The following is a 72,089-nucleotide window of genomic DNA, read 5'->3' on the forward strand; positions in this document are numbered from 1 at the left end:
TCCATGGTCTCCATTACTCATGTTTGACCAAACCCTAAAGTCAACAGAAGTCAACTCGAGTCAATAGTCCATGTTTGAAACGACTTTCCGAGTGCACCTATGTGACTCGTTGAGTCCACTCGTTTCCTCAGAAGTCTCGTGAAGGTCCAGCTTAGCTCGTCGAGTTGACCCCAACTCGCCGAGTTATCGCATGATCAAGCTCATCGAGACAAACCCTAACTGACTTGTCATGTTGGCTCATAGACTCGACGAGTCCATTCACACTCGTTTCTCATTCAGACGATTTCATGGCAGAAAACCTTCCTAAACTTCATATCTATGTTCTCAGCGCTCGATTATCAAATAAAGTCATGAGCTTTACGTCCATGCATGACATATGTTGCTCTAAATGCCAATATAACTCTAACAAGGATGATTAACCACAATAACTCTTATATGGTTGAATAATGTTATAAACTTTGGACTCTCTGGACCTCACAAGGCCCAGATCTGAAGTCTAGTCCTCTTAATAGACTCCATGCACTTATTGTCCCAACAAAAGGTAGAAAAAGACCTAACTTCCATAGCCATGAGATCCAACTAATAAGATGAGAAAGGTGTAGGCTTTATACCTTCTATAGAAGCTCCACATGAAGAAATGCTAGATCCCACAACCTCTTCTCGATCTTTGCTTGTTGTTCACTCCTTTCCTTCCAAAAGATTCACTAAAAACACTTGATATTAGCTTAAGAACTCTCTCTTAGCTTCAATGGTTGCTATGGGTTTCACAAAGGAGAGTTGGGAAGATGGTGAGGCACATTTGAGGTTATAAGTCCCCTTAAATAGGCCCCAACCCCGGGAATTTAGGGTTTCCTCGTACAGCACCAACTCGGCAAGTCGGCGCACTAACTCGTCGAGTAAGTTCATTAAACCTACGTGGATAACTCGACTCTACTCGACGAGTTGGACTCACAACTCGTCGAGTCGCTCCATAAATTTCATAATTACTCGTACAATGATATACCTGAAAATCTGGATGTTACAATTAATGAGTTGTCACAATTTTCTAGGCTACTTTTACAGGGTAAAGGAATGTCAAACGACGCTTTTATCTCCCCACTCATAACAAACCATATAAAACGGTTTTAGATGGTTCATTTTTTTCTCACCATTCACAAAGTATTCAAAATCCACAATGCAAGAATCCTAAAACACTCTCTACTATTCATCTTTTTCTTCTTCTTCATAACAACAATGGCATGATCATCTGAAACTGCTTCATTCGCCGATCAATTAGCCTTCGTCATCATGCTGAACGTGAGCCCAACCAAAATCTGATAATCGATCTTGACGTTACAGTGAAGTTCTAAGTTCGATGATTGAATGTCTGTGATTCTTGCCACTAGCTCAAGATTTAACCATGGTTGAATCTGTTCCACTTGTACACCTCTCAAAAGCTTACTCCTCTGCAATCTACAACAAGATAGACGAAGTCATCCACTTTAAGGTTGCATCGCACACGACTTCGATCACCAAGCGCCACTTCACCAGACTATTAGGGATTGCTTCCTCTACAAATCTCTTGGATCCAGAATCGATTTCCTCCACTGCACTCATTGAGATGTTCTATCAGATGGGATATACCAGAGACATAGCTTTATTGTCAAAGTTCAGGAATCCCTTTCTTCCTCCTATGTGGAATGGGTTGTTCACTCTCCTATTCAAAAGCTTTTTTGAAAGAGTTACAGGATCATACAATGCAAGTAAGTTGTTCTATACTCTGATTTATGGCCTCTACCATGGAATATGGATTATGGTGTTGTTCAATGGGCTCAACTCATCCAAAGCACAATCTCCACCACTCGCCACTCAGAGATATCTTGTGCTCATTTTTGGTCCATAGTGGTCAATCATGCTTTCGGCCACTTCAAAGTCAAGTTGATGAAGGATTCTATTATGGCTGCTATTCCGATACTCCAAACGTCTATGTTTGTGATGTCTAACCCAAGGAATTTCACATTTATCGGGTCCATTCCAGAGGAGATGTTGATGAAAGTTCCTCATGATAATGCAATTGTGAACGCATATCGGAAGTCACCTTCATCTAGTATTCGCCTAATGACGGATGAGTTACGAAAAGAGAAGTTGTACCTTCGGAAACAGTTAAGGACCTAAAGAAAATCAAGAATCTCGATAAGAAACCAAGATCTCCATCTCTGGTTTCTCATGAGAACTCGGATTCAAGGATTGTCTCATAAATTCGTGAGGATGCTACTTTTCAACATGCGGAAGAAGACACTGTTGCTACTTCGGAACCAACCCTTATTGAATCAATTCCAAAGGTATCAACTCCACTACCTACTTCTGTTACTCTTATAGATGACTTTATGGTAAATACTCCACCATCTCCACCTGTTACTACCACAATTTGGATCTCCTCCATTACCACCAAAAATCTCTGTTGGAATTTCACTTCCTCAATTCTCTATCCCTCTATCCATTACCATCTTTACTGATTCCACTACTGCTCCTACTTCATCAGTCACTAATACACCAGAAGTCTCTGGTACCAAGTCCGTTTCGGAGGAGGTACATACTTCAGGCATTCATGTCAATGTATCTGATACGGGGGAAAATGTCCATACTGGCGTGACTTCAGAACCGAATACATCCATTGTTCCTCCTACAGAAGAATATGATGATATTATGTATGAAGATCATCTAGGATCCTTTATGTATTTCCTTTTAGTTCCTTCGCTATCAATGTTAATAGTGATGATGATGATGATGCCCCGATGACGAAAGGGCAGTTCAAGCAGCTTAATGAAAATTTGGATTCTCTTTTAGAGCCTTCCAAATCTTCACTCTTCACCCAACTGGGAGTATTTATTGTCAACTCACAACGCCACAGTGGAATGTTAACGAAATAAAATGCCAAAGTCCTTGAAGATTCTTCCAATGAAATTAAAGCATCGAAGAAGACTATTTCAGATATGACCGTAAAAGTCAAAAAAAACTATCTCAAGAAGTGAAAGACTTTATGGATAAGCTAAGAGCATCATCTGATTCCAACACCAAATCCATGAATAAAGTTATTGTAGGGTTTCATAATTCCTTACAAGCTGAGAAGGAGGCCCTCTCAGTTGTTCGTTCAGCAACCAAAGTTGACAATGCTGAACTCAACGCCTTTGTTCTTACGAAGATTGAAGAGCTGCAGGAGGACTTGGCAGCTGAAAACAACATTATGGATCAATTGGTTGAAAAGACTTAGAAGGCCTTTAGGTAAAACTGCAATATACTAACAAGCGTGTTGATGATCTAGAATTCGAGAAAACTATTGTTAAAAGTTGTGTTTCTGAAATAAATCAATACTTGCAATGGATTGTAGAGACTCGTGACTCCTTGTTCAAAGTCTCAGTTCGGCAACAAATTTTAAACAAATTTCAACCACACCTTGCAATGCTGAATCAGATTGAAGGTGTTTCGGGAAGCGATGCTCGTCCGAAACAAGGGAGAAACAAAGAAGAACCCCGAAGCAAAGCAAACGACGGAAGAACATGAACAAAAACCGAAGAATAATGATCAGAAGGGTAATGAAGCTTCTACATCAAACAATGGAAAAGAGAAAATTTTTGATGATGATGAGGAAGAAGAAGAGCTTTATGAATCTGAGAAGCTTGTGCGAAAGATGAGAGACAAAGAACTTGATGATCTTCTAAATCTTCGTAAGGAGTTGGAAGCACAAGAGCGGAGGCTAAGATTGCAAAGATTACGCTTGAAACTCAGAAGTCACACTTTCCTCCATGTTCGATTGATAGGATTCAAAAAGAAGCCATTGATGATCCGAGCATCTATTAGATTGAACCCACACTATCTTTCGATCTGAATAACGAAACAAATTCTCAACTTGATTTTCCCATTACTCACAGGGCTTTTCTGTTTTGGTGTTTTGAGGTGATAGAAAAGGATTTGATTTCTGAAAAAGCAGTGAATCTGAAACTCTTCAATTTCTACTTGAAGTATGCCAAGCCTCAGTATCTGACTTGCAGCTTAAAGAGGATTATGGGATTGAAGGTTTGCTCGGATGTGCCTATTGAAGATTTTGTGAATATAAGGTTCATCGGATTTCGGGGAACCAATAAAGTGTTGGATGAATTCACTTTGGCAGACTTGCCATATATGAATCCGTAGGACTAGATCTCTTTGCTCAACATTATCCTGAAAGATGAAAAGAAATATGATCCCATCGTTGCCCATCTGAAAAGGATGCTTATCTGCTATATCCTAGAAATTACGAAGATAGATGTAGAGGTAGCGTTGGTTTTGTAGAAAAGGCCCACTCTGAATCCCAAAGAGGAGCCTAAGGACTTTTAGAAGCTAAAGTTGGGAGTTATTCGGAAAGAGCATTGATGCATTGTGTATAATCAAAAGGTTGGTGATACAGTTCAGAAGAGTATGTTCTTTCTGAGAGACAAACATCTCTACTCAACCACCGCTCTAAAGACTATTCTCTCAATGGTTGAAACATGCAAGGCGAACACAACAGCGGATCTGAAATTCTTCTCGGATATGATCAAATGGTATCTCGGTGTTCGAAATTTGCTTCTGAATTTAATGCCCAAAATATTCAACGCGCGGAGAAGACAACAATAAAGACTCTCCTTCTGAATTTGACACAAAGGGGGATATTGTTGGGTTTAATTGTATTGTTCCAAATGTATGCTTAATATAGTTTATTTTATTCCGGTTTTGGCCTGTCCATTCTCAGATTCTCTTTGTAGTTTAGACTATATATAGTGCATGCATATAACATTAGGGTAAACGTCTTGAAACCCTAAATGTCATTTATACGCTCTTATAGAGAAGTTCTTGAGAACTCTTCTAGAGTTGATTCATCAAAGCATTAGGCACACTTTTGATCTTTTCTTTCTTGTCATTTAATTCATATTCTTTATTATAGAATCTATCAATCATATTTATTGTTCTCACATTATGCCTTTTGGGTTCACCAATGCACCAGCAGTGTGTGTGGATTTGATGAAACGAGTGTGCAGGACGATGCTTGATTGGTCAGTGATAGTATTCACTGATGATATCTTGGTCTATTCGAATACCAAGGAGAAATATGAGGATCACCTTCTATAGCTTCTTGGGGGTTTTGACGATGAACAGGTTGTACGCCAAGATCTGCAAGTGTGAGTTTGGTTGCATGGTGTTCATTTCTCGGGACACCTCTGTTGGAATAGTGTCTAAGGCTGCAACTATATTAGGCAAGTATTTGATCCGGTTGTGCATGGTCCTTTTGGGTTGCCTTCACCATAGCAACTTGATAGGATGATTTATTAAGAGAGAGTAAATATTATTAATATATTATGTGAATAATATAATGAATAATATATTTGTTATTTGATTAATATAAGTCATAGAATTAATTAGAATTAATTTGGTGACTTAAAGAGATTAATTAAATAAAGGGGTATAAACTGTCAATTGTTTGATAGTTAAGCTTTAGACTGTAAATCCATTTGGATATGGTATGGACGAATTCCAAGAGGTTTAGGATAGCTAAAATCGTCCATATGATTATCTTAGGAATGGATTTGGATAGCCTTAAGAGAAGATTATCCAATTAGGGTTTAGGTTGTAACCCTTAAGGAGTCTACAAGTATAAATAGACCCTATGGCTGATGGAATTCGACACATCTCCAAAAGTAAGGAACCTCTGGTCGAATTCCTCCCCTCTCCTCTCTCCTATATCATTCTTGTTGCTATTGGTGTTTGTAAGCCATTAGAGGAGTGACACTTGTAACTCTAGAAGCTCCAAGACCTCAAGATCAACAAGGAACTCAAAGGTATGATTCTAGATCTGTTTCAATGTTGTTATTTAACCTAATTAGTCATTAGAAGACTTGGATTCCAAGCATGTTTATTAGAAAGCCTAGATCCAAGCATTAGGGTTTTGCATGCGCACATAGGAAAGTTCTTATGGCTAAAACCCATCAGTGGTATCAGAGCCTAGCTTGGTTTTCTTTAAATTGTTGCTTGATTAACTGAAACAAACCTGCAAAATTCAATTTTTTGGTTTCTGTGTCACTGACTAGGCGAGTAGGCCTGACTCGGCGAGTCCCCTTGTGCACTCGGCGAGTCCAGGCGTCAGGAATGACCAGATTCGGGATTTCTTTGTGTTTATCTTATGGTAACTTACCTTAATCATAATAGATCAACCTAAATCCGATTTTATGATATATATGACTATTATCTTGATCTAGAAAAAGATATTTATCAACTAATTAAATATTTAATTTCCTTGTATGATAATTAATTAATTATTTAACTATTATGATAATTATCTTTCAAAGAAATCTTGAATAAATCAAATATAGATAATTAGGATATTAATTGTTAATTGGAATTATTTGTTATTTGATCCTCCATGTTTTAAATGTTTAAAACCTACCCTCATGTTTTGAAATTTACTTTTGTGATTAAAAGCTTTAATTTAGACAACTTAAATTTCAAACCCTAGATTTTAAAAGTTTTAAAATACAACACTATACAAATATGATATTACTAGAATAATATATATATATGTATAACTAAATGCTAGTCTTACCGTTAGTAGGCCTCATTCACGAAGCCGATCTATAAGGTGGGTATAAGGTTGCGGCCTATAAAATGGCGCTTAATGGGTGTACACTCACACCCACCGCTTGCTTGATTGGTGGAGGGTCGTTAGCCGAACGGGTAGGATAGGGCAACCTCATTCTCTCATTAAAAGTATAATAAGAAATATAAAGTAACTACATCTATTTTTTAAAATTCCCCAATCATAGTTACTTTAGGAAAAGTGAATTGATGCAATCCCATGAAATTACACTTTGCACCTTGCTAAGATGTTAGTGGAGCGTGTGTGGTTTACCGGCACACTAATTGGTTCTAAGCGAAGGTGGCAAAGGGTGATTCATTGTTTATCATAGTTCGATGGAGCGTGTGTGGTTTACCGGCACATCGAATAGGTGATTGTTACAATGAAAGGCACCATGTGAATTTGCATGGTAATTCACACCCGCTTTGTGATCCTCGGCATCCCAGTCACAAACGAGAGGGGCATATCGAGATTTAAACATGCCATTGAATAGTTTCAATGAATCTCATCCGAACCTAGGAATTCTCAAAAACACTTAGGACTAATAGTGTAAGTTTATGATGGAGAATTAGTGAATCGTCATTCACTTACCTTCAATTTATTTGCATGTTAGATTACGGCATCCCTTTTCTAGTATGTAAATGTTATTGTTGGATCCTAGCCCTAATTTTCTTATTGGGTGATAATTAGGGATTCTTATTCTAATCTATCTTTGTCCTTTTCTAATTGTAGATGTCGAACGCAAACAACGCTGCTGCTAGTTCTTTCACGTTGATGAGCCTTTGCCAGAAGGTCACCTTCGATGGAACGAACTTTAGCGAATGGATAAGATACATTCGCACCATTGCTCGCTATGAGGATAAGGAGTATGTCCTCGATGAGAAGCTCGAGAAAATCAACCCCGAAATTGCTATTCCCGCCGAAATCACCGCCTTTGAAACTCATGAGCGAGATGCAACGAAGGTACATTGCATCATGATTGCCACCATGAACTCCGAATTCCAAAAGTCCTACGAGGACATGTACCCGTACGAGATGCATCAAGACTTATTGGAGAGGTACCACCAAAACGCGAGACAAGAGAGGTATGAGATTTTCACTAACATGATTTCCGCAAAGATGGGTCATGGAGAATCTCTTACCGTGCACTTGCAAAAGATGCAAAGGTTTGTCGACCGCCTCCGCAAGTTAAATGTTGACTTCGGTGAAGACTTGGCGATCGACATGGTGCTTCACTCTTTGCCTCCGATGTACAATCAATTTAGGATGACCTACCACATGAACAAAGAAGAGGTCACCCTAAGCAAGCTCCAAGGTCTCTTGAGGGTTGCTGAGAGCAACTTCAAAGACAAGTCTGTTGCACCTACTCCCAATCCGCCCGCTGCTCCTGTCTTGGCTATTGGACAAGGGAAGGGAAAGAAGAGGAAAGCTTCATCAAAGAACTATCGCAAGGTGAAAGCCCGAGATGGTGCCTCTTCTAGTGGGACCAAAGTTGATCCCGCCAAGCCCTGCTCTAACCCGAAGGAGGCAGAGTGCCACCACTGCCACAAGATAGGACATTGGAAGAGAAGCTGCCCGGATTACCTGCAAGCAATCAAAGAAGGAAAGATCAAGCCATCTTTCGCAGGTATATATACAATCAAATCTAACGATTCTAATCATGCTATTTCTTGGGTTCTTGATACCGGTTGTGGTTATCACATTTGTTCTAATGTGCAGGGACTAAGAAGAAGTAGGGATGTGGAGCAAGGAAGGATCAATCTAATCATGGGGAACAGAAGATCGTCGCCTGTGACCAAGATTGGAGTGTATTCCTTAGTGCTTAGGAATAGTTTAGTTTTAGATTTGAACAATTGTTGCTATTCGCCAGAAATGGCAAGAAACATCATTTCATTTCATGGTTTATATAGACAAGGATTTAGATTTTCTTTTAATAATGATAATGGTTCTATTTTGGCTTATCTGAATGGTGTCTTTTACTTTGAAGCTATACCATGTAATGGAATATATGAAACCGTTATGATTGTTGATAACTTAGGAAATGATGTTTTGAATATTGATTCTTCCACTAGTATGGATAAAGCATCCTTGTGGCATTGTCGTCTTGGACATGTCAACAAGAAACGCATAGCCCAACTCCAAAAGGATGGAGTGTTGGAGTCATTCGACCTTAGGGAAGATGACACATGCGAGTCTTGTTTGCTTGGAAAGATGACTAAGTCACCCTTCACGAGTACATGTGAAAGGGGCGAGGGTCTATTGGACCTAATACATACCGATGTGTGTGGACCGTTTAGATCAACCACGAAGGATGGGAACCGCTTCTATGTGACTTTTACCGATGACTATAGTAGATATGGGTATATCTACTTAATCAAGCAAAAGTCAGACACCTTTGAAAAGTTCAAAGAGTTCAAGAATGAAGTGGAGAATCAATTGGGCGGGAAAATCAAGATGCTTCGATCCGATCGAGGAGGAGAGTACCTAAGTCTTGAATTCCACGATTATCTCAAGGAGTGTGGAATAGTTTCACAATTGACGCCTCCTAGGACACCGCAGTTGAATGGTGTGGCAGAAAGGCGTAATCGAACCTTATTGGATATGGTTCGCTCTATGATGAGTCGTGCTTCGCTACCAATCTCTTTTTGGGGGTATGCCTTAGAGACTGCCGCCCATATCCTTAACCGAGTCCCTACTAAGAAGGTTGCCAAAACACCTCACGAGATGTGGACAGGGAAAGCTCCCTCATTGGCACATATCAAGGTTTGGGGTTGCGAGGCTTTCGTAAGACGAGATACTCACGACAAGCTTGAACCTCGAAGTGAGCGATGTATTTTCATCGGCTACCCGCAGACATCCTTTGGATATCTCTTCTATAGACCAAAGGACAATGTTGTCTTCGTTGCGAGGAGAGGAGTTTTCCGAGAGCGAGAACTCATAAGCCAAGGAGACAGTGGGAGGCAAATCGAGCTTGAAGAGATTCAAGAGTCGATAGATGAAGGAACCTCTACCGCTGGCAATCAACCCGAGGAGGAAACTCCGGTTGAACCGATTGACGAATCCTTACCTCTTAGATGTTCCGATAGAGTTAGAGTTCTACCCCAGTTTTATGGTTTTCATATTACTACCGAAGGGGACACGTATATTAGTGATGGTACACTAGTAAACCTTGATGAACCTAATAGCTATAAGGAAGCCATGGCAGGCCCGGAGTCTGCAAAATGGAAAGAGGCAATGGATAGCGAGATCCAATCCATGTATGATAACCAAGTTTGGAATTTGGTTGATTATGTACCCAGACGTAAGACCGTTGGGTGCAAATGGATCTTCAAGAAGAAGACCGATGTGGATGGAAACGTGCACACATATAAAGCGCGATTGGTTGCGAAGGGCTTTACTCAAACTCCTGGAGTTGACTATGATGAGACCTTCTCACCAGTTGCGAAGATTAAATCTATTAGAGTGATGCTAGCTATTGCCGCATTTCATGATTATGAAATTTGGCAAATGGATGTCAAGACCGCTTTTCTTAATGGAAAGTTGGCTGAGGATGTTTACATGGCTCAGCCCGAGGGGTTTGTGGATCCGAAGCATCCGAATAGAGTGTGTAAGCTTGAGAAGTCCATTTATGGACTTAAGCAAGCGTCTCGCAGATGGAATCTTTGCTTCGATTAGAAAGTCAAAGAGTTTGGATTTGTACGAAGCGAAGACGAGTCTTGTGTATATGTCAAAGCCAGTGGGAGTATAGTAAGCTTTCTCGTCCTATATGTCGATGACATATTGCTCATAGGAAACGACATCCCGACTCTGCAGGAAGTTAAGTCCTGGCTCGGGAAGTGCTTCGCTATGAAGGACCTCGGAGAAGCTTCTTACATTTTGGGAATAAGGATAGTGAGAGAAAGAAGTAAGAGACTAATTGGACTTAGTCAGAACACTTACTTGGAGAAGGTACTGAAACGTTTTAGTATGGAAAACTCAAAGAAGGGAGAATTACCAATACAAAGTAATGCCAAATTGAGTAAGACTCAAAGTCCGAGTACCGAAGCTGAGATAGCAGAAATGAGCCGAGTACCATACGCTTCCGCAGTTGGCTCAATCATGTACGCTATGACTTGTACTCGCCCTGATGTAGCCTTCGCTTTGAGCATGGTTAGCAGATATCAAGGGAATCCTGGCAAAGCACATTGGATTGCGGTGAAGAATATCCTTAAGTACCTTCGGAGGACAAAGGAATGGTTCTTAGTCCTCGGAGGGAGTGATGACTTGAAGGTGCGAGGGTATAGTGACGCCAGTTTTCAGACCGACAGGGACAACTACCGTTCGCAGTCGGGCTGGGTCTTTACCCTAAATGGAGGAGCAGTGACCTGGAAGAGTTCCAAGCAAGAGACCGTAGCTGATTCAACGTGCGAATCAGAGTACATTGCAGCGAGCGAAGCGTCGAAGGAGGCAATATGGCTAAAGAACTTCATCGGTGATCTTGGAGTCGTACCTGCCATAAAGGAGCCCATGGAGATTTTATGTGATAACGAAGGTGCGGTTGCCTTAACCAAGGAACCGAGGGATCATGGTAGATCAAGACATATCGACAGAAAATATCACTTCATCAGACATCGTGTAGAAGAAGGACAACTCGTAGTGAAGAGGATATCATCAAAAGATAACCCAGCAGATCCGCTTATGAAGGGACTGAGTAGGGTTAAGCACTTACAGCATGCTAGGAGTATTGGGCTGAAGGATGATATTAGCATAGATTAGATAGTATTAGAAACGTGTAATAGATAAATGTAATTGACATTTGATGATTAAATAAAGGAGTTTTATTTATGAGTAATGATACTATCTTATGTTAATTGTTTAGCTATTGTTTCACTTTGCATGTTTTGACTTCCAGAATAATTGAGTTTATTAGGAATAATCGAATTATTCAAATGGTCCACAATCGTTCATATGTTGGGAGTAGATATGAAAGAAGATTGTCATGAATTGGTGTGTAGAGTGTCTAAATGGTGTTAGACATAGCAAAGGATTGCTGCAACATTCATGAGTGCTTATGAACTAGTTTTGAGCATTGGAATAAACCCGCGCTTGCTGGAATCACCTTATGGAATACGATATAAAAGGTGATCGCAAGACGATAATATCATATAGTCTTAAAACCTAGATATATGGTTTATTATTTGTTAATTGATTGTACATTGATAATACGAAAACGCATCAGTAACTTGGTGTTATAAAATGTATTGTTGTGTATAGTTGGTTAATGAATAAGTAAATGCATATAAGTCGAAGTTTATCTGTAACTTTTATCTAAGAAGGTAAAAGCGATATCTCGGCCGCTCGATGATTTGATTTGACTTATGTGCCGGGCCCGGTCAGAACTGAATTGATGTGTTCGATTAAGTTCTATGTCAAATAAATCAGAGATCGAGAAACCTAAATGCTTGACTAACCATTCCATAGGATTGTCAGCATGATATCTAACAGAGGACTGTACGTTCCCTTATCTAAAGGACAAGATTGATTAGATCAGAGTTGACAGCGTCTTTGAGAGCTACGATTGCAAACCGAATTGTACTTGTATAGTTACTAGACTTATCCAAGTGGGAGACTGTTGGAATAGTGTCTAAGGCTGCAACTATATTAGGCAAGTATTTGATCCGGTTGTGCATGGTCCTTTTGGGTTGCCTTCACCATAGCAACTTGATAGGATGATTTATTAAGAGAGAGTAAATATTATTAATATATTATGTGAATAATATAATGAATAATATATTTGTTATTTGATTAATATAAGTCATAGAATTAATTAGAATTAATTTGGTGACTTAAAGAGATTAATTAAATAAAGGGGTATAAACTGTCAATTGTTTGATAGTTAAGCTTTAGACTGTAAATCCATTTGGATATGGTATGGACGAATTCTAAGAGGTTTAGGATAGCTAAAATCGTCCATATGATTATCTTAGGAATGGATTTGGATAGCCTTAAGAGAAGATTATCTAATTAGGGTTTAGGTTGTAACCCTTAAGGAGTCTACAAGTATAAATAGACCCTATGGCTGATGGAATTCGACACATCTCCAAAAGTAAGGAACCTCTGGTCGAATTCCTCCCCTCTCCTCTCTCCTAAATCATTCTTGTTGCTATTGGTGTTTGTAAGCCATTAGAGGAGTGACACTTGTGACTCTAGAAGCTCCAAGACCTCAAGATCAACAAGGAACTCAAAGGTATGATTCTAGATCTGTTTCAATGTTGTTATTTAACCTAATTAGTCATTAGAAGACTTGGATTCCAAGCATGTTTATTAGAAAGCCTAGATCCAAGCATTAGGGTTTTGCATGCGCACATAGGAAAGTTCTTATGGCTAAAACCCATCAACCTCGTCAATCGAAATGGTATTGTGGTTGGTCTTTCCATGATTGAGGCAACGATGCAGTGGGAAGTTCTGAAATATCCATTTGAGATTTGTAGTTTTCTTGAGTTAGTAGAATACTACAGGAGGTTTATGCAAGACTTCTCTAAGATTACAGTTCCTCTTACCCGATTGACGAAGAAGAATGCTACTATTTGGTGGGGGACTAAGCAACATGCGAGTTTTGAGACTTTACAGTGGGAGTTATATGAGACAACAGCGTTGACTCCCCCAAAGGTTGTTGAGCATTTTATGGTCTATTGTGATGTTTCGATCGTTGGGTTGGGAGTTGTAATCCTTCAAAAGGGACACGTTGTTGCATATGCCTCGAGACGGTTGAAGCATCATGAGGTAAATTATCCTACTCGTGATTTAGAGTTGGGTCCAGTGGTTTTCTTCCTCAAGATTTAGCATCATTACTTATATGGAGTTCGGTGTACCATCTACATGGATCACAAGAGCTTAAGGTGTCTAATGGATAAGCCAAATCTAAACATGAGGCAGCATAAGTGGCTTAATGTAGTGAAGGATTACAATTATGAGTTTCTGTACCACCTAGGTAAGGCCAATGTGGTGGCTGATGTGTTCAGTTACAAGACGACTAGCATACACATTGTGAGATCTCTACTTTAGGCTGACTATTGTGATTCCGATTCTAGATGTGATTAGGAGAGCGCATGCTGAAGCACTCAAGGAGGAGAATCAGAATAGTTAGAGGGTTATGGGGAAGATTCATGTATTCGATTATGATAGTCGACGATTGTTGACGTTGTACAAATGGGTATAGGTTTCATATTCGTGTAGACTTTGATTGGATTTTTTGGATGAGGCTGATAAGTTGAAGCTCTCGTTTCACCCATGTGCTATCAAGATGTACCAGGATCTGAAGTGTGATTATAGGTGGACATGCATGAAGATGGATGTTGTTTGGTATGTGTTGAGGTGTTTGACTTGATGGAAAATCAAGGCCGAACACCAGAGGCCTCACAACAAGTTACAACCGTCGGATATTCGATGTGGAAATAGGAGTAGACTACCATGGATTTCATCACAAAACCATCAAAGACAATATGAAGGGTTGATCTGATTTGGTTTGTTGTGTACAGGTTGACGAAGAGCACTCACTTCATTCCTATTCACGAGAGTTCTTCAGCCGATAAATTGGTTGATATCTACATCAAGGAGATTGTAACACGACATGGGGTACCATTATATGTAGTTTCCGAAAAAGATGTTCGTTTCACTTCCAGGTTTTGCAAGAGGTTCTATGACGACTTGGGTACCAACTACATTTCAGTACTGATTATCATCTGCAAGCTGACGATCAAAGTGAGCAGACCGTTCAGAATCTTGAGGATATGCTTAGGGCATGTGTATTGGATTTTGGTGGGAGTTTGGATACCTACCTTCCTTTTAGCAGAGTTTTGTTGGAAATAGGTGTCAAATATCATAACTAATTGTTGTAACTTTAGGAATAATGGAAAAGTCATTTCTAGGTTTCCCTCAAGAGCAAGAATAGCTAGAAATGGTTTTAGGAGATTGAGAAAATAGTTTAATAATTTAATTAAATGTTAATAAATTAATTAGGAACCGATTGAAATTAATTATAATTAATTTGTGATTAATTGAAATTAATCTAAAGGTACATGGACTAGATGTTAATTGTTCAATAGTTGAACAATGGGAACAATCTAGAAGCCATATACGGTGGATGGTTTTAAGAGGCTCTTAGGAGGCTTCCAGAATCAATCCAATTAATAGATAAAGAAATGATTTGAATCTAGATTAAAAATCCAATCCCAACCTCTCTCCTATCTCTCTCCTAAAGTTTCTAGGGTTTTTGTCTTTCGGGTATGAGCCATTAGATGCACTCTACTTTGGGTGCTAGTATTTCCAAGAGTAACAAGAGATCAAAGCTACAAGGGACAAATTGGATTTGTTAAAGGTTAATATAGTAATCCATTCTTATTTAGCTTGTAATGTAAGTTTTAAAAATATGTTTCTATAATAGTAAAACTTCGATCTTGTGGTGCATTTACACTTAAGATGATTTTTCATATGTTATCGTTGCCTTAATATAGGGTATAGTTGCAAAGAAAACCCAATAATTGTATCAAATCCTTAAGTTTTTGTTATATGCACAAGATTTAAAACTGAAGAATTTCAAAAAAAAATAAAAAAATAAAAAATAATTAAAACATGTTAACCGCAGAAAGCAACACGCGCCGCCGAGTTTTTGGTGATTTCAGATTTTATGCAATATGTTCAAATTTAGGGTTTACCTTTATTTTTAGTGATTGTATTAATCTGGTTAAAATTGAATAATAAAACTAGGAAGATAAATATGTCTATTTTATATGAATTTATTGATAACGACTTAAAAATTTATTAATTAAAAGTTAATTAAAGATAATTTAGTTAAATTAAAATTCATCCCCCATATTATTATAAAGGTTTATACAAGAATATATATATATATATATATATATATATATATATATATATATATATATATATATATATATATATATATATATATATATATATAATACCTTTACTATATGTAAAAGAAAATATTACAACATGTGCTCTCACATGTTTAATTAATGATCGTTAGTCGAATTAAGATTAGGTCTCATTTATGAATCCATACTATAAAAGAGGTATAAGGAAACAACCTACAAAATGACCATTGAATGAGTGTTATTTTCATTCTACGCTTCTTTGTGTGGTCAATTTTCGTTAGCCGAAAGGGTTCGGCATGACGATGTCTCGTTAAAAGTATAACAAGTATAAGTACTAAAATACTTGTTCTTAGTTATTTTAGGAAAATATGAATAGTTGTTAATCCATGATTAACACACATTATTCGTTTACGAGCCTATTTGTGCAGCCTAGATGGTTAGCCAACTCATAAATTTGAGACGCAAAAAGGAAGTGATGTGGACTTGTGGTTGTGGCTTATTGATGGAGCGTGTGTGGTTTACTGACACATCAATTTAAGAGTCATGACATAATCACGGGTTAGGTGTTGTTGCATGGTTGGTTCTCCATCATATTTGTGAGACCTTGGTATCCCAGACACAAATATAAGATGTGCAAATCCGAGATTAACATGTCATTGAATAGGTTCATTGAATCTCAAAGACATAGAAGTTTCATAGTGATTAAAATTGGTAAAGTGAATTATCTACCTAAAATAATTTGTAATATGATTATAGTTTCCCTATTCATAAAAATAGTTGAAAATATGGATTCTAACCTTAATATAAATTGGGTAATTATTTAAAGGATTATATCAACCAACTAAACTCCCTCCCCTCCCCCCCCCCCTCTCTCTACCTTTTAATAGATGTCGAGTCACAATGAATTTCCTCTTTCCCCTCGTCCTTCTCCTTCATGTCGTTTAATTTCTTTCCCACCACCTCCCCTTAACTTAGAATCATCTTTCCTCTCCATTCTTATGAGCCTAGAAAGGTTCTACATCACGAAGGCTTTACTTGCATGAAAAATACAAAGAATGAACTTATGTGGGTGCATATGTCAACGAAGTGAAATCGTATATTGACAGGTTGGGTATCATGAGTGTCGAATTTTTGAAGGAGCAAGTTATCGATTTTGTCCTCTACTCGCTTCAAGATTCATATAGTCAGTTCATAATGAACTTTCATATAAGAATTCTCGATGTGACCCTAATGGAAGGTTTTGAACTGTTGGGAGCCATTGAAGCTCACGTCACTAAAGGGGCAACCCAATCTTGTTCCAAAAGTTATTGAGAATGGTAATGATTACGAGCAAGAAAAACTTTCTCCTCCAAAAGAAAATGAGAAAAATGTGATTAATCATTTTATCAAGGGCCAAAGAGAAGATCATATCATGACATTTCTCCAAACCATGACCTAAATGAAGCTATTGTTCTTACTGGCAAGAGAATAACTATTCGAAAAGAAGCTTCTCAAAATAATTGAAAGACACAAATGATGAGATGGTTCAAGCTTGACAGTATATCCTAAGAAAATTAATAAAAACAAACACTATTAAAAATTAGGTAAGATGCGAAAATGTAAATTATATTATAGCATAACTCCTTTACAATTCGTATTTAGAATACAATTTAAAAATATCAAAAATCAACATATATCATGGTACGTCGTATAAAATGAATCATAAAAATATTAAAATAAAGTTTCATGTATATATAAAAGACGTATCATATAATAAAACATGAAAGTGTATCTTAAAGAATTTAATGAAAACAAAAATTATCAGAAAAAAAAGAAATTATATAAATAACAAAAACATAACTTAAAATATAATAACGGATCTTAATCGTAATTTATAATATAAAAGTTATTTAAATTTAAAATTGTAAATTATAGAAAATTGTTTGATAGAAAAAAAATATAAATATAAAAACCTGTTATGATAAAACAAAATCTTCGTTTTGAATTAAACGCTTTTTTTTGTCACAACTAGAAATTTTGGTGCCTTCTAATCACAACACTTATAACAACTATGAATCAATAACATGAAAGCATGCATGATGCTTATTCTATAACAACAAAACTTCATCAAATACATCATTCTAGCCCTACAAATGGTCAACAAAGAATTGGAAAACCTTTGAAATTCCAATTTGAGTTTACTTTGGACTAGGATTTCCTTATAGGGCCTAATGGACTAATAAGCTTCCAATTTATCCATCTTAAATCTAGGACTCTCAAATGGGCCCTAATTAAACCCATATACATGAAACTTAACATGTTTGGGCCTTATGAACCCAAAATAATTTAGATTAACTTTAATGGGTCTTATTGGACCAAATCAAATTTATATTATCCCTAATAGATCATAAAAATCATTCCTTGATTTTTATTGGGCCAAAAATCACCTAACTTAACCATAAAATGGACTTAAGCATTCAAGGCCCAAATTTTCTTTTCTTCCCTCTCCTCTTCTCGGCCCAACTACACAAGGAAGGAGAAGTTGACATTTGCTTGCCACCTCACCATTGTTTCTTGGTTCTCCATGCAAATAACTCATGTATCCAAGCAACCATCCCTTCACTCATCTCTCTTCTCTCCTCTCTTTCTTCCTCTCGGCCGAACCCAAACACACACACACACAGACACTTCACTCAAAATTCTCTTAAGGAAACTCTCTCCACTCCTCTCTAAATTTTCAAGATCTAAGAGGCTTTCAAAGAGATTATTCCATAAAACTCATCATCTAAGGTAAGTTCATGCTTGGATCTATGACCTAGACTCTTTGTTTTATCAAAAACCTCTTCCTAATCCATACAAAATCATGATTACTCTCTTAGAAATCATCTAAGTTTGAGATCTTCCAAGGAAGGTTGCTAAAGCCGAGAAATAGCATCAAACTTCTTCTAGTCTTCTTCAAAACCAAAACTACAACTCAAGGTGAGCTTTATACCCCTCTATTTTCGGTTTTCATATGTTTTATGGGGGAGAATACAAGAAAGTGTGTAGATCTATGTGAATGTGTATGCTATGTGTGATTTTATACATATATGGGTGTGATGTTATGTGTTTTTGTGATGAATATGTAACAAAAAGAGGTGATATTTCGTGATCTATGACATGAGAAAGGAAACAAACAAAAACTAAGTTCTTTTACACTAAGCTAGTTAAGAAAAATTGCTTATAAGGTTATGAGGAACATACTTTAACATAAAACCCATTTTAGGACTTAAAATGTTAAAAATACAAAACTTAGGGTAAAAACTGCCAAGTCATGCTTTCTTGATGTTCAAAAGAGTCAAAACAGTTTTTACAATCATTTTTCTGAATATTAGAATTTCCAAGGACTTAAAATGCAAAATTTTGAGTTATTGGGCTAAATATGGGCTTTTCGGCCCAACAAGCCCAAAATTGCGAAAATTGAAGTTTTTAAGGGGCTTAATTGTAACATTCTATAAAACAGGGGACATGAAGTGAAATAAAACTATTTCTAAGGTCAAAAATGCTTTTAAACTCCAAGAAGGATCAAAAATGTAAACTTTTTGTATTTTGTGCCAAAACTATAAAAATTGCAAAATTTGGGGTTCTAACCGAGAAACACCATTCTGGAAGGGCTAAAACTGCTTACTAAATATAATTTGGGTTAAAAATGTTTTTCTACAAGTTTATGATACAAAGGTGTCAAGAAAATGTTTTTAAGGACTAAAAATGAAATTGTTTTATATAAAGGACTAAAAGTGTTACTTTTATAAAAGAAAGGTAGTGAAAAGGGTAAAATTCATACTTTTAAACAAGTTAATTCATTAAGACAAAAATACAAGATATTCGGCTAGCGACAAAACGAAAAACAAATACACCTTCAATACCAAATATCGTTATAAACGAATTGATTCGGTCTCGAATCAATACAAAACAACAAACGTTAAATCAAAACACTTCAATAGATATGTGATGACTACAATGAGTAAATCTACAAACTTTGGGCTTATGAGTTTCAAATTATGCTTGTTGGGCCTTGCAAGCCCACCAACATGATCTTTGGGCCCAAAAGGATAACGCTTATATGTTATTGGGCCTTCAATGACCCAATATTTTATAAAAGGACTTTCAATAGCTTTGTGTGCTAGTGGGCCAAAGTGTCCCACTAGAAAAGCTAGTAAGGTCACAGTAACCAAATGCGAGTTGGACCATCGTGTCTTTCGCATCCACGACAGCATAAGGAACTTATGATAGTAGCGGGACATAATACTCCCCTTCTCTTCATTTGTTAAGGCTCACAACAAATCAAAGTAGACAAAATTAGGACAATATACAATATGGATTAATTCAAGATTCATTCTTTAAGACAATACAAAAGTCAGTAATCACGAATACATTTCAGCATCGGGAAACATCGGGTTTTCCCGGGGAATTCAATACTACTTGTTCGAAATATTATAACTATAATACAAAATACCCTTTATATATATATATATATATATATATATATATATATATATATATATATATATATATATATATATATATGTGTGTGTGTGTGTGTGTGTGTGTGTGTGTTTAAAATCATTCATGCATCAACTTATGGATCTCACACTTTGATAAACAAAAGTCTTTTCAGAAAATATCGGATTTTCTGGGTTTTACAAAATAAAGAAATCATTTTATCACAACATTGCTTATGAACTCACCAAAATTTCATATGTTGACGTTTTCCAAAATAACTTCTATTCTCAGGTAACAGGTAAGCGGAAGAGTTATAAGAAGTAATGTTAGATGTTATGTTGTTAAATGACACGAGCCCTCGGACGTTTCCACCGTCTGGTTTGGGGGTATGACAGGTTGGTATCAGAGCATTGTTTATAGTGAACTAGCATATCTAACCACACATTGATATGAAACTATAAACCAAAAAGGGGACTAACCCAACTCTGAACAAAACAAAACAAATATAAACACAACTATAAAACATCTATGCTTCTGTGAATTAGGAAACATAACATAAAACCGAACCAAACAAGATAATGCTAGCATCTCGGTTAAGCCAGGACTGTTCATAGTCGTATCAGGGAGTGGATGTAGCCTGATCAACTACATTCATCCAAGGTACAACTATCACATGTCCCGAGGAAATCGTGATGTCTAGAGAACCTAAAAGCATACCCCTTTAGCACCAAAAAGAGAACAACGACTCAATCCATACGTCTTAGGAATGATATTAGCATTTTTATACACCCTCGCAGACAGCATGGCTGGTTTCCATCACCATGGAGATCCTTATTTCCCTAATCAGGGGAATAATAAATGGCTGGAAGAATCAGAGGAAGAACCTGTAGAGGACCCCGAGGAGGAGTCTGAAGAGGAACCCGAGGAAGACCCCGAGGAGGAATCCGAAGGGGAACCTGCGGAAGCCGAAGGCGGATCTGCCGAGCCAGTGGTGGACTAGGAGGAGGAGGAAGCCAAAGGAGATCTCGAGGAAGAACCCAACAAAGACGAAGATGGTGATTCGGATGCAGAGTCCAAAGTCATCAACCCCCCTTATCCGATTAGGGTGCCCGCTTATCGGGTAGGCCCCACTGGTCCTACACCCCCCTGGGGTATCGACCTTTGGAGATGGAGCAAGAGCTGTGGGATCTCATCGTCCGAAACTCTGATATAGATGCGTACATATCAAAGTTTAGCGAGCTGTCATTATTGTGCCCTGGCATGATTTCATCTGAAGGAAAGAAAATTGAACGATTCATCTGGGGACTGACCTCCCCAATTCAAGGAAATGTGATCGCTGCAAAACCTGAAACGTTCGACAGCGCCAAGAGATTGGCCAAGAAGTTGTACAACCACAACAACAAAAAGGGCGAGAAGCCAGCAGAAATCGAGGGCTAGAAAGAGAATGACAACAAGAAAGGGAAGAACAATAAGAGGAAAGGGCGGTCAATGCTGCAACCACTCAAGTACCCTTCACACCACATGCTCCAGCCTTAGCTAATCCAAGTGTTCCTAGGCAGTATTCTGGGATTCTCCCAAAGTGCAACAAGTGCAACTGCCACCATAACAGCGAATGCAGGGAAATGCATTGCACCAGCTGCAATCGGAAGGGTCGCACTACAAAGTATTGTAGGACCTATCCTCTCTAGAATAAACCGCAAGGAAACAACAACAACAACAACAACAACAACAACAACAACAACAACCGCAACAACACCAACAACATCAGCAATAACGCGGGGTCAAGCCCCACATGCTACGGATGTGGAAAGACAGGGCATATCCGTCGGAATTGCCCCAACGCCAACAACTCTGGGAACGCAGGAACAGGAAGGGTGCTAGCTATGGGTCAAGGAGAAGCAGTTCAGTATCCCACTGTTTTTACTGGTACGTTTTCCCTAAACCACACTTATGCATACATCCTATTTGATACCGGGGCAGAACGGAGTTATGTGAGCAATAAATTCAAACACCTGTTAAATCAACAACCCCAGAAGCTTAATGAAACATTTACGGTGGAAATGGCTAATGGGAAGACAGAGTCCACTGAGGAAATCTATATCGGATGTACCCTAACCTTAAATTACCACGTCTTTCAAATAAACTTAATGCATGTTTACATTAGGAGTTTTGATGTGATTATTGGCATGAATTGGTTAAGCCCCCACCATGCTGAAATTATGTGTCACAAGAAGGTCGTTCGCCTTCATCTCCCAAATCATGAAACCCTAGTTGTTTACGGAGACAAACCCAGTATGAACCTTCGTCTTATCTCGTGCATTAAGGCGCATAAGCACCTACGAAAGAAGGACTCGACGTTCCTAGCTCACATAGTAGACAAATCCAAGAAAGAGGTCAAAATTCAAGACATTCCAATAGCTCGTGAATTCCCAAACGTCTTTCCTGATGATCTTCCGGGGATACCCCCAGAAAGACAAGTCGAGGTTTGAATCGACCTTGTACCAGGAGCTACCCATATCGCCAAATCGCCCTACAGATTAGCTCCTGCAGAGATGCAAGAGTTGTCCAGCCAACTCAGTGAGCTTTTGGATAAAGGATTCATCCGACCCAGTTTCTCACCTTGGGGAGCTCCAGTTCTCTTTGTCAAGAAGAAACACGATACATTCATGATGTGTATCGACTACATAGAACTTAACAAGCTCACAGTTAAAAACCGATATCCACTTCCACGAATCGACGACCTATTCGACCATCTCCAAGGAGCTAGTTACTTCTCAAAGATAGATCTGTGATCCGGATATCACCAACTCAAGGTCCGGGAGGAGGATATTCCAAAAGCCGCCTTCCGAAATCGATACGGACATTATGAATTTGTCGTAATGCCCTTTGCTCTAACGAATGATGCTTCTGCATTCATGGACCTAATGAATTGAATCTGCCGACCTTTTCTAGATAATTTCGTAATCGTTTTCATCGATGATATCCTAGTATATTCCCGAAGCGAAGGAGAACACGGCCAACATCTTCGACAAATCCTGGAAACCCTGCGAACCGAAAAGTTGTACGCAAAACTCTCCAAGTGCGAGTTTTGGCTCCGAAGCGTGAACTTTTTGGGTCATGTTGTTAGTCAGGAAGGAATACATGTGGATCCTTCTAAGGTCAAAGCCATCGAAGGATGGGCAATCCCAACAACACCCACATAAATTTGCTAATTTATGGGTCTCGCAGGCTATTATAGAAGATTCATCCAGAACTTCTCTAAGACCACCAAGCCACTTACCTTGCTTACACAAAAAGGTGTACCCTTCGTATGGACGGACAAGCAGGTAGCCGCGTTTCGATCTCTAAAGCAAGCACTCTGTAGTGCGCCAGTGCTATCACTACCCGAAGGAACAGAATACTTTATAGTCTACTGCGATGCGTCAAATCAGGGTTTAGGCTGTGTACTCATGTAGCGTGGAAAGGTGATAGCTTATGCGTCCTGGCAGCTAAAGACACACGAAGTGAATTATACGACCCACGATCTGGAACTGGGAGCAGTGGTCTTCGCTCTGAAGATTTGGAGACACTACATGTATGGTACCAAGTGCACTATCTTCACTGACCACAAGAGTCTTCAGCACATCTCGAATCAAAAGGAGCTAAACATGAGGCAACGAAGATGGGTCGAATTGCTAAACGACTACAAGTACGAAATCAAGTATCATCCAGGAAAGGCTAACGTAGTAGCCGATGCCTTGAGTCGGAAGGAATACTCAAGTCACCGTGTGAAAACTCTCTCGATAACGATCCAATCCCACCTGACCTTGCAAATCAGAACGGCCCAATCAGATGCCATGAAGGCGGAAAACAAAACAATTGAAGCCCTGCGTGGAATGGAGAAGAACTTGGAGGTGAAGGAAGATGGAGCATACTACTTCATGAACCGCATATGGGTCCCTAAACTTGGGGGATTTAGAGAGGTAGTCATGAACGAGGCTCACAAGACGCGATACTCCATCCATCCGGGTTCAGACAAGATGTACTTGGATGTTAAACAACATTATTGGTGGCCAAATGATGAAGGCAGAGATTGCCACTTACGTGAGCAAGTGCCTCACTTGTGCTAAAGTAAAGGTTGAATATCAGAAGCCCTCTGGATTACTACAGCAGCTAGTAATTCCCGAGTGGAAATGGGAAAGGATTTCCATGGATTTCATGTCCAAACTACCCAAGTCGCCGGACGGTTTGGACACAATCTGGGTAATAGTTGATAGACTAACGAAATCCGCCCATTTCTTGCCTATAAAAGAATCATACAAGATAGAGCGCTTGACAAGAATCTACATCAAAGAAATTGTGAGACTCCACGGAGTACCAGTATCCATCATCTCAGATAGAGATAGTAGATTTACTTCACGCTTTTGGCAATCGCTTCAGAAAGCTATGGGAACACAACTCGATATGAGCACTGCCTACCACCCACAAACGGATGGTCAAAGCGAGCGAACCATTCAAACACTGGAATATGCTCCGACCGTGTGTAATAGACTTTGGAAGATCATGGGATACCCACTTGCCTTTGATCGAGTTCTCGTATAACAACAGTTATCACTCGAGTATCAAAGTTGCTCATTTCGAAGCATTATACGGGCGTAAATGTAGATCACCGTTGTGTTGGGCTGAGGTAGGTGACACCCAGCTACCAAGGGAACTGACATCAGGCAAGGCTTTAACGGGACCGGAAATCATGCGTGAGACGACCGAGAAGATAATTCAGATCAGAGCACGACTACAATCGTCACAAGACAGACAGAAGAGCTACGCCGATAAACGACGAAAGCCCTTGGAATTCAAAGTCGGAGATAGGGTGTTACTAAAAGTCTCTCCTTGGAAAGGAGTGATTCGTTTTGGGAAACGGGGAAAACTGAACCCTCGATACATTGGACCCTTCGAGATTCTTGCCCGAATCGGTCTAGTGGCTTATAGATTGCAACTACCCGTCGAGCTCAGCAGTGTACACCCTGTGTTCCACGTCTCCAACTTGAAGAAATGCTTATCCGACGAGACTCTCGTCATTCCATTAGAGGAAATCGAAATCAATGAGAACCTTCTGTTCATCGAAGAGCCGGTTGAAATCATAGACCGAGAGGTAAATCGTACCAAGCAGAGCCGCATTCCAATTGTGAAAGTTCGATGGAACATGAGACACGGACCAGAATTCACATGGGAACGCGAAGATCAAATGAAGCAGAAATACCCTCATCTATTCTCGCATTCTCAAATCTAGCTTTCAAAAGAATTTCGGGATGAAATTCCCTCTAACGGGGGGATGATGTCAAAACTAGAAATTTTGGTGCCTTGTAATCACAACATTTATAACAACTATGAATCAATAACATGAAAGCATGCATGATGCTTATTCTATAACAACAAAACTTCATCAAATACACCATTCTAGCCCTACAAATGGTCAACAAAGAATTAGAAAACCTTTGAAATTCCAATTTGAGTTCACTTTGGACTAGGATTTCCTTATTTGGCCTAATGGACTAATAAGCTTCCAATTTATCCATCTTAAATCTAGGACTTTCAAATGGGCCCTAATTAGACCCATATACATGAAACTTAACATGTTTGGGCCTTATGAACCCAAAATAATTTAGATTAACTATAATGGGTCTTATTGGACCAAAACAAATTTATATTATCCCTAATAGATCATAAAAATCATTCCTTGATTTTTATTGGGCCAAAAATCACCTAACTTAACCATAAAATGGACTTAAGCATTCAAGGCCCAAATTTTCTTTTCTTCCCTCTCCTCTTCTCAGTCCAACTACACAAGGAAGGAGAAGTTGACTTTTGCTTGCCACCTCACCATTGTTTCTTGGTTCTCCATGCAAATAACTCATGTATCCAAGCAACCATCCCTTCACTCATACACACACACATACACACATACACACACACTTCACTCAAAATTCTCTCAAGGAAACTCCCTCTACTCCTCTCCAAATTTTCAAGATCTAAGAGGCTTTCAAAGAGATTATTCCACAAAACTCATCATCTAAGGTAAGTTCATGCTTGGATCTATGACCTAGACTCTTTTTTTTTATCAAAAACCTCTTCCTAATCCATACAAAATCATGATCACTCTCTTAGAAATCATCTAAGTTCGAGATCTTCCAAGGAAGGTTGCTAAAGCCGAGAAATAGCATCAAACTTCTTCTAGTCTTCTTCAAAATCTAAACTACAGCTCAAGGTGAGCTTCATACCCCTCTATTTTTTGTTTTCATATGTTTTATTGGGGAGAATACAAGAAAATATGTAGATCTATGTGTATGTGTATGCTATGTGTGATTTTATGCATATATGGGTGTGATGTTATGTGTTTTTGTGATGAATATGTAACAAAAAGAGGTGATAATTCGAGATCTATGACATGAGAAAGGAAACAAACAAAAACTATGTTCTGTTACACTAAGCTAGTTAAGAAAAATAGCTTATAAGGTTATGAGGAACATACTTTAACATAAAACCCATTTTAGGACTTAAAATGTTAAAAATACAAAACTTGGGGTAAATGCTGCCAAGTCACGATTTCTTGATGGTCAAAAAAGTTTTTACAATCATTTTTCTGAATATTAGAATTTTCCAAGGACTTAAAATGCAAAAATTTGAGTTATTGGGCTAAATATGGGCTTTTCGGCCCAACAAGCCCAAAATTGCGAAAATTGAAGTTTTTAAGGGGCTGAATTGTAACATTCTGTAAAACAGGGGACATGAAGTGAAATAAAACTATTTCTAAGGTCAAAAATGCTTTTAAACTCCAAGAAGGATAAAAAATATAAACTTTTTGTATTTTGGGCCAAAATTGTAAAAATTGCAAAAGTTGGGGTTCTCACCGAGAAACACCATTCTGGAAGGGCTAAAACTGTTTACTGAATATAATTTGGGTTAAAAATGTCTTTTCAACAATTTTATGATACAAAGGTGTCAAGAAAATGTTTTTAAGGACTAAAAATGAAATTTTTTTATATAAAGGACTAAAAGTGTTATTTTTATAAAAGAAAGGTAGTGAAAAGGGTCAAGGTCATACTTCTAAACAAATTAATTCATTAAGACAAAAATACAAGATATTCGGCTAGCGACAAAACGAAAAACAAATACACCTTCAATACCAAATATCGTTATAAACGAATTGATTCGGTCTCGAATCAATAGAAAACAACAAACGTTAAATCAAAACACTCCAATAGATACGTGATGACTACAATGAGTAAATTTACAAACTTTGGGCTTATGAGTTTCAAATTATGCTTGTTGGGTCTTCCAAGCCCACCAACATGATCTTTGGGCCCAAAGGGATAACGCTTATATGTTATTGGGCCTTCAATGACCCAATATTTTTTAAAAGGACTTTCAATAGCTTTGTGTGCTAGTGGGCCAAAGTGTCTCGCTAGAAAAGCTAGTAAGGTCATAGAAATCAAATGCGAGTTGGACCATCGTGTCTTTCGCATCCACGACAGCCTAAGGAACTTACGATAGTAAGGGGACATAATACTCCCCTTCTCTTCATTTGTTAAGGCTCACGAGAAATCAAAGTAGAAAAAATTAGGACAATGTACAATATGGATTAATTCAATATTCATTCGTTAAGACAATACAAAAGTCAGTAATCACGAATACATTTCAGCATCGGGAAACATTGGGTTTTTCCGGGGAATTCAATACTACTCGTTCGAAATATTATAACTATAATACAAAATACCCTTTATATATATATATATATATATATATATATATATATATATATATATATATATATATATATATATATGTTTTTAAAATCATTCATGCATCAACTTATGGATCTCACACTTTGATAAACAAAAGTCTTTTTAGAAAATATCGGATTTTCTGGGTTTTACAAAATAAATAAATCATTTTATCGCAACATTGCTTATGAACTCACCAACATTTCATATGTTGACGTTTTTCCAAAATAACTTTTATTCTCAGGTAACAGGTAAGCGGAAGAGTTATAAGAAGTAATGTTAGATGTTATGTTGTTAAATGTATTCAAACTATGTAGGTTATAAATGTGTAGTGTTAAAACAATGTACTTGATGTGAACAATTTCAATTGTAATATATTGATGCATGATGACGTTTATGTTATGATTCATGTATATTCATTGTAACGATATTCAATTTAAGTCACGCGAGTCCTCAGACGTTTCCGCCTTCTGATTCGGGGGTGTGATATTTTTGTTATACCATATGATGTGAAATATTTTTCTTATACCATATGATGTGAAATTTATAAGTTTATGTGAATTTAGTCGATATGAATATCGAAATAATAAATCAAATGAAAAGTAAAAGCACTCATAAACCTCTTTTGCAAATTAATGTATATTATTTTCATAACGTGAAATCCATCTTATCCCAAACAATTATCTGAAAGAAATATTATTGTTTTATATCTAATATTTTTAGCTTAGAATTGGATAAAATTTAAAATTTATAGAAACGGTGGCACCGCTTGAAGAGACTTCTACGTGGCACTCTCTCTTGTGTCCATGCAACATTTTCATCACCTCCTTCCACTTTCTCAATTTCATCACCTCAAACATAATATCACCATTCGCCACCACCTCTTCTTCATTTTCAGTTTTTCACCCCACTCTCATACACACAGAAGCAGCCATGGATTTGATTAATGGAGTCTTGAATCTAGTAGCACCTCCTTTCACCTTCTTCACCATGTTACTCTTCCTCCCTCCATGGATCTTCTTCAAATTCTGCCTCGGCATCCTTCGTTCCGTCATCTCTGAAAATATCTCCGGCAAAGTCGTCCTTATCACCGGCGCCTCCTCCGGTATCGGCGAGGTACTTTAAACGAATATCTCCATTTAATTTAGACTATAGCCATCGACATAATAACTAATTAAGTGAATCAATAAATTAAAATTTCACGATGCAGCATCTCGCATACGAATATGCTAGCAGAGGAGCCTGCTTGGCTCTGTGTGCTCGGAGAGAGAGTCGTCTCCGTGAAGTAGCTGACCGGTGCCGGCATATAGGATCGCCTGATGTTATAGTTATCCGCGCTGATGTCTCCCACGCTCATGACTGCAAACGGATTGTTGATGAAACTGTTAACCACTTCAATCGATGTATACATATACTTCATATACAAATTCTATGAATAATTTCAAAACACCATTTCTATGATTATTTTGGTTGCCGTAGATCTAATCTTTTAGATGAATGCAGTGGACCATTTGGTGAATAACGCTGGAATCTCTCAAGTCTGCATGTTGGAAGAAGCAGATGATATCACGAATTTACGCCCTGTTATGGTAAACTTCGCATGATCTTGAACTAAACTAATCATGAACAATCTAAAAAATTTCGGATTTTTACAGGATATAAACTTCTGGGGTTCGGTTTACACCACAAAGTTTGCAGTTCCTCACCTGAGAAACAGTTGTGGAAGAATCATCGTACTTTCTTCTTCGGCTTCATGGATTCCTCTTCCAAGGATGAGCATTTACAATGTAATTTCCTCTCTTTCACAACAATATTGCATCAAAATGGTGATTTTATCTAATGCTTTTAATTAATATTTGGGATGATGAATTAATATAGGCAAGCAAAGCAGCACTAGCACAGTTTTATGATACGTTGAGGGTTGAATTCGGGTCGGATATCAAAATCACTGTTGTGACTCCCGGATTCATAGAGTCTGAACTTACTCAAGGCAAATTCCTTTCCCACGAAGGCAAATTAGTAGTCGACTATGATGCTCGAGATGTAAGTTAGCATCTAATTTTTTTTTTTCTATCTATTGATTAATGTCGCCGGAAGTTGATTGTTGACATACTGAACGATGATCAGATGCAAGTGAACTTGTCGCCGGTGATGAAAGTTGAAAGATGTGCAAGGTCGATAGTGAAAGGAGCTCTTAGAGGAGAACGCTATGTGACTGAACCTGGGTGGATGAAAATGAGTTACGTGTGGAAGGTATTGTGGCCGGAGGCTATGGAGTGGATTAATCGGTTGATGTGTATGACGACAGTTGGTGGGGATTCTCGCGATGACACTTTTGGGAAGAAGGTTCTGGACATCTCCGGAGCTCAGAACATTCTGTATCCGCAGAGCATTCAGTCGTCGGAGATGAAGGTGGACTAAATATTGCATGCGGGTTGTCTATGTTAATAAAATGTGTTGACTTTGTTACAGTCGTTTAGGGTTGTGTGTGGTTTTATTGTGTATAAATAAGAAACCGATAAGCTGAATGAGTTGAGACCTTTTGTGCATAATATTATCAAATGTAGTTTTCGCAAATGTAGTTTTCGAAGGTTGATTAGGACATCCACAATGCATTAAACTCCATAGCAATTCTATTCATTTTTATCCCACGATGAATTAAAGTTCAATAGAATATATTATAAAAATATTTATTTAAAAATTTAAAAATTTTCCTTTTTCCTATTAAAGAGTTCAATAATGGTTATTGAACTCTAAATTCATTGAATGTCAAAGTGGTATTTCATAATGGTATAGTTGTATCCATTGAATGATAAGTAGGCATGACATCTCATTCAACTCTTCCATTAAACTCCTCATTGTGGTTGCTTTTAGTCTGGAAGAGAGGACGGTGGACGTAGGATATGTCATCCCGTAATTTCGAAAAAAAAATATATACTGCTTGAAAATATGAAGGATATCATTGGCTATCCGTTTAGGGCCGCCCATGGGTTAGGTAGTGATGAACCATTTTTTTGAAACAGCAACCAGTCTAGCCATAAGGACATCCACAATGCATTAAACTTATAAGAGTTTAATGGATTAACACCTCATTATTATACTTACTATACAACTCTATATTAATTTTCCTATAATGCATTAAATTCTATTGAATTCAATGAAATATATATTTAATATTTAAAGGGTTTTCATTTTCCCATTGAAGAGTTCAATGATCATTGAATTTCATATCCATTGAATACCAACATTGCACCCCACTATGGTAGAGTTTAATCCATTAAATGCCAATTAGGCATGACACCTCATTCAACTCTTCCATTGAACTATGCATTATGGATGCTCTAAGTTAGAATCACAACAAGTTCAAACATTTTTCTAGTGAGACAATTACACTGGCAATTCAACAATTTCCCTTTTGAACATCAAATTTTCATTTAACTGAAAGCCAAAAGTTTCACCTCACTTGCCAGATCTTGACTGTTTCTCACGATATTGTTGAATATGTGTTCACTCCTGGATTTCCAAATAACCCATGTAGTTGCCATGAGCATGAAAGAAACAATCTTTTTTTGAGAGAGAGAGAAAGAGATGGTAGTGTTGTTGTCCATTTGAAATAATGTTTCAATAGAGCTTAAAGCAATTGGAATTTTGTCCCATCACATGTGAAGTATGGAACGAATTTGAATCGCAGTTGAGCACACCATGAACATGTGTATCTCCGACTAATCTGTACAGTTACAAAGCGGAAAAGTGTCAATTGAAGATATGTTGATTCTGTCTAGGTTGACCTGTGTAGGCAACCTCTGTAACCTTGTTTTCCATACTAAGATGTTGACTTTTTTCAAATCAAATACAGTTCCAAAGAGTCTTGACCATGTTTGGCTTAAGCCGGTTGTCATCTATAATTCTTCTAAAAGACGACACTGTGTATTTTTCATTAGAATCTCCAATCCATCTCCATTGATTATCCTAACAATAGAAAAGATTGTTGATATGAATCTGCAGCTTGTCTAAAGACAAGTGTAGGAGACTAATGGTACGCCAAACATTCCCCTCCTACCATACTGTCTTGGCCATGAATGGTAGCCATAATGTCATGCTATATAGTACCATTTTCGGTTCTAAATCTCATCCACCATTTAACTAGCAAGGCATAGTTAAATGCTCGGAAGCTTCCGATTTCCAAGCCACCATTTTGTTTCGTGTTAAGCACTTTTCCCATGCAACCCACACAATCTTTTTATTCTCATGACTACCTCCCCAGAAGAAGTTACATCTAATGCTTTCAAGACGCTTGATGGCAACACTAGTAGCCCGAAAATCTATTTGTTTATCATCGGATCGAGGTAAGTTTGCTCACTATACTGTAAGATACTAGGGTAGTGTGTTCTTGTTGTCTTTGTGACTCTTGTTGTATATTTGTATGCATGTTTGCTATATGTATGTGAGGTGTAATAGACCTGGGGGTGAAATAGACCCGGCATAGCCTTGAGTTGTCATTTGAGCTGAATAGACGCAGGAATGAAATAGATCTGGTACAGCCTTGAGCTATCATGTGAGTTGCAATAGACTCGCGGGTAAAATAGACCCAGGGGTGAAACATAACTGGTTCAACCTTGAGCTGATATTTATGTATGATAGGTGGTATTTTGGGGAACTCACTAAGCTTTGAGCTTATGATTTTAGTTTATGTTTCAGGTACTTCCAATTCGAAGGGGAAGAGTTTGGGATGATCGCATTGCACACACCATCATTTTCCACTTATGATGATTCTGATGTACTTTTGGATGATTATTGACAAACTTTGATTTCCCTTATGATTTTTATAAACATGTTTGGTTAATGGTATTATTGAAACAAAAATGAAATTTTTAGCCATGAATTTTTGTGATGTTACAAAATCGATTGTATCGAACTTCACATTTGCTAATGCCAAAAATCGTAACATAATCTCCTCTAAAATTCTAATTAAACAATGCATTGTATTTAATTATTTAATTATTCTATTATATTAATGAAGATTGAGTAATTTACCCAATATAAATATAAATGTCTATTTTGAAAAAATAATATTTTTTTTATAAAATGATAATATTTTCTAGAATTTTGGATATCATTCTAGAGTTTCATTTTTATGTTTTTGTTTTATACTAATTTATCATTTGTAGTATGATTATTTATGTATGTATTTTATGTGTTTATATGCTTAGTATGGTTTAGTGGTATTTTTTTTAACTTTATACTACTATTAGTGAAAATAACTCATATTTTCCAAATGAAACAAAGCAAAAAAAAATCATTCTGGAATCAAATGATGAAAGTCCAATGTAAAAACTATATATATATATATATATATATATATATATATATATATATATAAGGTTCTAAATGACGTAAGGCGTGACTTGGCGGCAATGTCAAGCCTCAAGCTTTTCCGAGCCTTGGCGAGTCGCGACGTTTGTAAGGCGTGACTTAAGGCGGCAATTTTCTATATAATTAATATTTTTATATGTATTTTCAACTATTATTCATTTTTATACACATATATGAGTTAAGACGGCGTTTTGGCAAAGCTTGGCGGCATGTGCAAGCCTTGGAGTCGTGGCGCGCCATGGCGGAGCCATGACGAGCTTTTTAGAACCTTGTATATATATATATATATATATATATATATATATATATATATATATATAATAATCATAGAATGTGCAAATGGAACCCTACTTTTTCCGTGTACACCATCCAACTTGTGTAAATCGTCTTCGATCTGACTTGGCATAAATCTTTGTGCAACAATCTATGCTCACTAATTGACCAACGGTCAACCGCTATAGAAATCAACATAAGAAAACTCTACAATCTCTTTTATCGTCAGACTGTTGTGGTACATATGTGTTATTCAGAAGGGTGAGTGTGAAACTCTCAATGGAGACTACATCAGTATGGTTGGTATGCCCCTAATACTTGATAGCCACTACAAGTATGTGGATACAAGCTTGCATAACTATAAATCAAGATGCAAGTTCTAAAAAATAGTCATCATCCCCTTAACTATCATACATGTTTGATAATCCGGAGAACAAGAAGTCTATTGAAGGTAAAATTAAAGGTTTATATATATATATATATATATATATATATATATATATATATATATATATATATATATATATATATTTGTGTGTGTGTGTGTCTTGGAATAACCAAAGCATATTGTAAGTGAATTTGGCTAGTACCTCGTAAATATAAACCGATGAACTCTAATAGACAGAGAAAAGTTTGAACCCAGTTTGTTCATAATCATAAAGCCTATCGGTCCTTGTTTTCCAGGATATTGTTTTTTAGCAGATCACATACTGTATCTTCGGGAATATGACAAGATCCCGAAATGCTCCTCTTTTTCAAGAATATTACAAGTGAATCGAGTAAAGAATAATTAACATCAGGGTTAAGATGTGATTTTATTTGCATCGTAAGTATGCACGAAGATGGGTTTAATAGGGGAAGAAGGAGATGTGGTAAATATGTAAAAGGGGAGAACGAAACATGTGAGAGATGATGACTACAATAAATTGAGATCTTGTTATTGTTTCTACAATGATTTAGCCTTTCCAAAAGTGGGGTGTAGGGATATCCAGGTTTCTAGTGAAGTGAGAGGATGGAAAAGGAAAAAGAGGTATGTAGTCATGGTTAACAGGTTTATCATTAGGTATAGGAAAGAAGAAGAAATAATAAAAGGGTCATAATAATGAGATTTTCTAATTAAGGCACATATAAGAAACATTAATTATGATAAATATTGCCATAATTAAATGTTAAATGTATTTATTATGGAGATTATTAATGTATTTCAGATTTAATTGTGGTAAACTAATCAGCAGGACAAATTTGTCTTTTCATACTGATTAGGGACAAAATATTAAATAATACAAATACATACTCTTAATAATAATAATAAAAAAAAACTTACATCAAACATGGATCATTTCCAAACATATGGACCATTTAGATAACTTAGGGTAAATTACACCAAATGTACCTCATGTAAATGTCAAAATGCATATTAGGTCATTATTTTAAAAAATTAACTCAGACCGTCCCTCGTTTGTTTTATACTTGCACGCTTCATCCTTGAAAGACGAATTTGTTGTGGTTTTAGTCCATTCTATATTTAAAATGACTTTAATGTCCTTCTGTATTTATTTTTCAATTAATCTAATAATATTTATTATTATTTTTAATTTAAAAAGAAAATGGTACCCACTTCCACCACCCATCATCCTCTACCTTCACTCCACCAACCCAATTCTTTATCCCCCTCTTCTCTCTAAATGTGAGAACATCACACACCACCTTCACCACCTAAACTCCAGAAATTACTACCTCCCTTATCATGTTGGCCACCAGTGGTTATCTAAAGTCGGAAACAAGAAGCTCATTAGATATTTCAACTTTTTTCTCATCCATGAGGTTGAAACCTTATTTTTTGACAACGAAAACCTAGTTCACACTTGTGTGCTCCTCACAATCGACGATGTTGTTGCAGTCATGGATCTAGTGAAGTCGCCACCACCGGAGGTACATTCGACCTCTAACCCACCCTAGTCTCCTCAATCTGAATCGAAGCTCCACAATCGGATCTACACCTTCGCCGTCTCAAACATACGCCTGTTCGACTAAAAACCTTCTTCACCTGTGCGCCACCATTGATCTTCTTCTATCTGAATCTTGTCCTTCTCCGATATTCATCTCTCTAGTAAGTAGTAACCCTTACTCCAACGATCTATGTGTTTAAGTTTTAGATCTAAAATGTAGATCTGAGATGGTGGTAGTGGTGTTGGATATCATGTGTAATCCGCCTTTCTAATGATTACACAAACAAAGGGGTCGATTCTAAGGATTGAAACGTCTTCATACCATCAGGAGGAACAACTTTGACGAGTTTAACTCGGGCTTAAATCTTTGATGGGTTTTCATGTTTAGTTCATCTTCTGGTTTGACATTTGTTTGATAATGAGAGAGAGAGAGAGAGAGAGAGAGAGAGAGAGGTGGCCAGAGATGACTGGTAGGCTTAAAAGACTGGTACTCTGATAGTCGAAGGTGTAGTGGCTGGAAGTGACTTTTGAGGTGGTTGACGACCAAAGGGGTTGAACCAATTTAAGGGTATGTTTAATTTTCTAAAAATCATAATTGATAAAATAATAATAATAATAATAAGATAAGCTATAAAGAATTGAAAAACAAATGAAAAAGAAAAAAAATACTAATATGATAGTCATTTTATATCTACCGGGGACTTAACGTGCACATTTTAATGATATGAGGAACGGTCCAAATTAACCTTTAAAAATAGAGACTAAGTTTACATTAATTGATACGGGGAACGATCCGAATTAACTTTTAAAAATAGAGACTAAGTTTACGTTTTAACATAAACAAATAATGTAACACCAGTTTATAACCTGTGAGAATCACGATTATAAAATTAATTAAATTTTTATATTAAGAAATCAAAATTATTAATCAATTATTTTAAATAAATTATTACTTAAAAATACTTTTTTAATTATATAAAATTATAATCGTTGATTTAGATAAGTACATGAAGTTATATTATATTATAATCTAATCTGTATTAATTTTATTTCATTTTTTAATCTAATGTAAATTTAATATATTAAAATGAAAAAATTTAAAATTTAATGGAATTAGGGTGAGAATTTAAATTTTGAATTTTCAAATGAATAATTAATATGTTGACAAGTAACACGATATATGGAACATATAATTTTAATGAGTATTTCTATTATAATGCCACTTGTCAATAAAAGATTAAACATATTCATTTGTTAGAATAGGAAGATATTCACCGTCAACAAATAATGTAATTTACCTTATAATTTACTTTGCTTCTATCATTTTCTCTTCTATAATTATACAACGATACTACACAAATACATATTTTAGAGCTTTTATTTTTTTACTTCTTACCTCCGCACAACATATTAGATTTTACCAATTATCCTTTCTTTATCTCCGGCGATCTGACAGAATCCGGCTGCGCCAGACGCCTCAGTCCCGGCACATCCAACAGCTTCTTGCTAGGTGCATCCAGCGGCGACGCCCCTACCTTCACCCATAAAAACCATCGATTCACCCACTCCACCATCTCCGGGAAAAGCGCCACCCAATACGCCGTCGTCTGGATCCACTTCGGCTCCGACATGTACACATCTCCCCGGCAACCACCATCTACAACAGCCATGGCAGACGCCGTCGCCAACTCAATCGGCATAATACTCATCTCCGCCTATCAAAAATAGAAATAATTCATCTCTAAATAAAAATTACATATATACATCGATCACTTACATCTCTCATGTCCTGATCAACTATCATCTCCCCATCTTTATTCATGATTTTGCCTTGACTCATTTCCGATTCCGTCAACCCCGGAGTCACGATTGTGATTCCGACGTCTGAACCGAGTTCAAGCCTTAATGACTCGTAAAAGCTTACAACTGCCGCTTTGCTTGCCTGAAAGTCACAATGGAAATTCGAGATCTCAGGGATGGAAGATTAAGAAATAAAATAATAAATTGGTTCTTATTTTTACATTGTAGAAGCTCATTCGAGGTGCAGGCATCCATGAAGCAGATGAAGCGATTACTATAATTTTCCCTTTCGTCTTTCTCAGGTATGGAATTGAAAGATATGTCATATACACGTAACCCCAGAAGTTTGTATCCTGTAAATTATAATTTTTCGATGATTTGGATTTGTGGAGAATGTGAAGAACAAAATAGTTAGATGATTACCATGACTGATGTGAAATTTGTGATATCTGTTATCTCTTCTACCATGCACATTGGTGTCACCCCAGCACAATTCACCAGATGATTTACTGCATCAATTCAACAAGAACATGACCAATATTTCGTTCGTATCTCTTTGCTAATTAAAGCCCCTGAAAACGAATAAGTTCTAACAATTCCGATTAAAATAAGTGTCAACTGGAAGTCTGGAACGAAGCCCTATGTTACTCAGATCTCGATTATGGAGGACATGAAAACGATTTAATTAAAGCTGGTGAAGAAATGACACTTACATCGTCCAAAACGCTTGATAGTTTCGTCGATTAGTCGCTTGCAATCATCAATATCGGAAACATCAGTCGGAATCGCGATGGCTTCCGGTGCACCGAGTAACTTGGCGGTTTCCGCAACATCACGGAGGCTCTTCTCTCTTCTAGCAGCCAGGACCAGATATGATCCTCTTCTGGCGTACTCATATGCGATATGCTTCATTTTGATGAACATAGAAGAACTTAATTTAACAATTTATAAACCCTAATTATCGCCGAAAGAGGAACTCAAAAATTTGAATAACTTAATGTTAAATTCGAAGTAAAACGGATTGTTTACGATTTACGAACCTCACCGATTCCTGAAGATGCTCCGACGATCAATACAACTTTTCCGGTGACGTCTTCCTTTGAAATGGAACGATTGATATAGCATAAAACTTTGAAAACGCAATAAAGCGGAGTGAGGAAGAAGAGTGCATTGAGGGTTACTATAGGAGCAATCAAATTGAGGAGTCTGTGAAGAAAATCCATGATTATTGGTATCAGAAATAGCAGGGAATGGTCATGTAGAACAGTAGAAGCCGGGAAGAAAAGAGGAGGTGGCGAAATGTACAGGTGGTCGTTCTTCGCACTGTACACGTGGCGGCTAAAAGTCAACAAGAACACATATACAAAATAAAGCGGTCCAAAGTCCAAACTCGAAAGTATCCATTAATTAATGTATTTGTATTTAGAGAAAATAAATTATAAAAGGTGACTATCGTTAGAAAAAACAATATTAAAAAATCATAATTTAAGTAAAGATTTTGTTAAAAAAACATCAACAAACTATACATTTTATTCAAATTTCATAAGGGTAACGTCAATTACTAGTAAACAATAATTAAAAGAAAAGAAAAATTACTTAGGATGGCAACTATGTTTCAAAATCGTTTAAAAAACACCGTTAAAGTTTGATATATTCTCTATACAAAGATCCTCACTACAAATCTCTCACCTATTCTACTCTCGAACAGATTAAGAACAAAATAAAAATAGACAAGATAAAAGAACATAAAACACTAATGATGAAGGAGAGAAAAATATTTAGTATGAAGATGAACGTATTTGTGTATGTCTACAGTTCTTAAACAAATCACCAATTTATACATTCGGATCACCAAAACTTGAACTGAGTCGGGTAAAACTCGTGTATTTCATATCTTCTTATTTAATTATTCTAGTCCAATACTTTCATAACATATTCACAATAAACCTCCTTGCATCAAACTATAACAACCACACACACACACACACACACATATATATATATATATATATATATATATATATATATATATATATATATATATATATATATATATATATATATATATATATATATTAAATAAACAATATATAAAAAGGATACAATCTCATTATAAGTTTGGAACAATAAATCCTTATAATTCAACACCCCTCCACAAACTTATAATTCAAAACAGTTTTAGCATCTATTCTGAAAACGATCCACAAGCCCTAAACTTTTACAAATCCATTCATGTTGAACAACTCTCAAAGGCTTAGTAAAAAATACCTGCCAAATTAAAATCTAAACTAACTATATGAACTTCAACAACACCTTTTGAAACCCTGTCTCTTATAAAATGCATGTCCACATTAGAATTTTTTGTTTTTTTTTCATAAAATACAGGATTATGGACATGTTTTATTGCTGACTCATTGTCACAAAAAATAGGAACACGTGTTAGATCTTTCAATCCAACATCAAATAATAATTTTAAATCCACATAATTTCACTACAAATTACACCAAGTGCTCTATACTCAGATTCAGTAGAAGACCGTGAAACAATATCTTGTTTCTTGCTTTTCCATGATATAATAGTATTACCAAGAAACACAACAAACCTATAACATACTAAGCACTTGGCCCAATCAGCATCAACAAAACTTTTTAAATTTAGATTACTCTTTGTAATAGAAAAACCCTTTCTAGGATTTGATTTCAAATATCTGAGTAACCTTATAGCAATGTTAAAATGACATTTCCTTTGTGTGTGCATAAACTGACTCAACACTTGTACAACATATGAAATATCTGGACGAGTAATAGTCAAATAAATGAGTTTTCCAATCAAGTTTTTATAAAGAACAACATTTTGAACAATCACATCATTAGCATCAATCCCTTCTCCTCTAACTTTAACATTACAATCTAAAGGAGTCTTAACTGGTTTATAGCTTAACATCCAAACTCATGTAACAATTCCATACAATATTTCTTTTGACACAAACAAACACCTTTGTTTATGTCTACAACATCAATACCTTAGAAAAACTTTAATTTTCCCAAATCTTTGATCAAAAATTTTGATTTCAAAAAACTTTTAACTTTATCAATTTCTTTATCACAATTACCACACAAAATGATGTCATCAACATACACAAGTAATATAACAATTTTACCATTAGAAGATTTAACAAACAGGGAAAAATCATTTACACTTTGAATAAACCCAAACTCATGCAAAAAACCACATAACTTTTCATTCCATTTTCTAGGAGCCTGTTTCAGCCCATATCACGACTTCAGTAGATTACAAACCTTGTTATTATCTTTATCATTATAACCAGGAGGTAAAGACATATAAACTTTTTCATCTAACTCTCCATAAAGAAAAGCATTGTTTATATCTAACTGAAATAAATCCACATAAAATTAATTGCAAGAGAAATAGCAATTATGATAGTAACCATTTTGGCAACAGGCGAAAAATCAAAATCTATCCCTTCCCTATGGTTATACCCCTTAGCTACAAGCCTTTCCTTAAATCATTCTACTTCACCATTTGATTTATACTTTATTTTATATACTCATTTAAAACCAATGGGTTTTCTATCAGCAGGTAAATTATAAATATCCCAAGTATTATTTCTATACAAAGCTTCGATTTCTTCATTCATAGCATTTACCAAGTTAGAATCCAAACATGCTTGATAATAAGATTTTGGTTCAATAGTTTTATTCAAATTTTTTGCAAAAAACTTGTTATCAAGACAAATGTAACATCCGGAATTTCAGGTATTATATCTATTCTTTTTATTTCAAGTTTTGTGGAAGAACTCGGCGAGTTGGTGCGTAGACTCGCCGAGTAGAGACGCGATTTCTCACCCGGATTAATGACCGGACTCGACAAGTCGCATTGGTGGACTCGGCGAGTCCGCGCTGTTTAATGAAACCCTAATTTCTCGGGTTTGGGACCTATTTAAAGGGCCTTATGGCCATCATTTGTGCTCACCAGCCCCCAGAGCGAAACCCTAGTGAGCTTGAGCGTTCGGAGTGAGAGAAGGAGCCATTGTCGACCTTGGAGGTGTTTTCTAGCAAGGGAAAGGAAGCTATAGCCAAGAGGAAGCAAGAGGGTTAACTTCCTGAAGATCTGAGGTCCAGAACATCACGTTTGAGGTACTATTTTCGAACCATTTTCTGTTGTGGTGATGTTCATGTTGATTTAGGGCTTATTGAGCCCTTTTGTGACTAGATCTAGTGCTCCCATGGTCCCTTAAGCGAATTAGGTTCTGGATCTAGACCCATGGAGGTCCAGAGTGCCTCTTTGTCCAAGCTTTATATGAGTCTATGGAGGTTTTGGTTTGGGATCATTGTGTTTGAGGTTAAAACACCATTTATGAGTCAATAGGTGTGATATGAGCGCCAAGACATAAACTTTACGTGATAAATGAGCTTGGAAAGACTGGATCTATGAGTTAGTGGAACAGATCTGACCTCAGAAGGTCGTTTGGGGTTGTGCATGGAATGTACTCGTCGAGTCCATTGGCAGACTCGACGAGTTGGAACGAGATGTTCCGTGTTTTCGAACCAGGGGTTGAGTAACCGAGTTGGGTGAGTGACTCGGTGAGTCAGAAGTGATTCAGAGGAATCGGGTCCCCGTAGGGACTCGGCGAGTCCACGCCAGACTCGGCGATTTGGGTTGACCGTTGACCATTGACTAGAGTTGACCGGTGTTGACTTGGTAGAATTAGTCAACCATAGTTGGGATAGTGTTAATTAGAGATATACTTGTGTTATAGGAGGACTATAACTCGGGAGATCGAGCACTAGTGATTTCCGGGATTTACGAGTTGCCGAGATACGCGAGGTGAGTCTTCTCGCTATACCTTACCATGAATAGGTAACCAAAGTTATGTGACAGAGTATTTGTATGCTATGTATGTTATGTGTTGTACTGCATTATTTCTATGTGATTTATGGTGTGCATGTTTACAGAGTTAGAACCGGAAGGTTCCGAGAGTTAGAACCGGAAGGTTCACAGAGATAGGGCCTGAGGGTTCACAGAGTTAGGTGCACGGACCCACAGAGTTATAGCCTCGAGTGGCTAATATGTGTTATATATGGTATTTTGGGGAACTCACTAAGCTTCGTGCTTACAGTGTTTTGTGTTATGTGTTTCAGTTTTCTCAGACGGCACTGGCTCGATTATACACACCAGAGAAAGAGTCATGTTTTGAGGATCCTGGTTTATTATGCAAGTGGAAATGGAGTCATGTTTTGTAATTCGATTATGAATGAGATTTTAAGCAAAGTGTTTTTTTAAGAATTAAACGATTATTTTTAAATGGAAAATTGTTTTGAAATTTTCGGTGTTACAAGTTGGTATCAGAGCCTTGGTTTGAGGGATTCGGATGCGCCTTCGGGTAAATCTGGACTCAAACTGAGGAAGTACGAAAAGTTTTCAAATAGATAATTTTCTAAAGCGAATAAGAGTTCAAAGAGAAAGCGAGAAAGAGCAGTGTGTACAATCAGCTAGAGCCCGAACGGTGATTTCCCAAAATACCCTTACTTTTGTGTTATGAGATATTTATGATGCACTTTATGAGATATTATTGCATGCTAGAGACATGCTAGGTATTCCATATCTTAGGACTAGAGTGGCCTGATTTGTGATGCCTTAGCCTAGGAACTGCTGTTATATGCGATGTGCTTTTGAGTATGTGATGAGTGAGAATATTTAGTTGGAATCCTTTAGGGGATTTGATTAGAGGAGTAATCTAGGGGAGATACCTAGATAAGTACCGTGGTACTTAGCAAAAGAATAGTTAGAACCCGCGAGGGGAAGAGTTGCAGAGTTCGGTGGTACTTTCGAGGATGAGTAGAGCAAGTGGAGTTATCACCCAGAGTGTGTCATATATATTCTTCGATGCTCGAATGCTGCTTGCTTCGTGCTTTGTGGAACTCTCGATGATGGGAGTCAGCTACCAAGCGAATATGACGATATTCAGGAGGTAGATGGCTGGCATCATTAGGAGCTCTTCAGCAGCTGATGGCAGAGAAGTGTGGGAATCTAGGAAGAGCCTAGGGAGTAACCTTAGCCAGATGAGTGCGCTGGCAGAGTAGAGAATTTCACTGGGGAGCGAGCGTGCGACGGAATTGGTGAACGAGAAGGTCGAGCAGCTACTTAGGAGCTCCGGGATAGTCCGTGTGGAAAGTATGGGTAGATGTGGCAGGTAGTATGGGCCCATACTACTGAAAGCAGAGGATCCATACTTGATACAGAGAGTATTCTGAAGGTTCTAAGGAGTGGATTGATGAGTGATGTTATGGTTCGAGTACCATACATCGAAGCAGATTGAGGAGTGATGTTATGGTTCGAGTACCATACATCGGAGCGGATTGAGGAGTGATGTTATGGTTCGAGTACCATACATCAGAGCGGATTGAGGAGTGATGTTATGGTTCGAATACCATACATCGGAGCAGATTGAGGAGTGATGTTATGGTTCGAGTACCATACATCGGAGCGGATTAAGGAGTGATGTTATGGTTCGAGTACCATACATTGGAGCAGATTGAAGAGTGATGTTATGGTTCGAGTACCACACATCGGAGCAGATGGAGGAGTGACGCTATGGTTCGGGTACCATACACCGGCGCATATTGAGAAGAGATGTCATGGGATGAGTACCATGGTTCGTAGAGAATGATGCTTGTGGTTCTCCGGTTATCCGGTCACGATTGATGAGGTAGAGATTGGACGTTATGGGTTTTAGGCCTGTGGGCCATGAGTGAGTCCGAAGAGGCGTCCCTTGAGAGGGAGGTTGAGAGCCTTTCAGAGAATCTTGGTAAGGAGTCAGTGGGAGGGGAGAATATCGGTTTGAGTTGAGCAATTAGTCGATAGAGGAGATGTCACCTTCTATGACCTGGGTGGTGCTATTTATGTTCGTGTGTGGAACATGAGGGGTATGATGTTTAAGTTATAGGTTGGTGGTAAACCCTGTAGGTTGTCATTGATGATGATTGTCCATCAGAGTATCATGTAGCATGTGTGCCGCGAGGCAGTGATTTACCATGAGCAGATGGTCAGTTGGGACTGAGATAGTCGAGGACCACGTTGCACCTATTTGAGTATAGTAGGGCGTATTGTAGAAGTATCAGTGGGGAGTCCAGTCGAGTTAATCAGTGCAGTGGTTTTTCTATCTATGTTGGGTATTGAAGAAGGGAGTGGGTCCCTGTTCTTGGGATGATCCATGTGTTGGAACGTCGGTTGATGAGTCGAGGTGGGGGAGTATGATGATTTCGTGGTCCAGTTTATGAGTCAGTGATGTTATTGGACAGTTGAGTTGTTTGGAATTGGATTGGTACGAGACTTGGAACGACTATAGGCAGTCGTGACGAGAAGTTCTTGAGGATTTCATCTGAGGTTCAGAGTTATGAGATCGATTGATTTTCCTTAAAGGGGATTATCGGGCATTGTGTAGCACTTTACAGGGGCAGGTGCGTTATTGCTGGTGAAAATAGTTTGTGAGGTTGTTGATGTGTCAGATAGTGATGGTTTGAACCTTGAGCGGGGGAGAACCGGGTGGTTTATTGAGAGAACTAGAGAATTGTGCAAGAGCGGTTAGGGGTTGGATACAGAAAATAGATGCAGCATACGCCAGAGGTTAGAGCTGAGTCGATCTTCGATTGGATTGTATTTTTATGCGGAAAAGGGAATTTCGTGACTTGCGTGTCACTGGGCCATGATAGTGGTCACGGGGAGGAAGTTAGTGAGATATGTTGGATCATGTTATGTGTGACCTTTGGGGGTTCAGCTGTGGGGCCAAAAGCTGACCTGGTGCTCGGTATCGAAGATGAATATGAGAAATGAGCTAGAGTTTACCGTGGTGATGTCTGTGGACACTTCAGAGCGAGCGAACGATTCAGACGCTCGAGGGTATGTTTCAGGCATGTGTATTAGATTTCAGGGGGAAATTGTGGCTCGTATTTGCCCTTGGCAGAGTTTTCCTACAATAACAGCCATCATTAGTGCATCAGTATGCCACCCTTTGAGCTGTTGTAGGGAAGGGGGTATCAGACCCCATTTGCTGGGGAGAGGTAGAGCAACGTGTGATGGGAAGTATAGAGATCGTGCTTCAGACGTCAGAGCAGATACAGCAGGTCAGGCAGAGGTTGCTGACCGCTTAGAGTCGCCAGAAGAGTTATGCGGACAGGCGCCGGTCCAAGCTCGAATTTTTGGTCGGTGGCTTTGTACTCCTGAAGGTCTCTCCTTGGAAAGGAGTGATCCGATTCAGGAAGAAGGGCAAGTTGGGGCCCCGATATATCGGTCCTTTTCGGGTGATCGCGAGGGTAGGCAGGGTAGCCTATCGGTTGGAGCTACATGTAGAGCTAGGTCAGATTCATGACACTTTCCATGTGTCGCAGATGCGAAAGTGTATAGCCGAGGAGTCGGCAGTAGTGCCATTAAAGGAAATTCAGGTGGATGTGGGCCTGAACTGCGTTGAGAGACCGGTGGCTATTCGGGATCGAAAGATCAAGGTTCTGAGGAACAAAGAGGTGCCTCTGGTGCAGGTTCAGTGACAACATCGGAAAGGATCCGAGTTGACTTGGGAGCCAGAGCGAGAGATGCGTGAGCAGCATTCAGAGCTATTTCAGGGATAAGACTTCGAGGGCGAAGTCTGATTCAAGTGGGGGAGAATTGTAACATCCGGAATTTCAGGTATTATATCTATTCTTTTTATTTCAAATTTTGTGGAAGAACTCGGCGAGTTGGTGCGTAGACTCGCCGAGTAGAGACGCGATTTCTCACCCGGATTAATGACCGGACTCGACGAGTCGCATTGGTGGACTCGACGAGTCCGCGCTGTTTAATGAAACCCTAATTTCTCGGGTTTGGGACCTATTTAAAGGGCCTTATGGCCGTCACCAGCCCCCAGAGCGAAACCCTAGTGAGCTTGAGCGTTCGGAGTGAGAGAAGGAGCCATTGTCGACCTTGGAGGTGTTGTCTAGCAAGGGAAAGAAAGCTATAGCCAAGAGGAAGCAAGAGGGTTAAATTCCTGAAGATCTGAGGTCCAGAACATCACGTTTGAGGTACTATTTTCGAACCATTTTCTGTTGTGGTGATGTTCATGTTGATTTAGGGCTTATTGAGCCCTTTTGTGACTAGATCTAGTGCTCCCATGGTCCCTTAAGCGAATTAGGTTCTGGATCTGGACCCATGGAGGTCCAGAGTGCCTCTTTGTCCAAGCTTTATATGAGTCTATGGAGGTTTTGGTTTGGGATCATTGTGTTTGAGGTTAAAACACCATTTATGAGTCAATAGGTGTGATATGAGCGCCAAGACATAAACTTTACGTGATAAATGAGCTTGGAAAGACTGGATCTATGAGTTAGTGGAACAGATCTGACCTCAGAAGGTCGTTTGGGGTTGTGCATGGAATGCACTCGTCTAGTTCATTGGCAGACTCGACGAGTTGGAGCGAGCTGTTCTGTGTTTTCGAACCCGGGGTTGAGTAACCGAGTTGGGTTAGTGACTCGGTGAGTCGGAAGGGATTCAGAGGAATCAGGTCCCCGTAGGGACTCGGCGAGTCCACGCCAGACTCGGCGAGTTGGGTTGACCGTTGACCATTGACCAGAGTTGACCGGTGTTGACTTGGTAGAATTAGTCAACCATAGTTGGGATAGTGTTAATTAGAGATATACTTGTGTTATAGGAGGACTATAACTCGGGAGATCGAGCACTAGTGATTTCCGGGATTTACGAGTTGTCGAGATACGCGAGGTGAGTCTTCTCACTATACCTTACCTTGAATAGGTAACCAAAGTTATGTGACAGAGTATTTTGTATGCTATGTATGTTATGTGTTGTACTGCATTATTTCTATGTGATTTATGGTGTGCATGTTTACAGAGTTAGAACCGGAAGGTTCCCAGAGTTAGAACCGGAAGGTTCACAGAGATAGAGCCTGAGGGTTCACAGAGTTGGGTGCACGGACCCACAGAGTTATAGCCTCGAGTGGCTAATATGTGTTATATATGGTATTTTAGGGAACTCACTAAGCTTCGTGCTTACAGTGTTTTGTGTTATGTGTTTCAGGTTTCTCTCAGGATCACGGGACGGCACCGGCTCGATTGTACACACCAGAGAAAGAGTCAGGTTTTGAGGATCCTGGTTTATTATGCAAGTGGAAATGGAGTCATGTTTTGTAATTAGATTATGAATGAGATTTTAAGCAAAGTGTTTTTTTAAGAACTAAACGATTATTTTTAAATGAAAAATTGTTTTGAAAATTTCGGTGTTACAACTAAGGAAAGAATAATTAATAGATCTTTAAATTCTATATTTATACTTTCCTTCTATAACAAACTCATTAAATTTTGTAGGAAATCTAGACTCACGATTAGATTTTCTAACTTCTAACAACTGAGAATCTAAAGAAGAAATACTATGATTAAAAATTTCCTCGGAACCACTAGTGGGATCAGATGTAATAGTCTCAGGTTGTGAACCAGAAGTTTCACGACCAAGAGCACTTTCCTGACTAGGTATAGTTGCATCTAAACTAGAACTACCATCAATACCAAAACCAGTTGTACTTGATGGTTGATTAAAAACTTTATCACCATCCTGACTATTATAACCTAAAACGCTACTATTTTGATTATCATCAAAATTGTCAGAAAATAAAAGTTCATTATTGGAAAATGGGTCCCAAGGGTCATTGTTATTCAAAAAGGCTGTCTCAAGAAACTAAGACTTTTCATTTGATTTAGATGCCAACTTGAAAGGAAAAACTGATTCATAAAATTTCACATCACTGGAAAAGAAACAAGAACCATTATCAAGACTAAATAACTTGTATCCTTTTTTAACATTTGAATATCCAATGAGAACACATTTTTCAGAACGTTCAGAAAATTTATTATTATTGTTCAATTTTGTGGCAAAGGCTAAACATCCAAACACACGAATTCTATCATACACAGAAACATGTTTATAGATTAAATCAAAAGGAGTTTTACCATTTAGAATATAAGATGGAGTTCTATTTATTAAAAAGACAACAATTAAGATATAATCTCCTTAGAATTTTTTAGGCAGACCAGCTTGAAACAATAAGGACCTTGGTACATTCAATAAATGCCTATGTCTCCGTTCAACCACTCCATTTTGCTGTGGAGTGTGAACACAAGAAGTTTGATGAATAACTCCTTTATTTTCAAGAAAACCATTCATTCTTAGATTAACAAATTCAGATCCATTATTTGACCTAATGACTTTTAGTTTAACATTAAATTGATTTTCCAAATAGTAAAGACCTCCAAATTCTTTACCAGTCTTCACAGTATCATTTTTTTTGTGAATCCCTGAATGAGACAATTATTTTCATCAAAAATAACTTTGCACTTATTTTCTTACAAATCTTATGAATAGATAACAGATTAACATGAAATCAGGAATGACAAACACATCAGACAGAACAAAAAAATTTAGAATAGAAGATGGAGTTTTACCATTTAGAATAGAAGATGGAGTTCTATTTATTAAAAAGACAACAATTAAGATATAATCTCCCTAGAATTTTTTAGGCAGACAAGCTTGAAACAATAAGGACCTTGGTACATTCAATAAATGCCTATGTCTCCGTTCAACCACTCCATTTTGCTGTGGAGTGTGAACACAAGAAGTTTGATGAATAACTCCTTTATTTTCAAGAAAACCATTCATTCTTAGATTAACAAATTCAGATCCATTATTTGACCTAACAACTTTTAGTTTAACATTAAATTGATTTTCCAAATAGTAAAGACCTCCAAATTCTTTACCAGTCTTCACAATATCAATTTTTTTGTGAATCCTGAATGAGACAGTTATTTTCATCAAAAATAACTTTACACTTATTTTCTTTACAAATCTTATGAATAGATAACAGATTAACATGAAATCAGGAATGACAAACACATCAGACAGAACAAAAGAATCTGAAAGATTGATATTTCCAATCTTATCTATTTTAGCAGTAGAACCATTGGTATGATCTACTCTTAGATTAAGCTTGGAGACATCAACAACACCAGTAAATTGTGACTTAGAAGCAGTCATATGTTGACTTGCTCCTGAATCAACAATCCATTTTCTTTTATTAAAGAAAAGACATTAACTTTGTGTATTAATCACTTATTTAAAATGATGATTAGACTTATCAGGAGAAAAATAGAATCATTGATGCTTTCAGTGACATGGGAAGCAGTACTAGAGACAGTAGAAGACTTATTAAACTCTAACTTAGGTTTAAAATCCTTAGGATATCCAATGAGTTTAAAACATTTTCCAATAGTATGACATTTAATTCCATAATTTTTATAGATAAGATTCTGATTTCTACCCTTAATTTTTTTATTATCATTAATTTTACCAGCAAAGGCAGACAAACCCTGACTTTTATTAGACAAAACAAAAACATGGACATTTCCATGTTTCTGATTTGACTCTTCTCTGGACACAATAGGAAAAGCATTTTTAACATCAGACAATGGATCCATTATAAGAACATGACTCTTGCCCTGGTTATAAGAGTCATCAAGTCCACTAAGGAATTGAATCAGTTTCATGAGCTTAGAATGATTTTTAGTTTGAGTAGCAGCTTTACAAGTACAATCAGGACACTTAGTTAACCCATCAAATTCCTTCCAAAGACCATCCAACTTATTAAAATAATCAGACACATACAAATTACCATGAGTAATATTATTAATTTGTTGATGAATATTACAAACAACTGAACCATTAGCCTTATAATAGGTTTCACAAAGTTCATTCCAAATATCCAAAGCAAATTCAGAACAAGCATGTCCAATATAAATGGACTTAGAAAGTGAATTTAGAATCCAAGAACATACAATAGTATTAACTCTGTCCCATTTTAATGATTTAATAGCATCCTTATTATCTTTTAATTCAGCTCCTTCAATAAACCCTTGTTTATTTCTGGCTTTAAGAGCTCTTGTCATTGAACTTTTCCAAACCCTAAAGTTCTTAGTACAAAGCAATTTGAAACTTATAATAGTTGTCACAGAATGATCTGATGGATGCAAATATAGAGAATCATCAAAATCAAAAAAATCATTCTTACTAGAGGATTCAGATGGTGTTCCAGACATGATTAAAAGAACAATTAATCAAAAATAACAGACAAAACATGAATCCAACACCTAATCAAGCACTTTCATAATAGTTTCTATAAACTAAACAATATTCATAGCACATAGAAGACCAGAGCAAGCTAGTTTATAGACGTGAAACAATATGATCAGAAGATAACTAATCTATCAAGAACACCAAGTGAAATACAAAAAATAAAAGGTTTGTGAAACTTACAGAGATCTACAAATAAAAAAGCTTAGCAAGCAGCAATGTAGTTCCGATGAGTCTGAATATCAGATTCACCATTGAAAAACAAAACGGGCATTCAAATGCTAGAACCAACCTAGTTTTAGAACCTTGTTTGCATACACTTAACGTTGACCGATGCGATATTGTCGACCGTTAGAATTAACAAAAGGTTAACCCTAATCGTTTACTACTACCACCATCGTTTACTCTTAAGATGTGACAAGAGAACTACCAGGTTGATGAACGCCAAACCCGAAATCTATTGACAGATTGGAAGAAACAAACTCTAGATCTGTTAAGAAGATCCAAAGAATCCCAGGAGAGGAAGAATACAGAGCCAGAACCAGACCCAGACACAAAGACCTGAAACCCTAACTCCATCTAGATGAAGAACATGTCACAAAACCACCGTAGTGTGGCTCTGATACCATCAAAAAAATCAAACTCAATAACACACAAGATTACACAACATCCACATCTCTTATTTATTAAGAACAAGTAGGTTTTCAACAAATACTTACAAACCAAAGCTCACTACACAAAACGCTCTTCTCTATACAAAGATCCTCACTACAAATCTCTCACCTATTCTACTCTCAAATAGATTAAGAATAGAAGAAAAATAGACAAGATAAAAGAGAAGAAAACCCTAATGACGAAAGAGAGAAAAATATCAGTATGAAGATGAACGTATATGTGTATGTCTACAGTTTCTAAACAGATCTCCAATTTATACATCCGGATCACCAAAACTTAAACTGGGTTAGGTAAAACCCACGTATTTCATATATTCTTATTTAATTATTCTAGTCGAATACTTTCATAGCATATTCACAATAAACTTCCCTATATCAAACTCTAACAACCACATACACACGCACACACACACTCATATATATATATATATATATATATATATATATATATATATATATATACATATACATATACATATATATATTCATAAATAAAATAGAAAAAGGATACAATTTGAATTATAAGTTTGGAATAATAAATCCTTATAATTCGACACATACATATTCAAAAAAGTGTATTGCTCAAGATTATTATATTACCCATAACAAAATCTTTCACATTTATATTCAAAAAATGAATCACATAAGCAAGCACATATATAAAATAAAGACATGATAAAGATTTCAGTTGAAGTTCCTATCCATTTGGGACAAACCCTGAAGTTTTTGACATGATTAATCTTTGTGGTTGATGTCTGAATTCAAGAAGGAAGCCCAAAACCATAAGGGTTTGTATCATCAAATATCTTATGTGGCTTTAAAATGTGTGAGATTGACTTGGAGATCATCAATTTATAAGAAGAAGAGGAATCAGAGGAGAAGAAGTCATTCACTCTTGAAGAAGCCCTAAATTGAGTTATAAAGGATGAATATATCAACTAATTTCCTGTCACTAATTATTATGCCATGTCATAATAATTATGTCAAGTCATCGTTTAACCTATAAGATTCAGTTACCAATGGGTAATATGTGAAAAAAACATATAGTTTTGTTGGTGTTGTTTGTACAAAAACCTTACTTAATTGGTGTTTTTTTAACAAACCAAACTTTGATTGGGGTTTCCAAACAATTTTGAAATATAGTTACCCTTTTGAGTCTTTTCGTCTTTTCCTTTAATTATTTTTTACTGGTAGTTGTCAGTTACCACAAGGTGAAATAGGAATCTACATTATAGCCCCACCTAAGCTTAGGTACTAAACTTTCTAAACTGCGTCGTTTTGCTAAGGTTGTTCCTGAAAAAAATTGGCTACGTGATATGCTTAAAACGTATCTTCCTAATAACATTTCGTGATTTCATGAAATAAGGTTTTTCCAAATATTTTGTGGCACGCAGCCAATCACATATTTCCTTTATTGTCTAAAGTATAAAAGTTGTTGCAAAAAATAGACCTTACGTCATGCGTACTTGGGGTGTATGCATGGCGTAATTCAGTAACAGCGTTAGAGATGCATGAGAGTATGTTGGGTGTACTCATGGGCACGTAGGGCGCATTCATTAGATGAGCAAACCGGAAATTTTAGGCTTTGGGCCCTATATAATGTCATTAGCTGCCTTGAGACCCTCCCACCTTTAGCCTCTATTCTCACATTCAACTCTTTGCAAACCCTAATCCTCATTTGAGAGTTTTTGAGTTGTTTTGAGTGTTTTGTGTTCATCTATGAAGGAAGGAGTCCATTCGAGAGCATTTGAGCAACATCAAGCTTTGTGGATCTATAATTTTCATCTCTTTAGCAACCTCTAGAAGGTATAAAGTTCTGAACTTGATGAATACTTCATTAGATCTTGCTAGTTCTTGAGTTTTGTGCCTTTTTGGTCCCACGATCATGGTATATATGAGTTTGGTTTTCTCTAGACCAAATGAGTTGTCCTTTCAGACACTTTTGAGTATTTCTAGTCATAAAAATGTGATATTGGTCCCTTTCTCCCATCCATGCAAAAGTTATGAAGCTTGGGTTTTGCCGTTTTGGTTAGTAAGTTAGGGTTTGGATTTCGAACACTTCTTAGCCATGCAAAGTCATAAAGTTGGAAACTTTATGATTAAGGAGGTTATGTGGGGACTGGATTTGAGTTTTGGATGTAAGGTCTTAAGGGATTAAACACTTAGTTAAGAAGTAGGAGGTTGGTTGGGTACACTGGGCGTACCCGAGGGTACGTAACGCGTAGTCCCAAAGGATCCCGTAAACAGCCAAACCATCCTCAACGTTGGGTGTAGAGCTTGAGTAGGTAGTGCGTACTCAGCTTGTAGAGGACCTTTTACATTTTGATATTTGACCATTGACCACGATTTTGACCAAGTTGACGTGAGGGCATTTTGTGAAATTTTAAATAGTAGTTTGAAATGGGGTCCTTGTTATTTGTATAGGTGCTCTGTAGAGGCAGTATTTGGAGTAGTGATCTGTTTAGCTATTTTCAGACTCTATGGTGAGTTTTCCTCACTGTACTCGTGGGTCGAAGGCACCAGTGTTGGCCCACTAGGTTATGTATTCTAGTATATATGATGATGTTATATTGGTTGTATGATAGATTGGTAGACCTGTGTGGTACCTTTATTTTTCCGGATATGTGTTTACGTTTATTTGTTGTATATGTCGACATATTGTGGTTGGGTTGAGACAGTTTTGCTTTGTGCTGAAGACTTAGATACCCGTCGTGGTTCAGATAAGTTGTAGGCCCTACGAGGTGGTCCAGTCAGGCCAAAGGCCCGAAAAGCGGTCCAGATAGGTCGTAGGCCCTACGAGGCGGACCAGTAAGGCTGAAGGCTCATATTTGCATGTTGTTATTTGTGTGGTTGTATGTATGGTATTTTAAGGGAACTCACTAAGCTTTGTCTTACAATTTGATGGTTATGATTTCAGGTATTTCAGAGGACAGGGGCAAGGTGAAGGCTTAACCGTGCACATCATCCTGGATTTATGTGTTTTATGATTTTGGGATACTCTAATTCATGATTGTGACGTTTTAGAACTTGTTTCGTAAAACTTATGAATTTTGGAATGGTTCCTAAAAATGAAAAAAAAATTCCTTGATTATTTTTTGGGATGTTCCAAGTTGGTATCGGATCCCTGGTTTGAGAGAATTTAATGAGCATTCGTATGAATCCATACTTAAACGAAGGATCTATAAAAAGTTTTCAAAATTATTTTCAAAAGTAACCATGGAAGGATGAGATGTATACGATCAACCGGATCAAGGAAGTATTCCCCAAGATAACCACACTTTATATTCTTATGATGATTATGATAGAATTGCATGCTGGTTGTAGGCTAGGGTTTTTCAGGAATTGAATGATAGAATTTCCTAAATTATGATGCCTGGTAGCCTAGGAGATTTTTTGTACGCTAGATGGAATTGAAATCATTACCGTAGTTGCTTAGTGTATGCATCATAGTTGTACATAACTAAGATTTCATAGCCTGAGAATGTATGATTTAGCCTTATTGACTATCCTTTGTTTGGTTATGGGTTTACAGTAGAATCAAGTATTTTATTGTATATGGAATCTTGCGTTATGTATGATTAGCATGCACGGGCGACTACAACGTTGGTGGAACTTCCATGAGTTAGTGTAATTTATATCAGGATAGAGTGGGGAAGGTTTAGCCACTATTGAGAAAATGTATACGATGTATGTGTATCCTACATGTTGGGTCTTGCGATCGGGTAGTCCATAACGACCCCCCTTGATATGAATACAGGTAGGTGTGGAAGGCAGTATGGGCTCGTACTATTGAAAGCACAGGACCCGTACACATAGTAAGGAATTCATGAACCCTGAGGGTCTAGTCTTTCCATAATGATTGTGATAGTATGAAGTGGCATTTATGATGTGTTTTGGTTCATTTTCATCATGGTGTAAACGAGAGGTTTTAGATCAAGAGCTAGTGGCTCGGCGAGGCCAGGATTGATTGATGATGAGATTTACGAGTTGATCTCCACTCAAGTGACTGTGGTTGTTCTGGGTGCCATTCCAAAGGGTTTTTTGGTCCATTAAAACCGTTATGATTGAGCGGTTCAATGAGCGGTACGTTGATGTGACTAAGGTTGTTGCTATAGCTGTTGCTACCGCGGGGGTTCAGGGGAGAGGGTCATTCCAATACCATGACATCAGCAAAACGAAGCCCCCGACGTTCGATGGGGTCAAGGACCCGATCGTGGCTATGAGACAGATTTCTAATATGGAGGGGGTGCTTCTTTACTTGTTCCTTTCCAGAGTACTGGAAGGTTAGGTGTGCCTTGAAACTGCTTCATCTAGGCGCGAAGGACTGGTGGAACCAGGTAACTAGCTCTTATACTCCTAAGAAGAGGGTTGCTATTTCTTGGAGATGTTTCGCACATAGTATGTTACCCTAGTGGAGATGGAGAGGTTGGCCTGTGAGTATCTATCGTTGAAGTAGACGACATAGTCGGTGATGGAGATCATCAAGATGTTTATTAAGAGAGCTCTTTTCTGTCCTGAGTATTTTACTTCATAGCAGGCTTATATGTTGTGATACTTGAGCATGATCAAGACTAAGATTTAGCAGTTTATGTGTACCCATCATTACAATACCCTCTCTGAGCTTCAGTGTGTCATACAAAGACATGAGATTGAGATTGAGGTCCAGACGAGTGAGGAGAGGCAAGCACTGGTTCAACCATACCCTACAACAAAGTGGTTCAAACTTGCTGTTTCACGATCAGTAGGACAGAGGGGCTGCACTTGTGGCAAGTCCAGGAAGGCGCATGAGGGCGCATGTCGATTAGCTATTGGGTGCCACAAATGTGGCAAGGAGGGGCATTTCGCGAGGTCATTTCATAAGAAAGCTCATCTATTGGGTACTAGGATTTGTTATCAATGTGACCAGGTGGGTCATGTGAAGGCCCAGTCTCCATTACTTGCTGCTAGGCCCATTTAGGCACTAGCCCCAACTACTTTGAGGATTACGAATGGACGACAAGGGAGAGCTAAGGCCCTGAAGGCCAAGATTCATGTGACAACTCGAAATTTCTATCATGTACAACCATTCACTTCAATAGAACTCAAAATTGTTTCTGCTAACTTTTAAGCTGTTTAGAGTCGGTTTGAGTGTTCTAAAGCCTAGTACTTCAAGAGGTAAACATAGACAGTATACTTTAGAGTTAGTTGTGAAACATTTAAGTCCTAAAACTCCAAGAGTTTGGAGTTTATGGCCCAAACATGGAGTTTACGGCCATAAACTCTAAGGAGTATAAATATGACACATAGTCATTTTATTCACTTTTTATCATTTTCAAGCCAAGAACTCATTCTCTCTCAAGTATCATCTGATTTCCCTTCTTGATCTTCAACTTTGTAAGTGTTTTCTTCCTTGATTAGTTGATATACTACAACATCTAGTGATTGTACATGATTTCATCCATGAAATCTCTTCATTTTGATAGATCTTCAAGTGTTCTTCATTTCACCAAGAACACCAAGAACACACACTAGTGTTATTGGACTTTAAACACCCTTACAAGCTTCTATATTGTAAGTACTCTTACCTTAGCTTGTTATAGGCTTGATACACTTGTCAATAAACTAGAAAACATCAAGAAACACAAGATCATAAGTGTTTACGACCAAGACAATCTCCGTGGGCCGTAAACTCTAATGAAAGGGCCATTATGAGCCCTAGTCCCTTCCTAAGCGTTAGATGCAAGTCTAGATCACTTCCTTGAGGAGTATAGGACCTTAAACAAACAAAAGAATCAAGCGCACATGAGTTTATAGCCCTAAACTCATGGGGAATTGACCATGGGCCGTAAATTCTAAAAGGTGGACAATTGTGCCACTTTTACTTCCTAAGGCTTGGACTTGATCATAGGATACTTAACCTTGACTTATAAGACCTTAAAACACAAAATGGTACTAATTACCATCAGTTTACGGCCGTAAACTCATGGGGGAAATGACCATTGGCCGTAAACTCACATGGTGTTACCATTTGGCCAGTAAACTCCAATGTGAGGCCATACAAACCTTAGATGCAACCCTTTGGTACTTATAGCACTTGAATCAAAGTTTTTTCCATGTCCTAGGGTGTCTTAACTTGGTCAATTAGTTGTTAAATGACTAATTAAATACATATATATTTGTCACTATATGTCAAATAGGATCCGTGTGTGTGCTCAAGTCTTCACTTGACACTTAGCATCCTATACCATCCGTTCATCCAAACCACTCACTACAAGTGAGTTCATACCCCTTAAACAACCTTTTAAATGATTTTAAATGCTTTTATATGGGGGGGGGAATACAAAGTTGAACTATTATAGTTATTATATCAATCACATGTGATTAATAACTATCAAACATATGGATTTGCTTACTTTTCAAACTGTGTTTTCAAACAAACTACTTGAAACTATTTTGCAAACTCTTTTACATGTTAAATACTTTTATTAAACTCTTTTAAACTTATACTTTGTCAAATATGTATCTATATAGATATTTTTATATAAGTAGGATTGAAAGGACTTAGGACTGATAGCTCGCCTTGCTTCCTGTTCCTTGTTTGGTTGTGGACTTAGGGTATCGGTTATTTGTCCGAAGGTTATTTGAAACCTAGTTATGTATTATGTATATGTATGTAGATATAAAATTTACTTTTCTCATTTCAATACCTTTAGGTAGCAAAGGAACACAAACATGTTCATACATACAAACAACATTACTAGCAAACTATAATAGGTATAGTTTAGGAAGTTACAAATACTATTACTAGAACAATGAAACATACAATGAGTCAGTTCATACATGAGTCAACACATACTATAACGAGAAACAGATAGAGAATACTATGATGAAAAACAAACAATAACATACAGAGAGAACATACATACATACTAGACAGTAGGGGTGTTCGTTTGGATGGGTCGGTTTGATCCGATGCAATCAAGTGAATCCAAATTGATTTTGGTTCTCAAAACATGGATCTGAATAGTCCAAACAATATTCAAATTCAGTCCGATCCAATCCAATTACAATTCGGTTGGATCGGTTTTTATAATTTGGTTTTCAAAAACCAAGACATTTTAAAACGACATATAATTATAATATTATCCAACTTTACACAATAAATGAAAAAAAATAATTTAGTTGTGATTTGAAATTTATAAACAACTACTAAGAAGATATATTATAGTTAAATATTTTATAGATAGAAAACTTTTGAGAGAAAATGCATATTAATGTTTTTTTTATCGGGTGAAACGTATTGAACCTATTTGAAAAAATAAATTACGAAATTAATAAATAACTATATATATATATATATATATATATATATATATATATATTATAAATAAATAATTAATTAAATAGTTATTCGGTTTTTTAGACTATTCGGTTCATATTTTATAAATCAAAACCAATCCAAAATCCAAAATAATAACTCGGTTTTATTGAAAACCAATCCAAAAATCCGAATATCCGAACCAAATAGTCCAATCCAAATTGTCCAATTGGACAATTCGGTTTTATCCAATTAGTGAACAGCCCTATTAGACAGAGAGAGAACATACAATACAGCTAGTACATACTATACATTATACAAGAGAACATACTATTATGAGAAACAGAGAGAACATACATACATACTAGACAGAGAGAGAACATACAATACATCAACTACATACAATACATATACAAGAACATTACAACAGTATGTGGGCCACGTAACGGGGCATGACATCACCTGTCATGGCTCGTTTTGTATCCAGAGTCTCCTAGAAGGAGAGTGTTAAATTTGTGTATAGATCTATACTGGATTGACTATCCTACACCTTGCTGCTCGCTATAGTGGGACTTGCAAGTCTACGGGTGCCAAATGTCATTTTTTCCGACGTCTTTCATCGTCGTGTTTATAGTTGGTAGTATGGTACAGGCATATCACATGTTACTTTAAATAACAAATTGGTTTAAGGTAATTAGTACAGCAGTAGTTACTTAATACAACACTACAATACTTTAATATTTCCCCATTGCATTCACTTTGTGATTTTCACATAATGAACGGTAATGTAAAAACTATATTTTTGGTTAATGATGTTTAAACTTGGGAAAATACACACACACACACACACTTTTACAAGAAACAAACATACATTTCGATTGATGCCTTGGTAGAAGGCTACGTTTAGTAGAAAATATAGGATTTTCTAGGAGATACAAACATTTACAAACTTATACATGAAGTACATACAAACACTTTCATACAAACATTGACACTAAAATACTTATGAACTCACCAGCTTTAAAGTTGATCAACTCTTTCAAAATAACTTGTATTCTCAGGTCACCAGTAGAGAGGTACTGGTGCCAGATTTTAACAAGATGGAGCTCGTTCAAGACTCATCTTTTATTTTGATATACATTTTTGGTGTCTTATAAACTTCACATAACACACTTGTATTAAAATTATATTATTAGTACAATGGATGATGTTGTTGCTTGTTTACTACTATGCATTTTTGTGATACTGTTCATGACGTCCTCCACCCCTGAACGTTTCCGTCGTTCCGGTTTTGGGGTGTGACAGATTGGTATCAGAGCATTGTTTATAATGAATCGAGTATATCAACCCATAAAAGATATACAAACTATAAACACAAAGGGATTAAAATACTCTGACCAAGAGTTTATACTTTTAAATAATAAAATATTTAACCAAGTATACATACCTGCATTCATACTAAAATCAGTGTCACTAGGACAGAAGAAAAGTAGTATGATTGTTGGGCAACACAATTAGACTTAGAGACATATGGTCAACCCTGGGAAGATATAGCCTGATCAACTATATTATTTGAGGAGTGACTAGCATGTGCCTAAGAGTGGTTGTGAGATTGCAACAAGTCCAAAAACTTACCAATACTACTACAATGAAAACATTAGAACAGAACATATACTTAAAATACTATAGGAGTATTTTGTGTTACTATAAATTACTTATGTGCAAACAAAAAAAGGGTCTTTAGTAGTATGTCAATAGTTGCTGAGTGGATACGCTAATTTTATATATAACTAGGATGTCATAGACTTAGAATCTGCGATCTTTGCTTTACTTCCTGTTCCTTGTTTGGTTGTGGGCTTAAAGTTAGGGTCACTTATTTGAAGGTCTATCCTGTTTTGAGTACATATAACTGGTATGCACTAAACAAGTATTGAAGAAATTGATAAAGATCATCTTATAATTATTAAATTAGGGAGTCTATTTAGTTATATCTTATACCCCTTTTATCGCGTAGATATCATGGCTGGATTCCATCTTCCCGGAGACCCATACTATCCCAACAACGACAATGCTGGATGGCTTGAAGAAGAGCTAGAGGATGATCATCCAATCCCTTTGGATGATCACTATGCTGAAGGCTTTTATGATGGTTCTGACTCAGAACCTAAAGTCAACAACCTACACCCAGTAGCTCCAAACCCAAACCATCGTCCAACATTTCAAGGGCTCACACCTCTGTGGGCCACAAACTTGAACAGATGGAGTCAGGAACATGGTCAAACCATTCCATACAATGGGTACAGAAGCTTTTACAACCTAAACGAGGGAGGTTCAGCTGACCAAGTCTTGCCCATCATAGTTCGTAGGATTTCTCGGAACACCGAGCAAGGTCGAGCAACCATCGACCGAATAGTGGAGATTGATGCCAACTCTAGCGTTAACACAATCCGCATTCATCAACTAAAGTCTGCTTAGGAAAGGACCCAGGTCCATAATGCAGCCTTTTAGAGAGAACTTACTGAAACCTGTAAGTCCCTAAAATGCACGTGTATCAATCAGATCCGTTTGATGGTGCGGAATCCCAATCAAATGGATGATGTCAGATAAAATAGAAGACAAGAAGAAAAATATGATGAATCTATGTATGAATTGATTAGAATGAGGATTCGGATACAAAAGATTCACACACACAAACTTTTCTCTAGTTTCTCTCTTGGCCGTACACTCCTTGTTGTTCATCAATCTGTTCCTCACACCCTAACACCTATATTTATACAAGGGAATATGGGCTTGGTGGACATCGGCCGTAAATGGGTTTATGGCCATAAACACTGACCGTAAACCCCACCTGACCGTAAACTAGACTGTAAGCTCATAAAATATTACATAAAAATATAATTGCCCAAAAAAGCAAAGTATAAACCATATTTGACCCAACAATCTCCCCCTTGGTTTATAACTTTCTTTTCTTAATTGACCGAACAAGCTCCCCCTAAAAAGTAGCTGACTTTTCTTGTTAATCTTCATTGGGAGATTGGCTTCAACATTTATCTTCAAATTCTTCACAACTTCAAGATGTACTTGATGAATCTTCAATGAATGAATTCATCTTGAGCACTTGAACTTTTCTTCAAGATTTGACTCTGAATGCACATTGGGTGAGGAGGCTTGACGTACTGATTCTTGAAAGATAGCGCTTTCAGCTTGAGAATCTTCAGATAGAACATCAGAGAGAAAAAATCTTCTGGATCACTTCAGCAGGTTCATAGATAGCAGCAGACTCATTGAGGAGGCTTCTATGTAATCCGTCACATAATCTTCAATTTCTGCTTCACCTTGCTTCTGGGGTTGAAGGATTGAATTTGAAAGAATAATCTTCATTTCTTGCTCCTTCGAATGAGAATTCTTCGATGCTCACGGACAAGACTTTGGCTCAGAAATCTTCAACACAAACTCCATGAGTTTCATCTTCACCTGAAATCACTTTTCAAGACAAAACAAAACTAAAAGAAAACTTAGAACAAAAGGTAAAACAAAAATAACACTATTTTTTCATTTTGAATTTTATTTTGATTTTTTTTTAATTTTTTATTTTTAATTCTCCCCTAATATTTAAATTAGAAGAACACTATGAACAAACTTAACAAAAACAAAAATAATAGCTAACTTTAAGAGTGATTTGGGATCAAAGTTTTTAGACAACCTTTATCCGTTTATCAGTACCTCTCCCTTCATGAATAGATCTTGTCAATCGCCGGTATTGTGGTCCACTTAAACACGAGAGATTCTGACAAAATTAGGACATACTATAAGTGACAAGACAATGTGATCCTAAGTTCCTAGATAATATTCCTTAAAGACCATTCAGCTGACGACGGCCAAAGATATTGTTGTCCATCTAAATTGAGCAGCGAGATCTGTAGACAATCTGTATGTGTTCAATTTTAATTGTACTAGAACGTGTTTCCCGGTTCCTGATATGCCCGAGCCATCAAGGACTTCCAAAATACTCCTTACACCGGGTGAGCAGACAATTATTAAGAGAGAAGATATATTTAGAATGCATATGTTGTACATCCAGGTCGGATCTCTTCCAATCACGCAAAGGATGAAACATATGACTAAATGAAGTTTCAGAGGGATTGAGAAGAGAATGATGCATATACTGTGTACCAGGTCGGATTTTAAGTCACACAAAGGAGACAGTATATGGCTAACAGATAGAAAGAATTGCATAGATAGAAGATGCAGAGAGATAGAATTGCATATGTTACAGTCCAAGTCGGATCTCTCGATCACGTAGAGGATGCAACATATGACTAACAGATAGAAAGAAAGAAAATAACCTTCTACAGACCTAATTTATCGGAATTCCCCAGTCACCCCATCCAACCGGAATTAAGGACAGAATCCGCACATCAAGGAAAAGTGAATCCACAGTTCTAGATACAGGTTCTTTTAGTGTGACCGGTAGATTCCCATGTATATCTTCCTGCTCAACCTATCCGAGCGTCGTATTAACAAGCTAAACGGATCTAACTAGGTCATTGTTTGTCAAGTCCTTGAATCTCTTAAGTTTTAACTCCTCCTAGTCAAGTCCATTTAAAATCTTTCGTGCCTACCAGCGCATCGAACACAGAGCCTAGACAATTCAGATTCAGTCCCTTACACATATTCAGATTGCCTGTTATCACGTGATTATATCACTTCCCAAAACATCTCCTGCAAGCACATTCCATTAACACCATATTTTTGATTTTCTGATTTTCTAATCTTTTTGTATTTTTTTTAAATTAAAATTTTCTAATTTTTGTTTTGTTTTTATTTCTCCTTCTAAATTTGTGCATAGGAGAGAAACGAAAGTAAATGTGCAAATTTAAACTATCCTAAAACAAAAATTAGTCTTTAAAGCGAATCAGCTTAAGAAAAACTCAGGAGTATAGAGAAGAAAATGCAAACCGTAAGTCACTGATTGAATTTGCATCCAGAAGGTCTAAGAACAGCATGCGTAATCTCAGAACAAATCCAAAAATTCTTTACATCGTTAAGCACTAACCCCATGAGTGATCTCTTCCTTTTTTCCCTTCCTGCAAAAGGACACATACTCTCAAGCAAAGGTCAAAATATGGCACAGTTGAGAGATGCCTCCTATCATGTGCCTGGAACAGCCACTATCAACAAACTGAAATCTGATGATATGCCTCCATAGCTGCTCCGACACAGAGCGGGATTAGTTGGTCTTTGGAACCCAGTCCATTTTAAAACCTGGTCGACCTTTGTCATCAACGCACTATACTCTCTCCCATGACATATCCTGCTTATCACAAACAGAAGATGTATATATATTATAATCATTAATTGATTTGGGAGATTGAACCTTTGGTACCCATTTGTATTCGGGTTTAACCCATTTCTTGTTCGATCCGATGGCTGGCTCAATACTTGATATTGAACACGAAGCTGATCGTCGAGATGACTTTGACCTAGTCGGTCTTGGTTTTACTGGGGCATCTCTTGGATTGGACTTCTTGGTCGGCATTCCCTTCTTGCCCTTGGGATTTTGATTCTTGGCCTTGAAAGATTGATTCTTGGCCTTATGCGCGTTCAAGTCACCATTGTCTGAACGTGACCTGGAAGGGTTTCTTTTGAAGTATCTCCCACTTAGCATGTTTTTCCATCCTTACGCATTGTAGGGAACGTATGCTCGATTTGGACAATTTCTGGCAATGTGTCCAGGTGTTCCACAGTGAAAACATGTATTTTTCTTCACTGTGAAGTTGTTTCTTTCTACCCCTGGTGGCGTATCTTTGCCTTGTCTCTTGTTGTTCCCACATGCACACTTGCAACAGGCACTCTGTTTCACTGGAATTGGATGCCTGTATTTCTCAACGGTTGGTTGATCAGAAGCAGCTGAGTTCGAAGCAACAGACTCAGAGCTCAAAGAGATGTTGATTTGTTCAATGGTTTTCTCCTTGTTCTCATCTTCTGCTACTTTACCTGCACATGAAGTAGACACATTAGTATTTTCAACCTGAATACCTCCTGACACAAATCCAGCTGGTTTTCCATATTGAAGATGTGCCTCCCTGTTAATTTCTTCCTGTGTCATAGGGATGGATGTGTAGTTATGATTGAAAGGTGGAGGAACAATATCATACCCTAGACCTTTGTTTTGATTATCTTTGAATTTTAATTGGGTTTCAGATAAGGACTCGACTGTCTAACTTGACGCAGTATAATTTTTAAAACTAACATTTGTTTTTCCACACTTAATTTTTAAAGTGTCAAGTTCTTCAGTTAGAGCAGCAAGTTGTCTCTTAATATAGTCATAATTTTCACACTTGTTGCTATACTCTTCCTGAAGCTTCCTAAAATCCTTGGTTTTTTCTTCTAATTCAGCCTTCAGGGGTTTCTGTCCTTTCCTGAGTTGATATCCTTCATATCTCAGGTCCTCAACTTCTCTTTTTAATAAATCAATTTGTTCCCGAAGAAATTTAATCGTAGTTTCATAAGCTGGGGTACATGTAACTCAGTGACCGGAATGTTTTCAGAACTCATTGTTTTTCTACACTTCAAGGCATCAAGTTCTTCAATTACATCAGCAAGACTAAGATGATTGAGATCTTTTGTCTTCTTGATGATAGCCACGTTCATATCCCACGATTTCGGAAGTGAATCCAGTAGCTTTTTGTTTATCTCAAACTTAGACAAGAAGATCCCAACTATATTCATCTTAGTAGTAAGTGTAGTAAATCGCTGCAACTGAGTTTCGAGGGTTTCTCCAGGGATATAATCGAACATGTTGAAGTTTTGTCTTAACATCTCTTGACGACTCTCTTTCATGTCTTCAATTCCCTTGTAAACTTCAAATACTATTAAAAGCACAACTAGAACTTAAAAGTCAAACTTAAATTTAAAAAAAATGCCCTTTGACTATAAACCTCAAACGTCAACCTTAAAAGTCAATTTTAAAAAGTCAAACTCAAAAGTCAAACCGAAAAGCTAAATTTGAAAATTTAAAAGTCAAACGAGAAAGTCAAATTTTAAAGTCAAAGGTCAAACTTTAAAAGTCAAAGTCAAAATTTTAAGTAAAAAGTCAAAATTAAAAGTCAAAAATTAAAAATTAAAATTTTTGGTTGAAAACGGAGCTTAAAAATAAAAGAAATTGATTTTTGGGCAAAAAGTGTAAAATTTGCGAAACTTGGAAGCGGCAAGGAGTTGTTAAGTTTAAAATTTGGGAGGGAAGGAACAGAGTCGTTGCTGGTGGAGTTGGTAAGGTGCCGAGTTGATGAATCAAAGGTCGTGGGTTCGATTCTCGGCTCCTCCAAAGCGCCTCTTATTTTTTATATGAGGCGAGAAGCTGCATGCGAGGACGAGGCGAGGCGATGCGAGGCGATGCAATGCGATCCGTAAACCACCGTGGACCGCAAACCGAGGCCGGCCGTAAACTCCGAGGCAGCAAACTTCGGACCGTGAACCTCGAGCAACAAACTCCGGACCGTGAACCTCGGGCCGTGAACTCCGAAACCCAAGCTGCCGACCGCAAACTCCGCCACACCCTCGCAGGTTTCGACCAAAAACACCGATTTTTCGACTTTGAAGCTCCAAAACTCGATCAAAAACCCTTTTTTTATGAAAAACACGAAGAACAAACCCCCCTTATTTTTTAGAGATCTATCCAAAAACACAAGAATATTTCGAAAATAAGATCAAATTATGCCCCAAATCTGGAAAAATTGACTGATACAACTTCGCTCTGATACCAATTGTATTTCCCTAAAATGCCTGTGTATCAATCAGATCCGTTTGATGGTGCGGAATCCCAATCAAACGGATGATGTCAGATCAAATAGAAGAGAAGAAGAAGAAGAATATGATGAATCTATGTATGAATTGATTAGAATGAAGATCCGGATACAAAAGATTCACACACACAAACTTCTCTCTAGTTTCTCTCTTGTCCGTACACTCCTTGTTGTTCATCAATCTGCTCCTCACACCCTAACACCTATATTTATACAAGGGAATATGGGCTTGGTGGACATGGGCCGTAAACACTGACCGTAAACCCCACCTGACCGTAAACTAGACTATAAGCTCACAAAATATTACATAAAAATATAATTGCCCAGAAAAGCAAATTATAAACCTTATTTTGACCCAACAAAACCCGAGCTGAAGTCAGGGAAGTTCGAGCTCAACAGGCAATGATAGAAAGGCTCATGAGACACATGGAGCGCCGTCTGTCAGAATCAAGGACTCACCCTAGTGGCTCTCGTCATAGATAGAGCCTACTCAACTTTCTCTTTTGGATATAACTTAATTATGTAAAAACTCTAGTTGAATTTCCCATCTTTGTAAAGACCTTAGATCTGTTAAGTCATGATTTGGTCATAGTTCTGTCAAAATTTTCCCATCTTGGTTTGATGAAAGACCTACTTCTAGGTAATTTTTCCCTAACTTGTTACATCTGTAATACCAGTATTATTGACAGATATCTAATCTCATGGAAATTATTATCCAAATACTTTCATCTTTTAGTACTAGATCTACATTCAACCATATTATTCAAATGTGTTGTTGGACTATGGAGAGTTAGTCCATGAGTGATTCTCATCAATTCTCTATATTTTAGTCTTATCAATATCTTCATCTTTGTAAACGTATAGTTAAAAGATGCCTCCACGCCGATCAACGAGACACAATCCTCCAGTAACTGCAACACCACCTACTCCTCAAATCGATACAATAGCTCTAAATGTTGCAGTAGCTGCGGCTGTGGCAACAACCATGGCTCAATATCATTCTTCTGGTTCCACTGGAGGAGGAACCCCCGTTCAGTCTACTCATGGTGAAATCCCTGTGCGCTTGAGAGAGTGCTCCTACAAGGACTTTACCAACTGCAAGCCAAAGTCCTTTAGAGGGACTGGCGGAGTCATTGCCCTCTCACAATGGTTCGAGAAAACCGAATCGGTTTTCAAAATCTGCTCCTGTCTAGAAGGGAGCAAGGTTAAGTTCGCTGCTTGCACCTTCGAGGAAAAAGCCCTGACATGGTGGAATAGCCATGTCAAGTCACTATCTCTAGTGGTGGCTAATGATATAGGTTGGGATGCTCTTGGAGAGCTAATGGTTGAAGAATATTGCCCGAGAGGCGAGATCCAGAAATTAGAACATGAATTGTGCAGCCAAACCATGAAGGGCTCCGACATAGTTTCCTATACCGCCAGGTTCAGTGAGCTGGTGGCCCTCTGTCCCAACATGGTTCACACAGAGGGAAAGAAAATAGACAGGTACATCTGGGGGTTGGTGCCTCCATTTCAGGGGAATGCTTTAGCTTCAAACCCCACTACATTCGATAGCGCCAAGTGGTTGGCACAACGGCTCTTTGATCATGGGGTCCATACCTCGGCTGCAACAACAACCCTAGCCATCTCAGAACCTTCCAAAACCGTTGATTCCAAGCGGAAGTTCTAGGATGACAAGAACAAGAAGAAGGCTGCCAAAATGTAGCAGGTCGTGGAAGTACATGCTACAATAGCACATGCCGCTGCTGCTCCGGTAAAGCAGTACGATGGAACTTTTCCAAGGTGCAACAAATGCATCTTCCACCACATCGAAGCCTGCCGGGAAATGCACTGCTCTAACTGCAATAGGAAGGGGCACATTGCCACTTTCTGCAAGGCTCCTGCGAAGCCAATCACCCAAGTCCTCGACGCTGGTGTAAGCCAGGCTTGCTACGGTTGTGGCGAGGTGGGCCACTACCAAAAGGAACTGCCCAAAGGCAGGGATCGCTGGCGGAGTGGGAAGAGTTTTGGCTATAGGCCATGAGGAAGCGGTTGCCGACCCCACAGTGGTCACTGGTACGTTTCTCCTCGATAACTCATATGCATGCATTCTGTTTGATAGTGGAGCGGAGAGGAGTTTCGCGAACCAAAAATTTGCTCATTTACTTAAGCAAAAATCATGAGCACTTAAAGAACCGTTCACTGTAGAAATGGATAATGGGAAGACAGTGAGTACTAGCTGCATATACATAGGTTGTACCCTAACTATAGATAGCCATTCATTTTCAATCGACATGGATTGGTTGAGTCTCAATCGTGCCGACATCATGTGTTATGAAAAGGCTGTTCCCCTTAATCTGTCGTCTAGCGAAACTCTAGTAATCTACGGCGACAAACCTGACACTAACCTTCACCTCATCTCGATCATTCAAGCCCAGAAATTCTTACGAAAGGAATGTCGCGCATTCCTCGCTCATGTTGTCGATGTAAGCCAAGAAGCGAAAGACATTAAGAACATTCCAGTAGTACGTGATTTTCCCGACATCTTTCCAGAAGAACTCCCAGGATTACCTCCGCAACGTCGAGTCGAGTTCAGAATCGACTTAGTTCCAGGGGTTACCCCAGGAGCTAAATCACCCTATCGTCTAGCACCTGCAGAGATGCAGGAACTGTCCAGTCAACTTAACGAACTGCTCTGCAATGGCTTTATAAGACCAAGCTTCTCACCCTGGGGAGCTCCAGTCTTGTTCGTCAAGAAGAAATACAGATCGTTTCGTATGTGCATCGACTACAGGGAGCTCAACAAACTGACCATCAAAAATCATTATCCTCTGCCTCGTACTGACGATTTATTTGATCAACTTCAAGGGGCGAACTTCTTTTCAAAAATCGACTTGAGATCCGGGTATCACCAATTACGAGTGCTAGGGGAGGATGTTCCGAAGACAGCCTTCCGAACTCGCTATGGACACTACAAATTCGTAGTGATGTCGTTCGGATTAACCAACGTGCCCGTGGTATTCATGGATTTAATGAATAGGGTGTTTCGTCCATACTTGGATCAGTTTGTCATTGTCTTCATCGATGACGTACTTATCTATTCTCTTAGTAAGGAGGAGCATAGTCAACATCTACGACAAATCTTAGAAACGCTACGATCGGAGAAGCTCTATACGAAGTTCTCAAAATGCGAATTTTGGATCCGAATAGTCAAATTCTTAGGGCATGTGGTTAGCGAAGAGGGAATACACGTGGACCCTTCCAAAATCAAATCCATTGAGATCTAGTCAGCACCGAAGATGCCTACCGAAATTTGGCAATTTCTAGGCCTCGTTGGCTACTATCGCAGGTTCATTCATAACTTCTCGCGAATTGAGAAATCTCTTACCACACTGACCCAGAAGGGCGTACCCTTTGACTTGGAAGAAAAGCAGGAGAGAGCGCTCCAAACGCTCATGCGAGCCTTGTGCACCGCACCAATACTATCCCTCCCCGAAGGGATAGAAGACTTCGTATTCTATTGTGATGCGTCAAATCAAGGCCTCGGCTGTGTTCTGATGCAACGAGGTAAGGTCATCGCCTATGCCTCGAGACAAGTGAAGACACACGAGGTCAACTACACCACTCATGATCTTGATCTAGGAGCAGTTGTGTTTCCTCTGAAGATCTGGAGACACTACCTATATGGTACGAAGAGCACTATCTTCACAGACCACAAAATCCTACAACATATAGTTGACCAGAAGGAGCTCAACATGAGACAACGATGGTGGGTCGAGCTAATCAGTGATTACGAATGTGAAAATCGATATCATCCTGGTAAAGCCAACGTAGTAGCAGACGCCCTAAGTCAGAAGGAATACTCTAGTCATAGAGTCAAATCTTTTACTATGACTATCCATTCACACTTATCCACACAAATCAAGGCAGCTCAACTCGACGCTTTAAAACCTAAAAATGTGGCAAGTGAATCCCTTTGAGGGATGGATAAGAACTTGGAAGTCAAGGGTGGCGGAGCTTTATATCTCATGGATCGGATCTGGACACCGAAACACGGTGGCTTCAGAGACTTGATCATGACGGAAGCTCACAACACTCGATATTCCGTCCACCCAGGTTCAGATAAGATGTATCTGGATCTTAAAAAGCTATAATGGTGGCCTAACATGAAAGTAGAAATTGCTACCTTCGTAAGTAAATGCCTTACTTGCACCAACGTTAAGGTCGAATACCAGAAACCTTTAGGTCTACTACAACAGCCGGAGATACCGGAATGGAAGTGGGAGCGGATCACAATGGACTTCATAACCAAGCTAACCAAGATGACGGGTGGTCTTGATACCATCTGGGTGATCGTAGACAGGTTAACCAAGTTCGCACACTTCCTGCCGATCAATGAAACAAACAAGATGGAGAAGCTAACAAGAACTTACATTTGGGAGATTGTACGACTGCACGGTGTCCCCATATCCATTATCTCTGATAGAGATAGTAGATTCACTTCGAGGTTCTGGAAGTTGCTACAAAGTTCCCTAGGAACTAGGCTGGGCATGAGTACAACCTACCATCCACATACCGACAGACAGAATGAGAGAACTATCCAAACCTTGGAGGATATGTTGCGAGCCTGTGTGATCGACTTTGGGAAAGCATGGGATACTCATTTACCCCCTTGTCGAATTTTCCTACAACAATAGTTATCACACGAGCATAAAGGTTGCTCCATTTGAAGCCCTCTATGGCCGAAAGTGCATATCCCCTCTGTGCTGGGCTGAGGTGGGTGACACCTAGTTAGCTAAAGGACGAGTTCCTGACAGCACTCTCACTGGTCCGAAGATCATTCGGGAAACGACAGAGAAGATCGTTCAGATTCGTGAACGATTGAAAGCCTCTAGAGACCGAGAGAAAAGCTATGCAGATAAACGAAGGAAACCGTTGGAATTCCAGGTGGGCGATCGTGTTCTATTGAAGGTCTCACCCTGGAAAGGCTTGATACGCATCGGAAAGCGTGGAAAGCTAAATCCAAGACACATAGGGCCTTTCGAGATTCTCGCTAGAATCGGCCCGGTAGCTTACAAACTTAACTTACTACGCGAACTCAGTAACGTACATTCTACTTTCCACGTCTCAAACTTGAAATAGTGTCTGTCCAACAAGACTCTTGTAATCCCACTCGACGAATTCGAGATCAACGAGAGCCTCAACTTCGTGGAAGAACCTGTAGAGATCATGGATCGAGAGGTCAAGCAAACAAAGCAAATCCGAATCCCGATAGTGAAGGTTCGCTGGAATGCCAAGCGAGGACCTGAATTCACTTGGGAGCCAGAGGATCCGATGAAATTGAAATATCCTCATCTTTTTACTTAGTTATTTATAACTACTTATTTACTTAAACTCTAATTTTGGGATGAAATTCCCTCTAACAGGGGGATGATGTAACAACTCGAAATTTCTATCATGTACAACCATTCACTTCAATAGAAATCAAAATTGTTTCTGCTAACTTTTAAGTTGTTTAGAGTCGGTTTGAGTGTTCTAAAGCCTAGTACTTCAAGAGGTAAACATAGGAAGTATGCTTTAGAGTTAGTTGTGAAACATTTAAGTCCTAAAACTCCAAGAGTTTGGAGTTTACGGACATAAACTCTAAGGAGTATAAATATGACACTTAGTCATTTTATTCACTTTTTACCATTTTCAAGCCAAGAACTCATTCTCTCTCAAGTATCATCCGATTTTCCTTCTTGATCTTCAACTTTGTAAGTGTTTCCTTCCTTGATTAGCTGATATACTACAACATCTAGTGATTGTACCTGATTTCATCCATGAAATCGCTTCATTTTGATAGATCTTCAAGTGTTCTTCATTTCACCAAGAACACCAAGAACACATACTAGTTTTCTTGGACTTTAAACACCCTTACAAGATTTTATATTATAATTACTCTTACCTTAGCTTGTTATAAGCTTGATACACTTGTTAGTCAACTAGAAAACATCAAGAAACACAAGATCATAAGTGTTTACGGCCAAGACTATCTC

At 37.8% G+C, this 72,089-nt stretch overlaps 2 protein-coding genes across 2 annotated transcripts; one reads left to right on the forward strand and one right to left on the reverse strand.

Moving 5' to 3' along the window:
- Positions 1-28,538: 28,538 nt before the first annotated feature.
- LOC111895319 (11-beta-hydroxysteroid dehydrogenase A) lies at positions 28,539-30,274 on the forward strand. The gene is made up of 6 exons (XM_023891407.3): positions 28,539-28,838; positions 28,933-29,125; positions 29,226-29,311; positions 29,378-29,509; positions 29,601-29,765; positions 29,850-30,274. The coding sequence occupies exons 1-6, from the start codon at positions 28,656-28,658 to the stop codon at positions 30,141-30,143; spliced, it is 1,053 nt and encodes a 350-aa protein (XP_023747175.1). The 5' UTR covers positions 28,539-28,655; the 3' UTR covers positions 30,144-30,274.
- Positions 30,275-36,547: 6,273 nt separating this feature from the next.
- Positions 36,548-38,654, reverse strand: LOC111895322 (11-beta-hydroxysteroid dehydrogenase A). The gene is made up of 6 exons (XM_023891408.3): positions 38,158-38,654; positions 37,831-38,023; positions 37,541-37,626; positions 37,339-37,470; positions 37,095-37,259; positions 36,548-37,032 (listed from the first exon to the last, which is right to left on the reverse strand). The coding sequence occupies exons 1-6, from the start codon at positions 38,338-38,340 to the stop codon at positions 36,742-36,744; spliced, it is 1,050 nt and encodes a 349-aa protein (XP_023747176.1). The 5' UTR covers positions 38,341-38,654; the 3' UTR covers positions 36,548-36,741.
- Positions 38,655-72,089: the final 33,435 nt, after the last annotated feature.

Source organism: Lactuca sativa, chromosome 4 (assembly GCF_002870075.4).
Source record: "Lactuca sativa cultivar Salinas chromosome 4, Lsat_Salinas_v11, whole genome shotgun sequence".
NCBI lineage: Eukaryota > Viridiplantae > Streptophyta > Magnoliopsida > Asterales > Asteraceae > Lactuca > Lactuca sativa.

Bases quoted from the DNA above. Each gene is read 5' to 3' on its own strand.
- LOC111895319 (XM_023891407.3), top strand. From the start codon at position 28,656: ATGGATTTGATTAATGGAGTCTTGAATCTAGTAGCACCTCCTTTCACC. The intron at 29,510-29,600 runs GTAATTTCCTCT...GAATTAATATAG, and splicing joins CAAGGATGAGCATTTACAAT to GCAAGCAAAGCAGCACTAGC. The intron at 29,766-29,849 runs GTAAGTTAGCAT...AACGATGATCAG, and splicing joins TCGACTATGATGCTCGAGAT to ATGCAAGTGAACTTGTCGCC.
- LOC111895322 (XM_023891408.3), bottom strand. From the start codon at position 38,340: ATGGATTTTCTTCACAGACTCCTCAATTTGATTGCTCCTATAGTAACC. The intron at 37,627-37,830 runs GTAAGTGTCATT...GAATTGATGCAG, and splicing joins TATCAAGCGTTTTGGACGAT to TAAATCATCTGGTGAATTGT. The intron at 37,033-37,094 runs GTAAGTGATCGA...TATTTTTGATAG, and splicing joins TTGATCAGGACATGAGAGAT to GCGGAGATGAGTATTATGCC.